Raw genomic sequence first — 72089 nt, 5'->3', positions numbered from 1 at the left:
CGGAGGGGTCGCGCATCTGCAGCTGTAACAGCTACATAGAATCGTGCATATCGAGCATGGCGCGCTGAGTTGCCGCCATCCAGTCCCAGTTGTAGTTGTAGACAGCCTGCTGGAAAGGATCGGATCCTAGAGTAGAAGTACCAGGACCATCAGAAGCCCCGGTTGTTCGCTGTGAATTTTGGCGAACAACCTCTGGTTTACCAAAACTTGTAGAATTGGGTTACTTGCAGGATCAACCACACAAATCCTAGGACATGTGCAGATCTAGATGGTCTTGAGGATGTCTAGAATCACTTTCATGTATTTCATTTTTGTTCTCTAAGTGTTTTACGTCGAAATATGTTGACTAAAGCGTTAAGTTGATGTAAATTTAACAAGATAAAGTAAATGGCGGAAAATAACTGATGAAATGTAAAGTGTCGAAAAGTAGAAAGTACAGAAAGATAAATGACTGGAAAACATGAAAGAGATTTGTAAAGAACTTTAAACTTTATAAAATAAACTTTGAAGGAATTGGTGTTTGTTTACACATACATTTTCCAAATATGACTCTTTTCTCTCACACGGGTACTTTGAGTGTTTTCAGGAATTTTGTATAAGTAATTTTTCACACACTTTTTCGATAACAACTACCCTATTTATAAACAAATAACATAACTGTTACTAACGACCAAATCCTAAAACTGGGACACATGGCTTTCTTCCTTTCGCCAGATGCTTCCACGCGTCTTCTGCCAAACGTCACAACTTTTTAAATTCAAATTTACACTTTAAGTCGAAACGACGTCTTCCTTTAGGATTTTTTTTGTCGAATTATCAAGATACTGCAATGTCTTCCATGTCTTGTCAAAGTACTTTTCTAGCTGCACATATCATGTCGAAATATCAAAGCTTCCATTTTTGTCGAAGTGTCGAACCATACTCATTAATCAAATCGTTTCGTCCCATGTCATCATTTGTCGAAAAAAAGGCATTTCGTACACCAAATCTCATGGCGTCGAAAACGCACGTATACAAATTGCCCCTCAGCAAAGACGTTTCGACTGTTGTTCTGGAGAAACAGTCATTTGTTGTCAATCAGTGCTTTGATGCCATGTCATTCAATCTTCATTAAATGCAAGTCTGATAATCTCAATTCCCAATGCAGGTTCATCATTACACTTTCTCCACAATGTCACGTCTAGCCCACGTTCAGAGCTCACTTCCATCATTTCCTCACATCATGGTCTCTTTTCAACTTCCACCTCTTTATCATTCCCATCAGAAATGGCCACGTGTCCCACTAACACCATTACCATCTAAAACGTTTCAACATCTTCTTCCTATAAATACCCATAAACCTTTTCTTTAAACCCTTTTCCGTTTCAGATTTCCTTTCCTCATACCCATTTCTCAAGCTTTTCACATTTTCTGAGAAATCTTCTTAAGTTCTTCTAGCAATGGCGCCTCAAAAACCCTCAAGCAGTAAACATTCCAAGAAGAAACAAGACTCAACTTTTCCTCCTGTGCATGATTTAAAAGGGCCAATGACCATTGGGAATCAACAGTATGTTCCGGAACCTCCAAATGAGAAAGAAAAAGACTGCATCTATAAATCTCAGGTACTAATCCCTGTTCTTATTTCTGGAAATTATCACGCTATGTTAGGTCCCCTTCCAAATCCAGAGATTAAACCAGAGCATTTAAGAGAATTTTTTCCATCTTACTTTCACACAAAACCCATAGGCGCTGGAAGAAAACCTCAGCCTAAAGAGAAAGTTGTAGAACAAAAAGATGCATCGAGTTCGACGGATATTGGAGAGTTGGACTTAGCCTATTTGAATTATCCCAGGATATTTAGAACTTGCCCATGGTCGAAATATCCTTCTGATTACGTATCTTGGTTAGATAAAATCGAAAAAGTTAAAGGGCCTTTTTGGAAAGAGGTAGGCATTTTCGACCTTATCCAGTTGTCGAGAGTAGGACCCAATATTTGTCCAAATATGCTTTTGGCTTCTCTCTACTTTTGGGATAGTACTTACAACACCTTTCACCTTCCTTGTGGGATGGTTACGCCTACCCTTTTCGACGCAGCAGCCATTGTTGGTCTTCATCCCAATGGTATAGATTTCGACCCTACTGTCTTAAATGAAGATACCATTGCTTTCGAGACTAGCCTTGCACCCTACTCCTTATTCATGTCCTATTATCACGATAAGAGTACTGCTGAAGTTTTAGATGTCGAACATATAGCTTTTTTAACACTATGGCTGTCCAAATATGTGTTCTGTTCTCGCTCTCTTCAAGTTGCCAAGAGATTTATCACCATAGCCAATCAGCTTCATGCAGGCACGAAGCTATGCTTGAGCGAAATGATTCTGGCGAACCTTTATGAATCTCTGAGTGAGAGCGTACATTTTCTGAAAAACACCAAAACCCAAGGGAAAATCAACTTATCAGGACCTTTCTGGCTCTTGCAATTATGGCTCAATGCCACCTTTGAAGCTAATCTTCCTGTAGCACCAGAAATAGATGAAGAAGAAGTAAACAATAGGACTGTCGAATGGCCAAGATTAGTGCTACTAACGCCAACTGATGAAGGAATCAGCCTTCGACAAGCTTTTAAAAGCTATGTTATGATGTTTGCTAAAAGTCATCAATTTACTTCGACCATGGCACCTTTTGCTGATAGAAAAATCGGACCTAAGTGGTTTACCCAACAACTGCCCTTGGAGATGCAAAAGGACGAAAACACATTTCTGAATGTTTGGGAATCGTTCTTGACCCCTAGGCTCCTTTTTTCTTATCGTAACACCACTAAAAACCAAATTGCTTTGATAGTTTATCAACCCAACCTTGTTTCTAGACAGTTTGGTCTGATCCAAATCAAACCTCAACCTATATTCCCCAAAAAGGGGTCCATCATCTTTTATAACTCCCTTCACACTGAAGACGAAGGCAAAGAGCTGTCGAAGAAACTAGCTGATGATTCTCTCGACATTCGACCAGTTATTTTTCGACCATCATTCCTATGCACTCCTGAGTTTGATGAATGGTGGAAGGATTATTATTCCAACAAATTTTTCGACGTAGCTGCTTTTGCTACACATTTGACAAATGCTTTCGCTTTTGTGCAGGATCAGACCAAAAAAGGTATTCAACGACATATTAAGGAAATACAGAAATTTCAAAAATATTTTGAAACTGCGTATAGACCTGATGATCTTAGTCGAACCATATGCGAAGCAGCGGCTGAATTAAAACGCAAATTGACAGAGAAGTTTAAAAAACTGTCATTGCCTTCCAATCTTTCACCAGAGGCGCGCTATGACCTAGCTTTCAATTGTCATCCACCAAAGTTTCCTCCCTTGCCAACTGCTGACTTTGGGGTGGCGTTTGGTTTTCCACTTCCAGACTGGTTTCTTTGTGGGGATTTTATGAAAATTCTTCGTCAAAAGTATCAAAAACCTGCTGAGCGTGTGGTTCCAACTAAGTATCATCTGGGCGAATATCCAGGACACCTTCATATTGGAATAGAACACGTTCGCGTGGAAGATCCCATTCTTGAAGGTGTTCACAGAAAAACATGATTTTTCCTTCTGTTATTCTAACTGTCTTATCATGTCTCTCTTATATTTGTTTCTGAATTTTCTTTCTTTCCTTAGCCGTGAAGATCCCTGCTAAGAAAGTTGTTGTCGAAGCGCCGCCCAGTACTGCTAAGAAGCCTTCGACAAAGGTACAAAACTTCTCTTCTTATCATTCATCTTCCCTTTTTCAAAACTAACTGGCTTTGGCCTGCATGACTAGGTAAGTCGAAAACCCCAACAATCCAAAAGAGAAAGAGTGAAGAGGAGAAAGAAGAGGCTAAAGTCCCCAGTGAAGAGTCTGGTGACGAATCTCCAGAGTTAATCCCTCCCCCTCAGAAGAAGAAGAAACTCACGAAGGTCTCTTCCCAAAGATCTATCATTAAATCAACTAGGAAGGATTCTGCCAGTACTCCCCCTGCTAAACATCAGTCGAAAGATACAGAGAGTGGGAAATCCAGCTTTAATACTGAGATTCCTGAGGTAATTTTTTTTATTTTGACAGCATATGTTCACCTTTCCTACATCTTTTCTTCTAAATCTTAGAATTTATTTTTAGGAACAAGTGGTTGTCGAAAGAACACCTGAGAAAATTCTGGAGGAAACAGCCCCAGAGGAAGATATCCCCACAAGTGACCACGATATGCAAACCGTAGGAGAATTCGACACTACAGTGGGTGAAGCTTCTGAAGATGAATCTCCTCCTCATCCAGGATTACATGTTGCACCTCAGGGTGATGATATTGAAATGGAGGTTGTGGTCGAAGATGATCCTGAAGATGGAGCTGCCAGAGATGGGGACAACCAGTCGAAACGAACAGAGGTTGAGCATACTTCGACGCGAAACACTCCACCTGCTCCTGACCGGGCCCAAGGGAGTGGCAAATCAACTGGTTCGACCAGTTTCTCTCGCGAGGAGCTTGAAAATCTCAAAGTGCAAAGACATTTGGAGTATCTGAAAGCCATGCTTAGCACCCGTTTTAATTTTCAGGATTCTTCGCAGAGTAGTTCGACCACTTCTGGGGCAACTTCTGAAGCACCATCACTTGGCAACCTCCTGACCAAAATCAAAACGAAAATCCTTGATGTCGATTTGTTTAAAGTCTTGGAAGAAAATTCCCTTGCTCAAATTGGTCTTAAGAAAATTTTGAAGCAAGTGAATGTCCTGGAAGCTTCTGCTGAGATTGGAAGTTTTGTGATGGAGCTGATGACTCTCATTGACTTGGCCACTGCAGATCTCCATCGTCAAAGGGATCTTACCAATCAAATCTCCTCCAAGTCTGAAACTCAAACTGCTGAATGGGATGCTGGTTCGACTTCGACCGACAAAGTTTCAAAATTGCAAAAGCTCTCCGAAACGTATGTCGAAGAAGTTGCTGCTTGCAATGACAATATTCAAAAATGGAAAACACAGATAGCAACACTTCAAGAAAAGATCTCTCAAGAGGAGAAACGTAAGGCATCCATTCAGCAACCCAAGCAGCGCGAGATTGACGAAGAATTGAGGGTGGGTATTCGACATGCAGAGAAAGCCCATCAACTTAGTCAGGAGATTGAGACTCTCTCTACTCACAAAAGTCTTTGTGATCATCGACTCCAACTCCAGAGGCAGAAGTTCGCCACTTTGAAGGATACTTTTGCCAATTTTAATTTTTAGTCGAATTTATTTAGCAACTCTCAGCCCTTTGAGGCTTTCTTTGTAATAACTTTTGAATGCCATTTTTATTTGGCCCATCTTATCACACTTATGTTTTGCACTTATTCTGTTACTACTTTTACTTCCTGCAATATAGGCTTATATTTTTTCAAATACTTGCCATTTATTCTTAGGATTCTCTTATCCTTCTCTATTTCTTCTATTTCGTACGCGCCGTTTGAAAATGTTCTCAAACCTGGAAAGGTCCCTCCCATTTAGGAGACCACTTTCCCATTAATTTATCCTTTCGATCCATAGGAAGGATTACTTTCCACACAAGATCACCTATTAAGAAGGTCTTGAATCTTACTTTCTTGTTGTAAAATCTTTCGACTCTCTTCTTCTGTCTTCTTATTAGGTCTAGCGCGCGCAGCCTTTCTTCGTCTAAATCAACTAGTTCGTCCATCATCATACTCCAATATGTATCTGATGGGATTTCATGATGCCTTTGCACTCTAACTGACTGCAGATATATTTCGACTGGCAAAACTGCATCATGTCCGTAAGTCAACTTGAATGGAGTCGAATTCGTTGCCTCTTTGGGGGACGTTCGACAAGCCCACAAAGCTTGATCCAAAGTCTTTTGCCAATTTCTAGGTTTTTTCCCCACATGCTTCTTAATCAAGTTTATCACTACCTTGTTGGCTGCTTCAACTTGCCCATTTGCTTGAGCGTAGTACGGTGTCGAAGTAAGGAGCTTAAAACCTGTTTCTTGTGCAAATTTCTGCATGTTTTTACCGGTGAACACAGATCCTTGATCTGTTGTTATTGTCTCAGGTATCCCAAATCTATAAATTATGTATTTTTGGATAAAGTCTATGATTGCTTCTTGATCCACATTCGCCAATGGTATAGCTTCGGTCCATTTTGTGAAATAGTCTATCCCAACCAAAATGTACCTTTGCCCTTTTGAGGAAGCTGGTCGAATCTCCCCGATCAAATCCAACGCCCATCCTCTGAATGGCCAAGGTTTTATAATTGAGTGCAACTCACTTGCAGGGACGTGGGGGATGCCTGCATGTACTTGACATTCCTGACAACCTTTTGCGAATTCGACACAATCTTTCAGCATTGTTGGCCAATACATTCCTTGTCGAAATAAAAGCCACTTCATTTTGTGACCTGCTTGGTGTGCGCCACACGCTCCACTGTGTACATTCGACAAGGCTATGTAGGCTTCGTCTTCACTCAGGCATTTCAGCAAAACCCCTTCTGCAGTCTTTTTGAACAATTCATTTCCCAAAAGTACGTAACTCAAAGCTCTGTATTTTATCTTTCTTTCCGCTTTCTGATTTGGGTCTTGTAGATAATCCTTGACAGGCTTTCTCCAGTCTGTTATCCCTGAATCATCTATGTTGAATATCTCAAAGTTTTCTTTGTCACCGTATCCTAATCTTATTGACTCTAGATCTGATGGGGATAGCTTGGTGGATACGACTCTTCTTCTGACTTCAATGGCTTCTTCTAACTTTTCCTTCGACACTTTGTATCCGGACGCTAGTTGAGCAAGATCATTCGCTTCTTGATTCTCCAACCTAGGAATGTGCCTGAAGACGACATTGTCGAACGCCTTGAGAAGTCTATTGGCTATTACAAAGTACATGATCAAATTTTCTTTCACGCACTTATACTCTTTCGTCAACTGCTTTATTACCAGTTCGGAATCACCCATTATTTCGACTCTCGTTGCCCCCAATTTCAACAAGATTTCGAGTCCAGCGATCAAAGCTTCATATTCTGCTTCATTGTTTGAACACAGACTTTCCACTTTGTACTTGATTTTTGTTGGAATTCTGTCGGGAGAAATAATCAACATCCCAACGCCAGTTCCATTTTTATGACTGGAACCGTCGAAGTACAGTTTCCAAGGTTCTAATTCGACGTACTCCACATCTTCGTTTATAGAATGGTCCGCTATGAAATCAGCGACCACTTGTCCTTTCACCGCTTTTAAAGGCAGATATTTCAAGGAGTATTCTGTTAAAGCCAAAGCCCACTTTCCAATTCGACTATGTAAAATAGACTTAGATAACATATACTTTATTACGTCGAAATGGGAAGAAATATATACATCGACAGGTTTTATATAATGCTTTAATTTGATACAAGAGAAATATACACACAGGCATAGTTTTTCTATAATGCTATATCTAGTTTCGGCATCGTTCAGAACTCTACTGAGATAATAAATGGCCCTTTCGACGCCATTCTCATCTTCTTGACACAACATACTTCCTAATGTTTTGTCTGATGCCGAAATGTACAATCTCATATTTCTTTTTCTACAAGGAGACATCAGGATTGGGGGATTGGCCAGGTACTCCTTGATTTTGTCGAAAGCCTCTTGCTGTTCTTGCCCCCATGCGAAGTCTTCCTTCTTTAGTCGAAGCAGAGGAGAGAAAGCTTGTGTCTTCCCACTGAGGTTGGAGATGAATCTTCTGAGAAAGTTGATTTTCCCTAGCAGAGACTGCAACCCCTTTTTGGTTGATGGCGCTTTCGCTTCCATTATGGCCTTGGCTTTATTTTCGTTTATTTCGATCCCCTTCTTATGGACCACAAAGCCTAAGAAATCACCCGCCTGCACACCAAAAGCACATTTAAGTGGGTTCATTTTCAAACCAAACTTCCTCATCCTTTCAAAGGATTGTCGAAGATGATCTATATGATTTTTTCCTGAAACAGACTTAATCACAATGTCGTCAATATACACTTGCATGAAAGTTTCGATGAAGTCATGAAAGATGGAATTCATGGCGCGTTGGTAAGTCGCTCCAGCGTTCTTTAAACCAAAAGGCATTACTACCCATTCGTACGTTCCTATGGCTCCAGGACAACGGAAAGCCGTTTTAGGAACATCTTCTTCAGGGATAAAAATTTGGTTGTAGCCAGAGTATCCGTCTAGCATACTTAAGTACTCATGGCCGGCTGCAGAATCTATGAGCATTTCTGCCACTGGCATAGGATATTCATCCTTTGGGGTAGCCGAGTTTAAGTCTCGAAAATCAATACATACCCTTAGTTTGCCATTTTTCTTAATTACTGGAACAATATTTGCAATCCATTCGACATACCTGGTTGTGCGGATGAACTTGCATCTTAGAAGTCTTTCGACCTCTTCTTTTATTTTCGACAAGATTTCTGGTGCGAAGCGTCTCGGAGTCTGCTTTACTGGCTTCTTCCCTTCCATTATTGGCAACTGCATTTCGACCAGACTTCTGTCGAGACCAGGCATTTCGTCATAATCCCATGCGAAGCAATCTTTGAATTCTTTCAGCAACTGGACTATTTCGACCTTGAACTGGGGGTCCATTTTTGCGCTTATGTACGTTGGTCTATGTTCTGCCCCCACTCCTAAGTTTATTTCTTCTAAAGGATCCTACGCCACCATCTTCTCGTTTGTTGACACTGGATCTTTTTCGAACCCCAGAGGTTCGTCGTCGTAAATGGCGTCAAGCTTTTGGTGTTGCCATCCGCCCATTTGGTTGGTGACATGATCTTCCGCAACGTCTTCTTGGGGACATTATTTGTTGGAGTTCTCTTGGTTGGCTTCGACAGCCATATTTTTTACTTCAGCCTCAAGGGCCTCTTTTAATTTGTTTTCGGCTATGTAAGCCGTAATCTTTTCGATCGCTGATTGTTCACTCATCATCGTCAAATTCACTACCCCATCCCGTCGGCGCTATATGAGTGGTTCCCCATATGTAAGTTTCGCCAATCACTTCTTTATCCCACTGGAAACCATGCGTTGGATGCAGGTACATGGAACAATAGGCATTGTCTGTCGTCTTCAAGTCGAATTCTGCCGGGCTGCAGGGAGGTATATGAGCCAGGTTTTTGTCGAAGCTTTGGCTGTTGACAGTGTTCACCTCGGTCATGAAGTAGCTTTGGTCAGCCTCGATGTTTTCGACGATTCCATCTGGCCTCCATATGGCTATCCGCTGGTGCATTGAAGAGGGTACAGCTCCCACGCCGTGAATCCACTCCCTACCAAGCAGCAGGTTGTAGTTGGCTTTCGAAGCGATGACTATGAACATTGTAGGCCTTGTTATGGTTCCTACAGTTAAGTTCACTTGGATGACTCCCATAGTTGTTCCTATCTTCCCCTCGTAATTCGACAGCACCATGTTGTGAGGCTTCGCGTCCGAATCGTCTTTTCCAATCTTCTTCAGCATGTAGTGGGGCATCAAATTCACTGCCGCTCCCCCGTCCACCAGTATCTTATTCACACCGACATTTTCCACCTTTCCTTTTATAAATAGAGGTTTCAAATGCGCTTTCATGGAGTCGTCTGGTCTTTCGAAGAAAGCGTTCTGCTCTTCGACGCATCCGTTGTTCATCACGTAGTAGCAGACGGGCTTGTGTGCCATTGTTTCTTCTTCCATTTCGTCTCCTTCATCCTCAATTTCCATGACTCTATCATAGTCTCTAGGGAGAACAGAGACCACGTTGCAAATCACGTTGAAGGATGCTTCTGAGTCAGAGTTAAAACTGTCGGTTACTTCATCATCTTCCTGCATCTTCTCCTTCGACGCCACCGATTCGACAACTCTGCTAGGATTGATCTGGAGGGGAGTCTCTTTCCTGCTCCTTGTCTGACGATTGTTGCCAGATTCTGCTTCGTCTGGACCATTCGTGTTCTTTTTTGCCATCTCTATTTCTGCCCTCTTCTGCCTTTGGAACCTCCTCCATTGGGATCTGGACATGGGATTTTTGCCTTTGTAATTCTCTGAAGGGTACGGTCTTGGCTTGTGTTTTTCCATTTCCTTCTTACCCTCCATTGACGCGCCTCTCTGAACCTCAAACCTCCCCCATTTCTTCTGCCCCTGGGCGTCTCTAATGGGTTGAACCCATTTGTCGTCCGTTGCTTTGTCAGATGGTTTATAGGTGTTCTGGCGTCTCTCTCCGTGCCTCCACTGGTGGTGGTCACTTCTCCTTGGGTCATATCTCACTGTTCCCCAATTCTCTTTCCTCTTGGTCTTATCCACCGCTTCCAGGTTGGTTGCTGCCTTCCTGTCGAAGACTGCGCTGCAGCGTGGGCACAACATTACTTCGGTTTTCATCCTTTGGCACCTCTTGATGAATTCCATTAAGTTTTCATCCTCTCTAGGATACGCCAGCCTTTGGTACTCTTTCTGACGACGATCTTCACCCTCTTCGACCTGGTCCTTCTGAGATATTTCTACCATATTTACCCCAACGTTTCGTTCGTCGGCGATGCTTAATTCGTTCATCTTCCTGATGAGCCTCTCTTCTTCGCCTTCGACGCCTTTTGGTGTCTGGTCGAACTCTTTCTCTGGGCAGCAGCACCAAGATATGGTCCTGGGACCATGTTTGCAACAGCATTTGTTCCAATTTCTTCTGGGGTCTTCCATTGTCCTACGCAGAATCCCACTGATCATGGGCTTCGAAGGACCGTTAGCGGCTTCCGCTTTGATTTTTGTGACTTCTTTACTGAAAGGCCCCATAGTGTTGACGCAGGTGGCGATATCCCCTTTCTTCTTTTTGTTAGAATCAAGGCCTTCAGTAGCCTTGTTTTCAATCACGAGGTCTTCAGTAACCCTCTCTTCCGTATTAGGGGAATGCTTAATTTCGTCGACTGTTTCTTCATCGTTGTCCGAAGAAGCATCTCCCCAACCGCTTGGTCGGATTGTGTTGATGTCGATCTGGGAGCTTGCCGGCGCGTCGTACTTCACAAGATAATCGTATTTCCCACTTGGCTGACCCAAGCGGTCCCAATTCTCCTCTTGTCGAAACTCCACATTCTCGACAACGTCGTCACCGTCCTTCTTGTCGAAACCTTCAGTAGTTTCTATCCCTTTTTGGCTTGCGAGATCATCAGCAACCTCGACCATGTTGACATTTGCGTCGAAACTTCCAGGGGCTTCCACCATTTCCAAATTGCCATCAGGAGCAACTTCGGCCTCCACCATGTTCACGACGGATGGTTCAGCGTAGTGGGCTTCGACTGCTTGCATAGGATTCGAATCGATCTTCATTTGTTGTTTTGGTTTGTCACCAAACTTCGGCCTTCCGTCACGGATAGCATTTTGAACGAGATCCCTGAAAAGGAAACAACGAGACGTCTTATGGCCCAGAAAATTATGGTATTTACAAAAACCTCTCTTTTTCTGTTGTTCCATAGGCGGTTCTTTAGCGCCTGGTGGTTTTATTAATTGACCATCTTTAACCAACAGATCGAAGATTTCGTCACATTTGGTGATGTCGAACGTATAAGTCCTTTTGGGGAACTTATCGTTGGTTTCGGCTGGGTTTCCGTTCGACGGAGTTAGTACTTTGCACGAATAAGGTGGGCCTTGCTTTAGTTCTGCTAGGTCAATCTCTTGTTCGTCGAAGTTATTTGGTTCGTTTTCGTCGAACTCATCGTCTTGGCGAACCCCTACGTAGGCTACCCTCTCCTTTTTATTCTTATTTGCCCTGAATTTTTCGTCCCTTAACCTTTCGACCTGTCTCACCCTATCTGCTAATTGTGCCATATCCCTCAGATACTGGGTATCTAGTTTCTTCCTTATAGAATAATCTAGTCCCCCTGCGGCCATTTCGACCAACTCATGTTCTGGCACTGGGGTGAAACATCTAGCCTTTAGCAATCTGAACCTATTTAAATAATCATCTATTGGTTCGGAGTGTTTTCTCTTGACACTGGCTAATTCTTTCAGACTTATTTTCGTCTGTCCCATGTAGAATTGTTCATGGAACAACCTTTCTAATTGGGTCCACGTGTATACTGAGTTTGCAGGCAAAGATGTAAACCAAGTAAACGCGTTTTTTGTTAAGGAACTAGGGAAATATTTTATTTTCAAATTTTCATTACGGGCTATCTCCCCTGCCTCGATCAGATAACGTGCCACATGTTCTATAGTGGACTCACTAGTGTCCCCTGAGAACTTTGTGAACTTAGGGACTTTCCACCTTGGTGGCAGTTCTTCTTGCAGAATATATTCCGATAGTGGGGATGTGTAACTAGGCCTTTGTAAACCCATGTTCATCCCATTTTGTGCCATTATCGTTTCGACCATGGCTGCCAAATTGTTTTCGACAGGAGGATTATTATACCGTATCCGTTGTTGCAATACAGCATCCGCGTCCTGGCCTCTCTGGATTACTATCCTTCTAGGCTCTTGCGGAATGGGGATTTCGACACGAGGCTGTTCGACTACATCCTCTCGGTTTCTGACGTTTGTTTGAGGATTATCCAATGGTATCTGGTTTATCTTAGGCTCTTCCTGGACTGCTACCACTGGGTTATGAATCACTTGTTCTCTGTGTCGAGTTTGAGGGACTCCAAAGAAATCAGCAAGGCGCGTCATCTGCGTCGCCAATAATTGGTTTGTTTGGGTGGTGTTTTGTATTAGGGGGTTAAACACCGCTCCCATTTGTTGTGTCAACATTTGGACCATATCATGATTACTCTCGTCCATCTGTTGTCTAATTACTTGCGCCGAATTATTTGTTATCGGCGGCACGTAAAGTGGTTGTTGATTCAATCTATTCATGTTTCCACCATATCCTGACCCTTGTAAGGGTGAAGACACGTTGGCCATCGAATCTGAATATATTAACGGGGAGTTGTGTAAATTTGCCATCACCGAAGTTGGCATTCCAAAGGGTTGTTCCCTACCAGGCGGAGGCAAGGTGAAATTTGTTACGAAAGGCCTAGAAGTGTTCCCCATAGGAGGGGGTGTCCCAACGGGCATTTGTTGTGCCCTGAAGGACGAACTAGGCGCGTTTTGCGACCTCGAAACCGCTGGTATCGACCCTGTTGACGAAGGTACAGCCTCTGACACAGGGACCGATCCTATATTGCCTTCTGTCGAAGGTACATGGTTGGATACTGGGATGGATTCGTTTGGATTATTTGGCTGGTTCACCATTTTCCTTACTCTTGTTCTTTTTGGTATTTCTACTTCGGATACGGCTAATTTACCGCTTCTCAGTCTCATACAATGAAGAACAGAATTTTGACTAACGATTATCTAAGTTTCTAGATTTCTGCACTGTCCCACTGGGCGTGCCAATTTGTTCGCTGTGAATTTTGGCGAACAACCTCTGGTTTACCAAAACTTGTAGAATTGGGTTACTTGCAGGATCAACCACACAAATCCTAGGACATGTGCAGATCTAGATGGTCTTGAGGATGTCTAGAATCACTTTCATGTATTTCATTTTTGTTCTCTAAGTGTTTTACGTCGAAATATGTTGACTAAAGCGTTAAGTTGATGTAAATTTAACAAGATAAAGTAAATGGCGGAAAATAACTGATGAAATGTAAAGTGTCGAAAAGTAGAAAGTACAGAAAGATAAATGACTGGAAAACATGAAAGAGATTTGTAAAGAACTTTAAACTTTATAAAATAAACTTTGAAGGAATTGGTGTTTGTTTACACATACATTTTCCAAATATGACTCTTTTCTCTCACACGGGTACTTTGAGTGTTTTCAGGAATTTTGTATAAGTAATTTTTCACACACTTTTTCGATAACAACTACCCTATTTATAAACAAATAACATAACTGTTACTAACGACCAAATCCTAAAACTGGGACACATGGCTTTCTTCCTTTCGCCAGATGCTTCCACGCGTCTTCTGCCAAACGTCACAACTTTTTAAATTCAAATTTACACTTTAAGTCGAAACGACGTCTTCCTTTAGGATTTTTTTTGTCGAATTATCAAGATACTGCAATGTCTTCCATGTCTTGTCAAAGTACTTTTCTAGCTGCACATATCATGTCGAAATATCAAAGCTTCCATTTTTGTCGAAGTGTCGAACCATACTCATTAATCAAATCGTTTCGTCCCATGTCATCATTTGTCGAAAAAAAGGCATTTCGTACACCAAATCTCATGGCGTCGAAAACGCACGTATACACCGGTAACCTCAGCAGCTGAACTACTTCTTACATTCTTCGGTTTGCAATACTTGGCCATGTACCGGTCATCAATGGGTGGCGGGATCCTTACTTGACCCCTAAAGGGTAGCCTCGCCCTCTCTTGCAGGCACAAAGCCATGATTAGGCAAGGGAAAGCCAAGGGATAATTCACTCGTGCCCCCAACTTTAGCCCGCTTTCAATCACGGACTTCAGCTCAAAAGCAATAATCCTCGCCACATCAATCTGGACGTTCGTGAGGATGCTGTGTACCAAGTGTGCCACTGGGATCGGCACGGTAGAAGTATGAGACTTGGGTGCGATGTTTGTAAGAACCAACAAAAGAATCAGTTGAGCCAAGGGAGTCATGTCCTCCCTATGGTATCTCATGGGAACCCCAGATGGGTTCAGCTCAACTGATTTCCCTCTTAGAAGCAGAGCAGCAGAGATCGCATCAGTATTCCGGTGAAGCCTTAAATCTTAGTGGTAGGTGTCTCTCTCCTCGGCTCCCAGATGGAGCGGTTCACCCAGGACACGGTTAATTGCATCCCGATCGAACGCAACAGGACGGCCGGACACTCTAGACGTCTATGTGAATGACTCGTCATCGTTCGGCAGTGCGTTCGCGTAGAACTCACGCACTGTTGCGATATCGTAATGCTCCAGGGGGATATTAACCGATCCCACTTTTTGCTGTTAATCAACCCGGCGAATGTTCGGTTCGTGCCTTCAGGGTTAATTAAAAATCTCTTTTCCGGCAAAATCTTTCGCTTTTCCAAAGCAATATATCTTGCGGCTTGCTTTGGCCCGACAAATTTGTCGGTGTCGAATTGTATTGGTACGGGACGGGAAGTGTTCCCTCCCTTTCTCTTTTTCGAAGCTCCGAATCTGGATTCCATCTGCACAGACATAGAGAGGAAACAACACAAACACAAAACAGATTAGAAAGCAAAACCAGAATTCCAACTACTGTCATGCTCGCTGCTGCTTCGCCTAGCGAGAACCTAGCGAAGCTTCGCTACAGGTTTGCCTAGCGTAGTGGCAGCGAAAGCTCGCCACTGATTCGCCTAGCGAGTTGCTAGCGAATCTTACGGGTTTTTGGGTTCTGCAATATTTACAGTGAAATTTTGGCAAAACCCAAGTTCTCATGGTGTCTATTTCAGAACAAAATGATCTATCAAGAAAAGCATCGTTATAATGTACATGCAAATCTACACCCACATGCAAAACCTAATATACCCATTCCCCCAAATTCACCCTAAATGACATGCAAATCAGAAATTTACAAAGTTCAAACATAAAGAAATGGAATTAGGGCAAACCTTAGTGAAAGAGATTGATTGAATTTGAAGTGCAGTGAGGTTTGCAATGCTTCAGTTTAGGGTTTGAGTGTTTGTGAGAGTTGTTTGTGAGTGAGATGAAAAGTGAGAGAGTGTTTGTGAGAGTTGTGTTAGTGCTTCAGTTCAGAGTTGTAAAAAGAAAAGTGCATTTGGGCCCAAAAGAGTGGCCTGCTGATAATTAAATGAGTGCTGCCACGCAGCGCTCGCTGCTGCTTCGCCTAGCGAGCAGCTAGCGAATCTGCTCGCTACTGCGTCGCCTAGCGAGCATCAAGCGAGCATGACAGCATTTGCCTTTTCAAAAACAGCATTCCTGGTACATTCAGCTTGGTTTTAACAATTGGAATCCCAATACGACACCACAGAAAAACTGTAAATACTTACAATGTTGGGGTGCCTCCCACAAGCGCTTGTTTAACGTCGGATAAGCTCGACGGTGCGATGCTCACAGAGGAGCATCCAAAGGAATAGCACAGCTCTCGCGATCCACATGACCGCCAAGATAAACCTTCAAACGTTGGCCATTAACGGTCCAACTCTCCTTCTTTTCCATGTCCTCAATGACAATAGCTCTGTACTCCTTCACTTCTTTGACCCGAAATGGCCCGGACCATTTTGATTTCAACTTTCCGGGGAATAACTTCAACCTGGAATTGAACAATAGGACCAACTGTCCGGGCACAAATTCTTTCTTTCGAAGCTTTTTGTCATGATATTTTTTTACCTTCTCTTTGTACAACCAACTTGAGTGATATGCGACATTGCGCATCTCTTCCAACTCAAGCAGTTGCACCTTCCTTTTCTCACCTGCCAAATCCTTTTCAAAATTTAAAAAATTCAGAGCCCACAAGGCTTTGTGCTCCAATTCGACCGGCAAATGGCAAGTTTTACCAAACACCAATTGAAAAGGAGTGAGCCCAATTGGAGCTTTAAAGGCGGTACGGTATGCCCATAACGCTTCATCCAATTTTTGTGACCACTCTTTTTTCGAATTTGACACAGTTTTTTCGAGAATTCTCTTAATCTCACGATTAGAGACCTCGGCTTGCCCATTAGCCTGTGGGTGATACGGAGTTGCCACTCTGTGTGATACACCGTAATGTTTTAAAATGCTTTCCAACGGTGCATTACAAAAGTGTGACCCTCCGTCACTTATCAACACTCGTGGGGTTCCGAAACGGGAAAATATGTTTTTCTTCAAAAAATTTATTACCGTTTTCGCATCCGCCCGAGGTGAGGCGATCGCCTCAACCCACTTAGAAACGTAATCAACTGCGACAAGCATATACTCGTTACCATAAGAGGGTGGGAATGGTCCCACAAAATCGATGCCCCAACAATCAAATACTTCGACCTCTTGGATGTTTTGGAGAGGCATATCGTCTCTCTTACCAATCCCACCGCTTCTCTGGCAACTATCACAACTTTGCGCATGGGTATGTGCGTCTTTGAAAATAGTGGGCCAATAAAATCCTGACTGAAGGATTTTAGTGGCCGTTCTCACCCCATTATAGTGTCCGCCGTAAGGCGAGTTGTGACAATGCCAAAGGATGCTCTGCGCTTCATCGCCAGTAACGCATCTCCTTAAAAGGTTATCACTACCCAACTTAAACAAGTACGGGTCATCCCATACGTAATACTTGGCATCCGAAAGAAACTTCCTTTTTTGGTTCGAAGTTAGGTCGGGAGGCACAAAACCACTAGCCTTGTGGTTCGCAAAGTCTGCAAACCACGGCCTAACTTGAATTTTGAAAAGTTTTTCATCAGGAAACTCTTCCCGGATTTCCTTCTCTGAAGCTGTAACCTCCACATTAACTAAGCGAGATAAATGATCCGCCACCAAATTTTCCGATCCTTTCTTGTCTTTGATTTCAACATCAAATTCTTGCAACAAGAGGATCCAACGGATGAGCGTTTGCTTCGAATCCGGTTTGGTGAGCAAATATTTAATCGCCGAGTGATCGGTATACACTACGACTTTAGACCCTATAAGATAAGACCTAAACTTTTCAAGCGCATACACTATCGCAAGTAATTCTTTTTCAGTGGTGGCATAGTTGATTTGAGCCTCATTAAGAACTTTACTTGCGTAATGTATCGCATGAAATTTTTTCTCTTTTCTTTGGCCTAATACCGCTCCGATTGCATAGTCGCTTGCATCACACATTAGCTCAAAATTTAAATTCCAATTTGGAGCGACTATAATTGGAGCGGTAACCAATTTTTCTTTCAAAGTTTCAAAAGCTTGTAAACATTCATCGGTTAAGAGAAATACCTGGTCTTTAGCTAGCAAATTACTCAAAGGCTTAGCTACCTTTGAGAAGTCTTTGATAAAGCGCCGATAGAACCCGGCATGCCCCAAAAAGCTTCGGATTCCCTTCATATTCACCGGAGGTGGTAACTTTTCAATCACTTCAACCTTAGCACGATCAACTTCAAGCCCTCTTGAAGAGACTTTATGGCCAAGCACTATCCCCTCGGTCACCATGAAGTGGCACTTCTCCCAATTAAGCACAAGATTGGTCTTCACACATCTTTCAAGCACCGTTTTCAAGTTTGCCAAACATAGACTAAAGGAACCACCAAATACCGAGAAGTCATCCATGAAGACTTCCATTGTTTTCTCAATAAGGTCGGCAAAAATGGCTTGCACACATCTTTGGAAAGTCGCCGGTGCATTGCACAACCCAAAGGGCATTTTTCGGTATGCGAAAACTCTAAACGGACATGTGAAAACCGTCTTTTCATGATCGGCCGGGTCAACCGCAATTTGGTTATACCCGGAATAGCCATCCAAGAAACAATAGTATTGTTGCCCCGAGAGTCTTTCGAGCATTTGATCCATGAACGGGAGTGGAAAATGATCTTTTCGAGTTGCGGTATTCAACCGCCTATAATCAATACACATTCGCCACCTCGTTGCAACTTTAGTAGGGATCAACTCATCCTTGTCATTTCGGATCACGGTAATTCCACCTTTCTTCGGAACCACATGCACAGGACTAACCCATGGACTATCCGAAATCGGGTAAATCATTCCCGCATCCAACAGCTTGACAACTTCCTTTCTAACAACCTCCTTCATAGTAGGATTTAAACGGCGTTGTGGTTGAGCTACCGGCTTAAAATCCTCTTCCATTAAGATCTTGTGCATGCAATAGGAAGGACTAATTCCTTTGAGATCGGAAAGAGTCCAACCCATGGCTTCTTGATTTTTTTTAAGCACATTGATCAAACGGGATTCTTCATCATTTGACAAAAGGTTGCTTATGATGACCGGATTTGCTTCGGTCTCATCTAGGAATACATACTTCAAAGTAGAAGGTAACATTTTCAATTCAATAGGCGCTTTTTCGTCATTAACCTCCTTCTTCAAGTCTTCCTCCTCAACTTCCCACGATTGTAGTTCGTTTAAACCATCAAGTTCCCTTAAGCATTCATCAAGAGCTTGCTCTTCTTCAGCTGTGAAAACTTCAAATGAGTCGTCAAGAGCTAACTCCATAGGAGATATCTCATGAATATGCTTAGAAACCTCCAAAATTGCCTCTTCGATCACATCGATGCGAAAGCTATCACTTCTATATTTTGAATGCTTCATTGCTTCGAATAGATCGAAAGTAACTTCTTCATTTTGGACTCTCACCTTCATCAAACCGTCATCAACGTCTATCATCATGCGCGCGGTTTTCATGAACGGTCGGCCCAGAATGAGCGGAGCATCATCATCTTCTTCCATATCAATAACAATAAAATCGACCGGGAAAAAGAATTTGTCGACTTTAACCAAAACATCTTGGGCTACGCCATGAGGATGGGTGGTCGACTTATCCGCCAATTGCAACGTCATCCGGATGGACTTAATTTCAATGTTGCCAAGCCTCTTTATAATAGACAAAGGTATAAGATTAATGCTTGACCCCAAATCAATTAGTCCTTTCCCGACATAGATATCACCAATTTTAACCGGCAAAGTAACTCGTCCCGGATCAACCTCTTTTTTCGGAAGCGTCCTTTGAATAATTGCACTACAACTCGCATCTAGGACGATGGTCTCCGGTTCCGTATACCTCCGCTTTTTTGTAAGTATGTCCTTCATGAATTTGGCATACTTGGGCATTTGCTCCAAGGCTTCGGCAAACGGAATGTTGATTTGCAGTTATTTAAAAATATCCATGAACCGGGCGTAATGCCGTTCATTCTCCCTTTTGGACGGAGCATGAGGATAAGGAAGGTTTTGGATTGGAGTAGCGCCCACTACCTCCTTTCCCTTAGCAACTCTAGAACTTCTCGCTCTTTTCTTTTTCACTTCCTCCCCAATTACTTCATCACTCGTATTTTTCTCAATTTCCACACTTTCTTTCTTTTCAACTTCACCATTCTTTTCGTTCTTTTCAACTTCTTCCTCACTCCACTCCCCCACTTCACCATCAATATTATCCTCCAATATTTCCTCCTCATTTTTCTTCTTTTCCTCTCTTTGTTCAATCTTATCTCTTTTTTTATTCTCACTAATCAACTCCCTCCCACTTCTTGTCGTGATCGCCTTACAATGCTCCTTAGGATTTGTTTGCGTGTTCGCCGAAAAGGAAGGACCGGGTTGTTGTTCCGCTAGTTGCTTAGCAAGTTGCCCAACTTGAGTCTCGAGATTTTTTATAGCCGCGTCGTTGCTCTTTTGATTAGCCATTGACATTTGCATAAATTGTGTCAATGTCTCTTCCAACTTTGAAGTTACGACTGGCGGTTGTTGAGGTTGATAAGGATTTTGGGGAGGATTTTGACGGCTAGAAGAACCACCCCCATAACCTTGGTTATGGTAATAGTTACATCTAGGTTGGAACCCTTGATTCCCTTGGAATTGTTGTTGATTTTGAGGGTGTGGTTGATAAGGTTGTTGTTGTTGTTGTCTCGGTTGGTAGTCCCGTTGGTTTGCCATGTAGTTTACTTCTTCGAACCCGGGAGGTGGACAAAATCCGGTGTCATGCTCACCTTTGCAAAGCTCACAACAAGCTATTTGTTTAGCTTTTGAAGGTTCTCTCAACTCTTTTATTTGCTGCGTTAAGAGTTCCACTTGTTGTGAGATGAGTTTGTTTTGGGCAAGGATGGCATCGTTCGTCCCAAGTTCAAGCACTCCCGGCTTCTTCAAAGAGTTGCCTCTACTTTGACTCTGAAGATCATTTAGAGCCATTCGATTTATGATATTTGTAGCTTCTTCGGCGTTTTTAGACAATAAAGACCCACCCGAGGTAGCATCCAACAACGTCTTGCAATTTGGTTGAAGTCCATTTTTGAAAATATGGATTTGAGTCAATTCATCAAAACCATGCCCTTTACATTTCCGAAGCATGGATTTGAATCTTTCCCACGCCTCATTTATGATTCATTGGTTCCTTGTGAAAACACTGAGATGGCCGTCTTGGATTCCATGAACCGGTTATGGGAGAAAAATCTTTCGATGAACTTCTCTTCCAACACGTTCCAGTCTGTCATGACGGCTGGTGTTTGATCTAAGTACCAATCTTTTGCTTTGCCGAGCAAAGCGTGGGGAAATAATCTTCTGAACAACGGTAGCTCTTGAGCTTGATCCACTCCGGCCGTCAATGCTATCTCGTAAAATTTTGTGAGAAAAGCAAAGGGATCTTCATGGTCCATTCCGGTGAATGGACTTCCATATAGTAAATTAAGAGTTCCCATTTTCATCTCGGCTTGCCTTCCCGTGTGGTTGGCAAACTGAGCAGTATTCCTTGGACTGTTTACACATGGAATGGAAATGGGCGGTGGTGGTGGTTCCATAATTGGTATGAACGGTGGTGGATGTGTGGTAGAAGAACTTTCTCCTTGTTCTTGTCGTTGTCTAGCCTGTTGCCTCCTTCGTCTCGTTTTGCTATTCAGCCTCCTTGCGGTTCTTTCGATCTCAGGATCAAAAAGAAGTTCGTCCACAGGAATCTACCCTCGCATAAAACGAAAGCTGCACACTAAACCAAACAAATTACAAGCACAAGTCAAAAATTCGAAAGCTAAAAATTAAGCAACTATTGTGATGCTCGCAATATCAATTCACAATCCCCGACAACGGCACCATTTTGTTGAATGTAATTTTAAGTGTCGGGTTTTTGTTATCGTCTCCACAGGGATTGTGAGATATTTCCGCCTTTCGACTGTTGTTTCAATTCTTAACTCGTAGTAACAAGGGGGTTTTTGGTTTTAGTCACGGTATCTTGCATAAAAGTGTAAGAAAATGCGGTAAAAGTTTTGGTTTTAATATTTGAGAAATATTGCCAAAGTTAGGGTTCGACGATCACTTTGCATGTATATGTTCGATCAACAAAACTTATAAACTCCTTTAGATGATAAACTATTTCACAAAGTCCTCCCAATGTGTTTATCTCTAACACACATTGTGAGTTTTCCCATTTTGATCCATTGTTTATCTCTAACACAATCTATCAAAATGACAACTTTTTGGTTCAACCTTATGGTGAACAAAATCATTCATTACTATCTCTAGCTAACAAACAAGATTGGATGAAAACCTAGGTAAAGAGTTGGTAAACATCTCTCGATCATACACCAACACAAAGAGTTTTCAATAAAACAAAGTTTTCACCATATATTCACCATTAAAGAGTTTACAAATGAAGATCATCCCATTTACACACAAAGCTAATGATCATCTACATCTAACCTTGACAAAATGAAGAACTTAGCTACTCATTTTCATGGTAGCTTGGTCAACAAGTTTCGGAAGAAGGTTGATCAACATCCGAGTCGAATAATCGAGATTGGATGGGAATCCACCTTCTTTTTGTGAAAGATTGTTAAGAGATGAAGAGAAATGATTTCTAGGTCACAAAAAATCTCTAGAGCAATGCTGGAAAATATCTAAAAAGTACAAAAGTATGGAGGTGTAAAAGTCTGGCTCCAAAAAGTAGCCCTTGCTACTTATAGAGCTGCTACTGAGCTGTCATGCTTGCTAGGCAAGCAGAATAGCTCGCCTAGCGAGCCCCAAAATGAGGCACCTGTGGCACCTGCGCCCAAAGAAATGACCTTTGCCAGATTGGCATGTTCGCTAGGCGAACAAAACCTTCGCTAGGCGAAGCACACGCTTCACCCTTCGCTCCAGCGAGCTTAGGAGGTTTTGCTACTGTAATTGCTCGCTGGGGGCTCGCTAATGGCTCGCCTAGCGAGTGAGTGCTGGCTGCGCTTTTGGCCAAGTCTGGACGTGTTCGCTACACCCTTCGCTGGCAGCTCACCTAGCGAGTTTGTTGATGTTTGCTACTGTAAAATACTGGAGCTCTTCGCTGGGGACTCGCTGGGAGCTCGCCTAGCGAGCTCTTCGCCTCAACCCTCGCCTAGCGAGCAAGCTGATGAATGCATTCTTTTTCTTGGTCCCTTGCCATTTTCTTGTGCCTTCATTTTCTATTATTTCATGCCTAATTCCTGCATAATAACACACAAATCAAAGGTACCAAGATCGCGTATCATTGTATTGCAATTCATCAAAAACAAAGGTGGTTTCGAACACTTTAGCAAGGAAATGGAGTGAAAGATGCCCATATTTGATAGCTCAAATAAGCACTTTTGGGTATCTAACACTCTGCTGCAGAGAAGGGAGGAGAATAACAATATTCTGGGGGAAGAGGATACAGTCATGCCAGGAATATAAACAAATGTCTTACCCTATTGGAAATCATACCACCCTTGGGAGAGCACTGAGGATCCCTTAAGTATCCTTAAGTATCCTTTCGTCTTTGTGAACGTTCACTTTGTTTAAAATAATTTGTGAAAAATTTGTTTGTTTATAACAATGATATTTTCTCAATTAAAACATGCAAAACATTTGTTGACTAGAAATAAATAAGAGTGCAAATAATTGGATAAAGGCTCAAATTTATTTGATAGAATGGTAGTCTGCAAATGGCAAGACTCCATAGATATTTACAAATTTGAAATTGGTGATATATATTGGAAAAGGGCTACATTGAACATAATGACTATTTCTCCACCAATTCCGAATCCGATGTATTTGAAGCTTCAGTTGATGATGACTGAGCGAGAATCTCTGACGAATGACAGTGGTAGAACAAAAGTCTTGTTAGGATGCAGTTACTTGCCAAATCCCTAATTTTTGCCTAGATTGCCCCAGGATGAGGTGCTCAATCTAGCGGGATATAAATATTCATCATTTTTTCATGTCTCTAACTTTTTCCTGGACCGCCCTTTCGGGTTTTCAATCCACCGAGACGCTCATTTTTGCCTAAGCCGCCCTTTCGGGTTTTCAACTTAGCGAGCTATTCTGTTTTTATTTTTAGGCGAAGTATTTCTTGACTGCATCTGAATTCACAGGACAAGTGAAATCCTCCCCATCCATAGTTATAAGTATCAAGGCACCGCCTGAAAAGGCTCTCTTAACAACATATGGACCTTCATAGTTTGGAGTCCACTTGCCCCTGGAATCGGGCGCGAAAGACAAGACTTTCTTGAGCACTAGGTCACCTTCTCGGAACACACGAGGCTTGACCTTCTTATCAAAAGCTTTCTTCATCCTCTGCTGATATAACTGACCATGACACATGGCAGTCAATCTCCTCTCTTCAATCAAATTCAGTTGGTCATAACGACTCTGAACCCATTCAGCATCAGTCAACTTGGCTTCCATCAAGACTCTCTTTGATGGGATCTCCACCTCTACTGGGAGTACAACCTCCATGCCATAAACAAGGGAGAAATGGGTTGCCCCTGTTGAAGTGCGGACAAATGTACGATATCCATGTAAAGCGAATGGCAACATCTCATGCCAATCTTTGTACGTAACAACCATCTTCTGGATAATCTTCTTGATGTTCTTATTAGCAGCTTCAACAACCCCATTCATCTTTGGTCTGTAAGGAGAAGAATTGTGATGCGTTATCTTGAACTCACTACACAGCTCTTTCATCATCTTGTTGTTCAAGTTAGATCCATTATCAATAATGATCTTATCTGGCATACCATAACGGCATATGAGTTGATTCTTGATAAACTTCATAACCACCTGCCTGGTCACATTTGCATACGATGCCGCTTCAACCCACTTGGTGAAGTAATCGATTGCTACGAGAATAAATTGGTGTCCATTGGACGCTTTTGGCTCTATCATGCCAATCATGTCAATTCCCCACAATCATGGAAGCAAGTGTAGCAAGAGCATCTGCCATCCGATTCTCATCTCGAGGAATATGATGGAAGTCAACTTCAGTAAAGAACGTCGAAATCCTCCTCGCGTAATCCCTATATGGAATAAGACCAGGCTGATTCGTCTCCGACTCACCCATAATCTGATTAACAACGAGGGCCAAATCACCATAAACATCAAGATGCTTGATCCTAAGATCAATGCATTCCTCCAATACCATAATACATGCCTCATACTCTGCCATATTATTTGTGCATTTGAAAGTTAGCCTTGCTGTAAAAGGAATATGTGTGCCCTGAGAGGTGATGATTACTGCCCCAATACCATTCCCATATTGATTTACAGCGCCATCAAAAACCATACTCCATCTGGAATCAGGCTCTGGCCCTTCATCAAGTGTGGGCTCATCACAATCTTTCATTTTCAAATATAGAATCTCCTCATCCGGGAAGTCATACTGAACTGACTGATAATCCTCGATCGGCTGGTGTGCTAAGTGGTCAGCCAAGATACTACCTTTGATAGCCTTTTGAGCTCGATACTCAATATCATACTCAGACAACAACATCTGCCAACGGGAAATCCTCCCAGTTAAAGCAGGCATCTCAAATATGTACTTGATTGGATCCATTCTGGATATCAACCAAGTTGTATGATTTATCATATACTGGCATAAGCGCTTAGCAGCCCAGGCCAGAGCACAACATGTCTTCTCAAGCATTGAGTATCGAGACTCACAATTAGTGAACTTCTTGCTCAAGTAGTAGATAGCATACTCTTTCTTCCTTGATTCATCTTGCTGACCAAGGACACAACCCATTGAATCTTCAAGAACAGTCAGATACATAATCAAGGGTCTCCCTTCCACAGGCGGAGACAGAATCGGAGGCTCAGACAAATACTCTTTAATACTGTCAAAGGCTTTCTGGCAATCCTCGGTCCAATCATGAGACTGATCTTTCCGTAGGAGCTTGAATATCGGTGCACATGTGGCAGTCATGTGGGATATGAATCTGGAAATGTAATTCAAGCGGCCAAGAAAACCTCGGACTTGCTTCTCAGTTTTGGGTGCAGGCATCTCTTGTATTGCTTTGACCTTTGCAGGATCAACCTCAATACCTCTTTCACTGACGATAAAGCCCAATAACTTGCTAGAACGGACTCCAAATGTACACTTGTTGGGATTCAGACGAAGCTTATACTTCCTCAGACGCTGAAAAAGCTTCAACAGGTGCTCTACATGTTCAACTTCCGTTCTTGACTTAGCAATCATATCATCAACATACACCTCGATCTCCTTGTGCATCATATCATGGAACAAGGTGTTCATAGCTCGTTGATACGTGGCTCCGGCGTTCTTCAAACCGAAGGGCATCACTCGATAACAGAATGTTCCCCAAGGTGTGATGAATGTTGTCTTCTCCATATCCTCGGGTGCCATTTTGATCTGATTATATCTAGAAAATCCGTCCATAAATGAGAAGACATTGAATTTAGCTGTATTGTCTACCAACATATCAATATGTGGTAGGGGAAAATCATCTTTCGGGCTAGCTTTATTCAAGTCCCTATAGTCCACACACATCCGGACTTTTCCATCTTTCTTAGGCACGGGCACAATATTGGCCACCCATTGAGGATACGTAGAAGTCACCAGAAACCCCACATCAATTTGCTTCTGAACTTCCTCTTTGATCTTTACTGTCATATCGGGATGAGTTCTTCTGAGCTTCTGCTTCACAGGCACACACTCAGGCTTCAAAGGCAGGAAATGTTGCACAATATCAGTATCTAGACCAGGCATGTCTTCATAAGACCAGGCGAAGACGTCGACGTATTCTCGTAGCAATTCAATCAACCCCTTCTTAACAGATTCTTTCAGGAGCGCCCCGATCTTTACCTCTCGCACACAATCCTCAGACCCCAAGTTGACTGTCTCCAGATTCTCGAGATACGGCTGAATGATCTTCTCTTCATGCTCAAGTAGACGGGTGATCTCATCAGGAATCTCTTCATCATCATCTTCCTCTGCCTCAAATACAGGGAATTCAAAATTGGGAGATGGCGTTGGGTCATTATGTTCAATGGGTCTAGAGATCATCCTGCATAATGATGTTGGATATGAAAAGCTTTAGAATTCAAACAAAGCAAATCATTATGCAGATGAAAAGATTGATTTTATTCTTATTTATATTTTTCTTTTTTTGGGTTTTATGTGATCACCAATTTCATGCAAAAAGCAAAAAGGGAAAATGATTGGAAAAACAAACATTTAACATGAATTTATTGAATGAAAATATCATTGCATTTATGTTGCCAACAATGTCATCACTCCTCATTTTGGCATGGGAGAAGGGTTTTTAAACAAAGTGATCATTACGTTGACTTGTGGATAACTGTAGGCACATCCACAGCGACCCAATTGTTGCAGATCCCTCCAGGGATAACAAAATTGCCAGAGTCCTCTGCATCCTCTTCCAAGATAGCAACAGCTTCCTCATCCTGACCAGGATGGATAAAACCTCCACTCTTGAATAATCCTTTCTCGTTGAAGACCCCAGAAGAAAAGCCAATGCCAGCCCGGGACTTGTTGTCTTCTAGCTCGATCATTTTTCCTAAACCCACAATTGCACCACATTCGATGGCCAACTTTGCATCTTTATAGGAAGAAAATGAAGGAGTTCTCTTCTCAACAGGCTCAGCTATGGATAAAGCTTGGAAAAGAGTTCCAACTTCATCCTCAGCATCTATGTATGAGAAGGAAGACAAGTGGCTAACCAGGAGAGCCTTTTCTCCCCCTACCACTACCAGTTTCTTATTCTTCACAAATTTCAGCTTCTGGTGTAGGGTGAATGTCACGGCGCCAGCCTCGTGAATCCATGGTCTGCCTAAGAGACAGTTGTACGATGGGTGGATGTCCATAACCTGGAAGGTAATCTGGAATTCACTTGGTCCAATCTTGATTGGGAGATCAACTTCTCCAATCACAGTCTTACGCGACCCATCGAAGGCCTTCACAACAACTCCACTCTGCCTCATGGGAGGCCCTTGATAAGATAGTTTAGAAAGAGTGGACTTTGGCAATACGTTCAGGGATGACCCGGTGTCCACCAGCACATTGGACATGGCGTCGTCCTTACAGTTCATAGAAATGTGTAAAGCCAGGTTGTGGTCTCTTCCCTCCTCAGGGAGATCAGAGTCACAGAAACTCAAATTGTTACAAGTGGTAATGTTTGCAACAATGCTATCGAACTGTTCTATCGTGACATCATGATCTACATATGCCACATCCAAAACTTTTTGTAGAGCCTCTCTATATGGTTCTGAATTCAGAAGTAATGATAACACGGATATTTTGGATGGCGTTTGTAGAAGCTGGTCTACAACATTGTACTCACTCTTCTTGATGAACCTCAGCATCTCATCACAGTCTTCTTTCACATTGCCACTCGGGCCAACAGAAGCAGGAGTTAACAATGTAGAGGAGGGTTTAATAGCAAGTGCCGGATTCAGAGGATTCACCACATTCCCAATCGGGCGTTCAACAAAATCAGCATTAGCCTGAGGCTTGGGAGGTGCTGAAAATACACGACCACTGCGGGTCAGCCCACTTACATCAATAATATTTACAACAGAGGAGGATGGCAAAGGCACTTCTTTCTCTCCTTCTACAACAACAACATTGTAACGGAAGGGAATTGCTTTTTCGGAAGAATAAGGCACTGGACCGGCAGGCTTGATGATAAGAGCAGGGGAAACCTTCTGCTTGCTACCATCATACTTGATGATAACGGGTTCGGGCATCCGGAACACCGGGGAAATTACATTGACCTTAGGCTCATCTTCGTCGACATTTCTGTTTTACGCACCTGGCGACAACCCAATCGGTTAACAGGGCAGATTCAACATCTATCATGATCGTGCTCATAGTGATTGTACTCGCATAACAAACGGTGCAACTCAACTAGAGACTGTCGGATATGTCTGACATATTTGACCTTGTATTTGCCAGGGCAACCCTGGACCATGTTAACAGATTTCACATGCTCGGGCAATGGGTTCTTCTTAACATTAGGACCTATGTCCTCAAAGCACAGAATACCACACCTCACAAGGTCTTGAACCTTGGTCTTTAAAGGATATCAATTCTCCACGTCGTGGCTGGGAGCACCAGAATGGTAGACACAGTGCAGTTCGGGCTTATACCACCACTGAGGGTTGGCAGGTATAGCCGGGGGGTCTCTCGGAGTAATCAGCTTCCTCTCTATCAAAGAGGGATATAATTCTGCGTACGTCATCGGAATAGGATCAAAGGTGACCTTTTTCCTCTCGTAACTCGTGCTGGTTTGATTACTGTTGCGAGGCTGGTAGGCCTGCTGCTACGGACGATGCTGTTGTTGCTGATATTGCTGAGGTGGTTGTTGATTATTGCTATGCTACTGATACTGTTGATTGTCTCTGAAGACAGGTGCTATATGAGCCACCTGGTGCTGGTTACTGGCGGGACGCACAGTCTCCCTCCTCACAGAGGGTCTTCTTGGTTTCACATGGGAGGTCACAGCATGTGCCTCTCCATCTTTCTTCTTCGCAAACGACCCATAGCGCTTGGCAGAAGAGCCTTCATCTCTGGTTAGACGTCCTTCTCTAACCCCTTCTTCTAGACGCATCCCCATATTCACCATCTCGATGAAGTCAGAAGGAGCGCTAGAAATCATCCTCTCATAATAGAAGGAACTCAAGGTCTTCAGAAAGATCTTGGTCATTTCCTTCTCTTCTAGCGGAGGCACGATCTGTGCTGCCACCTCTCGCCACCTCTGGGCATACTCTTTAAATGTTTCCTTGTCCTTCTGGGACATGGCCCTCAACTGATCCCTATCGGGAGCCATATCCACATTGTACTTGTATTGCTTGACGAAGGCCTCGCCAAGGTCGTTGAAGGATCGGATGTTCGCACTGTCTAGACCCATATACCAACGCAGAGCGGCACCGGACAGACTGTCCTGAAAGTAATGGATGAGCAACTGGTCGTTATCAGTCTGAGTAGACATCTTCCTGGCATACATGACCAGGTGGCTGAGAGGACAAGTATTTCCTTTGTACTTTTGAAAGTCAGGGACCTTGAATTTCACAGGAATCTTCACATTTGGAACTAAGCAGAGGTCGGCAACAGACTTGCAAAACAGATCCTTTCCTCTAAGAGTTTTCAATTCCTTGCGAAGCTCCAGAAATTGATCGTTCATGGCGTCCATCTTCTCATAGACATCTGGGCCCTCAGACGGCTCAGAATGATAGATGGTGTCGTCTACCCTAGGCATGGTATGCACGACAGGAGGAGGAACAACAAGGACCGGGCTAGATGCCGGCATAGAAGCAAAAGTTGGAGCAGGACCCTCAGGCATGAAGTTAGGAGGCATCCCCCACGGAAACCCGGTTGGCATGGCTGTTAGAGCAAAGTGTGCACTGGCAGCAGGCACAGTTGAGGACACAATCTCTGAGATAACTGTCCTCTGGGGAGGAGTTGAAGGCGTTGGAGAAGACTGGCTCTGGGCAGCCAAGAACGATTCCATCAAAGCGCTCAATCTGGCGACTTCCTCTTTGAGTTCACGGTTCTCTTGTTCTAATTGATCCATTAATCTTGCAGAGTTGGCTCTAGTGTAGTACCGGTGAGTAGCTTGTATTCAAAATAAATGAAGAGCACAGAGTTACACCACAGGACAAGAGACCGAAAACAAAACCTGCTTATGCACATGATGCATGCAATGCTTGTGCATATGATTTGTTTTTATATTTCAAAGGAACTTTAGGGTTTTATTTACAAATTTTGGGAATATTAAGCATTTTATCACATATGGAAATATCTCGTCAAATAATATCAGGGAAAAGAAGTACAGTATTGTCAATCATGTACAAGAGGAAAGGAAAATAATCATCCCATGGATCCCTATAAACAATCATCTAAAGCTCGGGACACAGGAAGATAAGATGCACGAAGCCTCTTCACCTCCTTCTCATAGGCTGCCTCCATATCTGCCTTCTCTTTGGCGAGTCGATCATACTTCCTTTTCCAGAACCAGGAAGACTGAGGAAGTAGAGAAGTCCATGCATCATCAGGATCATCAATAACCTGATGCTCAAGAAACTCTATCAATGCATCCTTCTCCTTGATCTGCTGAAGCAACTCTTCACGTTCACGGATCCAGGCACGTGAACGATCTTCGTCTCTCAACTCCTCTACTCCTTGATCAGGGAGGGTTGAAGGCCCAACCATAATCATAGGTGTAGGTCTTGGATATTCGTAAGGCATGAGATACTCAGATGCTCTCTTCCTCACCCAAGCAGTATAAGGCTCCAAAGCGATGCAATTCTTAGGACCCAACTCCTTCCTTCCTTTCTTATGAATCTTGCACCAAGCGCGAACCATCCTATCTTTCAGGCCTTGGGGATCTTTACCCTACTGAAAGAACACACCCTCTAACAGAATGTTATTAGGTTTATCCTTTAGGGGGAACCCAAGCTGTCGACGTGCCAAAACAGGGTTGTAGTTAATCCCACCACATGTACCAAGAAGAGGTACATTGGAGAATTCACCACAAGAGTCGATAATCTGCACACCATCATACATGCGGTTATACCAAGAGATATCATCATTAGTGAGAGACATAAGTCTCGTGGACCACCGTAGACATCCCTTATTCTCCTTGAAAGCGACCGTCTGAGGTAAGTGAGAAATAAACCACTTATACAACAGAGGCAAACAGCACACAATGGCACCACCACCCTTTGCATCCCTCATGTGCAAAGAGAAAAAAGTATCACCCAACAGAGTAGGAACGGGATTAAGAGCAGAGAAGATCCTAATAGCGTTCACATCCACAAACTTGTCGATGTTGGGGAACAATACTAACCCATAGATGAGAAGTACAAATATGGCTTCAAAGGCGTCCTCACTCATGGCCTTCCCATACATAGTAGCTTGAGTAATGAGGAACTCAGAAGGGAGACCTTGAATTCCACCTTTGGTAGTCATATGAGCACCAAACAGAGATTCATCTATATGCAACATGTCTTCTATCTCTCGAGAAGTAGGAATACTCTCCAAGCCACTGAATGGCACCTGATCCAGGATAGGTATGCCCACAAGATAAGCATACTCCTCAAGGGTAGGCAAAAGCTGAAAGTCCGGAAAAGTGAAGCAACGATACAAAGGATCATAAAACTGCACCAATACACTCATCAATCCTTCATCCACCTGAGTAGTCAGAAGAGGAAGAAGCTTTCCAAAACGAGCTTTAAAACCCAAGGGATCTAGTACATAGGATGTCAAATTCCTTAACTCTTTCAAATCTGGTTGCCTGAAACTGTACTTCTTTGTATTCCTTCTTTGTCTTTCCATGTCTGAATTTTTTTGCAAATAAACCCCTTAAGTTCCTTGAAAACTTCCTTATTATTTTGATGATATGGATGCAAATGGGTGCATGAATGTATGGATGCAACAATCACACTCAAGGATCAAGCAAAGCACACCAAACAAAGGTCATGGGATGGATCATATTATCCTTAATATCAATCATCCATTTTGGTGGATTATGGTTTTCACCTTATCAACACCCAAGTTCCATTGATATTAAGGATATATGAACGGATCAACCATGAATCAAGGGTTTGTTTCAAGTCATGAGCATGGAGTCTTGGTTAAGGACCACCCAAAGGGAGTGTACTAGGGTTTAAACCTACCAAACATGCTCTACAAGAGGTTCCCATAGTCATCATCCCATCTTTCGGATATTATCGGAGAAACGAATACTCGTATTCCAAAAATATTCTCAAGAGAGACTCTTATGAGTGTAGTATCGCGTAACAATCGTATCAAATCTTACACTTGAACGACTTTCGCACTACATCCTAAGAATAGGCCAAGATGGGCTTGGTAAACTAAGGTCCTTGGCTTCTAAGGTCTATATTGGAAAGAGTAATGTCTAACCACAACTTACTTGTGTGACATTATTGATCCCAACATGACCTCCACCAAGTGAATGGACTTGCAAGTCAACTTGCTAAGGAATAACTCCACACAAGTCAACAAGACTATGCCATTCTCCTATCCTAAGTGCACTCGAGTCCGGGTATAGAACTCATCTCACAAAGATCACCAAGCATACAAGGAATTAATATCAAGCAAATCAATCATTACATACAATACAGTAATCCCAAATTTGCACAAAAATATGTCACAAAACAATACAATACAACAAGCATGAAAAGTTGGCAAAACCCACTAGGCACGTGAGTCCCCAGCAGAGTCGCCACTTTTCTGTAGCGGGGTATTCGTTACCATTAGAGATATTGACTAAATCCAAGGTAAATCATACAAGTCGAGTCGCCACCGCACTTCTATTTATCCAAAGGAATGGTTAGAAAGCGAACAAAAACATAAAAAGTTTTAACAAAAACTAGTAAAAGAAACAGAGCTCTGGGTAAGGGGGTTGGTTATGCAATGGGAAGGTGTTAGGCACCCAAAACATCCTAGGTACTCCTAGGGAGCCCTTTTCACACTTGTTGCAATGGTTGTTGTTTTTGTGAAAATTTTGTTTGTGCAAACATGATTGAAGAGATGAGAAGAGAATGTACAAGTTATTTACATTTGTGTTTGGATGGATGAACCCATTGCCTACGTACCATCTTATAAAAAGATTAGGATCAAAACCTCGTAGTTCAGGGTAAAAATCTCAAAAGAGTTAGTGAATTGATTGGTCCAAAAGCCTTAAGGTCTTTTGTTATCAAAGGGAGAAAACTCAACCAAACCACAAATCCACCATGTGAGGATAGCTTCAACATGCTAGTGAGGGGTTAACTCTATAATAAGCATGGAAGACTCATTGTCCATCACTAAGGATATAGGTGAGTATTACATCTACCACAAGGATAACTCAAACCTAATAGCTAAAGGTTATGAAAATTTTTGATTAAGGAAGTGGCCATTGGAACCACAAAAAAAAGAATTTGAATGGGTTATATTTACCAATTAGAAGTATATACAAAAATGGTCAAAGTAGATTAAAAGGTTCAATTCAAAATAAGTATTATGAAAAGAAAGTTTGGAAATCAAAAGCATAAGGCTTAGGTTTCTAATGTTTGAAAACAATAGTTAAATGTTTGCACAAAAGTTTTGGATTGGGTTAGAGTGGAGAGAAGAAGAAGAATGGCTAAAGTCCTAAGGAAAATAAAAAGGTGAGGGATAAGAAGTGAAACCACACTAGGAGTCCCTCTCTTGAGATCATATTGATGATCTAAGTAGCTCCCATCCTTTGGAATAAAGCAACCACAAAGCAAATATCTCAAGCAATCAAACACAAGATCATGCTTTCAAGAATCCTCCAATGGCTTTGGCATCTCTTTCTTTAGATGAACATGGCAATGGTCCTCCAATTAAGCTCAAATGGGGACTCCTAGCACAAAAGCACACAGATCAAAAGTTTCATGAAGTAAAACAAAAAAATGGACATGAGTGAGTTTAGAGATTTGGTCCTTCCAATCCATCTTCATCATTAAGATCCTTTTACTCCAATTTTGCATAAGGAAAGTCCTAGAATCTAAGTCCAATTCTCCATTTCTTTGCATAGGGGAAGTCCTAGAAACTAAGTCCATTTCTTTGCACTTTGGTCCACAAAAAAAAAAAAAAAACACAAGCACAATAATATATACACGATTATGTGCTCAAGTGAGCAAAAGGCAAATGGCATTAACATAAACATGTGCTCAAGTGAGCAAAGGAAAAAAACAAATGGATAATATGTGCAAGAATAGTAAATTGCATAAAAGTAAGTTGCATAAAGTAAATGTTAATTGTCAATAGTTAGTGTTAGTGGTTAGTGTGCCATAAGGCAAATTTAGCGCTATGTCAAGCAATCGTAATTGGACTTATGTAGAAGTCACAACTATCTGAGGCCGGTCAATAATAATGTAGGCAACAAACACAAGTTAGGAGTCTTGATTAGTGAACCAAGTCCCAACAACCTGCCATGCCAAAAAGAAGAAGAGAAATGATCTTGTATTGGTTTAAGCCATTTGCATGATTTAGAAGACAACATATTCTTAATGCAAAGCCATTCACTTGATCAATTGATCAAGATGAATTAGATTTGAATCAAGGAATGTTAAATCTCCCTAATCAATGCTAACTTATCAACCTTCAACTCATTGATCAAAAAGAAAAGAAGTAGAAGGAGAAGAAAGAGAAGATGGATATGAGAAAATGGAAATAACAAAATAAAATGCATTAAATGGAATATCATGTACCAATCCTCATATGTTGACCAATAACATTGAAAGTCAAGGTCAAACAATCAAAAACAGAAGTGAGATGATGATTGGAAGTCAAGAAAAGAATAAAATATTTTTGGCATTTTTTAATATTAAAATAAACTTGAATTAAAATAAAATGGAAAGGTCAAACTTCAAAATCACTTCAAATCAACCTTGAAAGGTCCAAGTGATTTATCCTAAGTTCAACAAGGTCAAACAAAGTTTGACAAAAAATTTCAGCATTTTTAAAAGTCAGAAACTATTTTTAATCAATTAAAAATGAATAAAAATAACCTAATTGAACTAAAATCTCAAATAAATCTCAAATCAATTCAAAAATTGATGAGAATATTTTTCATAGATCCATCATCATTCAAATAGGCTAGGAAAATATTTTTGTAGTTTTTGAATATCAAAAACTATTTAAAATGAATAAAAAATAACCAGAAAAGAGAAATTTCACAAAAAATATCAAATGACAAAATAAAAAATATTAAAAATCAGAAATAGAAACTAGAATTTATTTGGGAAATAATGCAATTGGTCCCATAATTTTTGGATTAAAAATGAGAGAGATATGATTTTTTGAAATAAAAGGAATTAAACAAAAATAAAAAGAAATTCAGAAAAATGCAAAAAAACTAGAGCCCTTGGATCTGAGCTCATTAATTGAGCTGGCAGATCCAAGGATCCAGAGGCGCGCGCTCATGAAACACCACGGTCAATGCGTGCGCATGTGAAGAAATTAAAAGTCATAACAAGCAACGCTCCTGATTGCATCTGGAAATCAGATCAAGCGGTCCAGATTCAAACTGGACACGATGAAGCCACCGGAAACTTCATCTTCTCCGGCGAGCTTCCCAGATTCCGGCCATGTCCAAAAAAATGCAGAAACGCAAATGGCCACCAAATGAGGCGGTCTATATATCAATCGAAAGAGGAAGTGATGTACATCACTCCTATGCCATGCACTTCCACTCTAGATCCCTATAAATGGAGAAATCAGAGCTGGAAGTATGATGGTATTCATCATGAACTTCATGTTTTTGCAAAATTGAAAGCACAAATCAAATGCCTCTCTTGAGAGGACTTCTGCCAACATTAGATCCAAGCAAAAAAGTCCATGAATGAAGAGAATCGAGGAAATTACCAGTTGGAGTGCAAGCTTGAGTTCTGGTGTATTGAGCACGAAACCTTGCTTGCTTTATCAAAACAGAAGTGTAATGGATCAATGTGAAGAGGTCTAGGAACTTTTAGATCCAAGAAAACAGTCGAGGAAACTGAATTCTAGATCTGAAATTTTTGAAGAAATGAGAGAGTTCCTTTGGTGTGAGGGTAGGGATTCAATCCAACAGAGTTTCAGGCGCCCTTAGGTTGCTGAAGTGAGAGGCATGAGCATTGTATTTATAGCAAAAGCATGGCTGAAATGCATGATCAAAGTGTTGCATGAATGGGAAGGGCCTCCATGCATGGGCCTGTACAGGCACATGGAGGGCCCAATTCTGATTGGAATGGCAAGCTAAACATCATCAAATATGTTTTGGACGTGCAGATGAGGTATATTTGGATCATGCATGGCAATTGAAGTGATTTTCACAAAATGCACTATTACATTGAAACCTTCGAAAATGCCATGTCCAAAATCAAAATGCAAGCTTATGAGTAATGGTTGGAAAGCTTATTGCATAAGAAACAAATGTCATGTTGGTCAAAACTTAATTTGGGCCTTGGAAATTAGTGAAATTTGAGCTTGAAGGGTGATGTGCCAAACATGTCAAGGCAAGGTTTCTAAAATTGGCCAACTTTCAAGCCCTTCTGTTTTGATGATGCAAGCTCCAAATAGAAAAACCTCCAACATCCAAGTTATATATATTTTCAAGACAATCAAAATGGACTTAAATTATGCATCATTTGGATTTTTGATGAAAGACTTATGGGCACTTGAAGTTGGACTTTTTTGACTTTTAATGCCTTTGGTAAAAAAGGACCTATAATGTCTTGCATTATCACATGTATTGACTTTGAGATTTTGGAATTTTGTTCAACATAACATTTGAAGTAGACATCTCAAGATTTCCAATGCATTTGATCCCACCTCAAAATCATAAAAAATAAATGAGTTATGTCCTTGGGAAGTTGACCCATAATTAGGGTTTCAGTCAAAATGACCTATAATATATTGGAATGGTAGATGGTATTCCAAGCTTCAAATCAAATTTTGATGAACATGAAAGTTGTTCATATTATCCTTAAGAATATTTTTTATATTGGAACCATCTCCATTTGACCAACACATAAAAAGTTAGGTCTCAGTGCATTTCAAAATAGTCAGATGAATTGACTGATCAGCTTCTCAAGTCCATGACTCATACCTTGATGAATTGATGATTGAGGATACTCAAATAAGTTCAAATATGCATGAAATGATGAATTAAAGAACTTCCCTTGACTATATTTGACCATGGGCTGAGGTTGCTTCATGAGCAAGGCATTGTGATGCATAGATGAATTAGGGCTTCTCTGGGGAACAACCTCAAATCCTTTGATTTGCCTTGATCAAAAATGATGAATTGAAACACTAGGGGGGCATATATGATGATTTAGAGCTTTGGGAACCATTTTCATGCTTGCTTCCTCCTCCTCCTGACCATGTCTTTGTACCAATGACCTCCTTGAAGCTTTTGGCCTTGTGATTGCTCAAGCTACAATCAAAAGATGTTAGTGACATATTTTTGTGCTTTTGGTTAGTAAACAAAAATGAGAAAAGCAATGATATACAATTCAAACATGCTTGGTGATCTCAAACCACTCACAAAGAGTCCCACCCAAAGGCAAAGGGAACCAAGATGCTCAATGATCCTTGAGGCTATGCAATGTAATGTTATGATGCCATGAGGGATATTAGGGGAAAAATTAGGGTCTTAAAGACACAATAATAGGTCAATATGAAACAGATATAAAATTCCCAGACATGTATGAATTTTGAGAATAAACAACAAAAGAACACTAATATTTTTAATGTAGAAAACCCCTCAATATGAGAGTAAAAATCACAAGTCATCCATACCAACGAAATAACTCCACTATAATCAATTAAGGGTACAATAGAGTCTTAAAGTGATTCATAAACTAGAGCTAACAACTACAAATCACAAAACAAACTAGCTTACAAATAATAATCAAAAGCTAGAAAATTTCTCAAATCTGGAGCTTCAGTGCGAAGCAGACAACTCTCACCTCGGATATTCTTTTGAAATTATTAGTAGTCAAAATTTAGATACACGTGTTACGAACCTACCCTCCAAATTTAAGCTCGACCTGACGGTTAACAAATCGGGGATTGTGGATTTGGTCAGACTAGTTGTAAAAAAACGATAATGAGTTTCTCTTTTCTCTCTTTTGAATCCTTATTTTCTCTCTATCTCCCTCAACCCTAAATTGATCCTCTCCACTTAAATAAGGGAGAGAAATGGATCAACCATATTTGAGTCTTTCTCCACATAGGAAGGCAGCCTAAATCCAGCATATCTCTCCCTCACAACTATGTGAAGGAAATTGCCAAACCGACGATATCATAACAAACTTCAAATTTTCCTCTTGGTAATGCTTTAGTCATCATATTAAAACCATTATCATCTGTATGAACTTTAGCTAACTCCAATAACTTAGCATCAAAAATATCATGTATCCAGTGGTATCTCACATCAATGTGTTTGGACCTATTATATAAAGTCGACTCTTACCAAGATGAGTAACACTTTTACTATCAACAAATAACACATATTTGTCTTGAACAAAACCAAGATCCTACAAAAATTTCTTCAACCATAATAACTCTTTGCATGCTTCCGTAATTACAATGAACTCGGTCTCTGTAGTAGACAGTGCTACACACTTCTATAATATGAGAGTCAGATTACCCCACTAGAGTAGGCTTATCTTCTCCAAAACAAAGCCTCATAGAAGTAGCATCATGAAGATACCTTAAAATCCATTTTATAGCATACCAATGCTCTCACAAAGATCTATTGACTGTACCAAAAATATGTGATATATTTAGTGCTATACACATGTCGCACCTCGAAAAATGGGGATACGACCTAAAGCGAAGCGCAATCGTACGCTCGCAATGATGGACTGAACAGAGTCGCCATCGAACTTTATTTATTCCTAAAAAGGAAAGGGGAAATATCGATAAAACCCAAGACAAAACGACAATGATTATTGGTCGTCGCAACCAAATCAGGGTTTGGGAGTCGATTACGCAAGGGGAAGGTATTAGCACCCCTCACGTCCGTTGTATTCAACGGGAACCGTTTAGTTAGTTTCGTTTTAAATGTTAGCTTATGTTAGTCTTTCTTAAGTTATTATGTGGGACAAAAAGAATAAAAGAGAGAAGAAATGTTTTTGGATTTTTGACGAAGGACTAAACCTAAGTTTTTTATTAGTGGGCCTGACAAGATTTACAAATCCTGCTCCTACGTATCTCAAAAGAGAAATCAAGGCTTACGTAGTTCTGGGTAGAAAATGTTTGTTTTTTGGTCGGTTTTAGCGAAAGCTATATTGTATTAATCGACGAAAACATTGTTTTACCCAAAACAGATGAGGAGCGGACGTATACCACACATCGAATGGATTTACAAATCTACATTCGGAAAAGCGTCACTTATCTCGACTCAACAATCGTGGCCGAAACATTGTTTTGCATCACCTTAAGATAATATATCTTTCGTTTATAAAAAAAGGTTTTTGATTAATCGCACGGCGGCGAGAAAGAGTTTGATTGGTTGGATTTATTTTGAGTAATGGCAAGAACTTAGATGAGCGAGATATCCATCTCGAATCCTAGTCTCAGGAGTGCACGGTATACACCATGTTCCATTTCCATCTTTATTGAAAAAAGTGTTTAATAAAGATTAAGTATTTTTAGGTTTGATTGAGAAAGGGGTTTGAAGAAACCGCATTGACAATTTTAGACGATGGCGAGAGCTAAGATAGGCAAGGCATCCACCTTGAATCTTAATCTCAGAAGTGCACGGTATACACCATGTTCCATTTCCATCTTTATTGAAAAAGTGTTAAGGTAGGAATTAAGTATATTTTTTGAGTTTTGAAAGACGAATATTTGATGAGAACGAGACATGAGCCCCAAGATCGATAATTCAGGGTTTCACCGGAATGCAAGATTCCAATGGTCCTTTTTCGTTCGAATTATTTAAGAAAATTATTTAATGGACAACGAACACTTGATAAGAATCAAATGTTCAAAGGGTTACGCCAGAATGCTTGATCCCAACGGTCCTTTTCTTTCGTGTTTTTAAAAAAAGGGAAATTAGTCGTGTTGTAAAGATAGTTTAAAAATAAAATTATATTATAGGGATAAAATTAATTTTATAATTTTATATGTATATCGAATTAATTATATATATATAATCGAATTCCCACCAGAATGCTAGATTCTAATGGGAGGAAATGGAATTAAATGTCGAAACTATGGAAAGTTAGTGAAATTTAAAATCGAAAGTTTAGTGAATTGAATATAATTATTTACATGTGTAAAGGTATGAACATAGATGTTAATAACCTAATTAAATTAATTAACGCATGGAAACCGATTAACCATACCAAATCCCCAAATCAAAAAATCAGTAATTAAGAAAAATCTAAAAAACTAAACATTTAAAATCTACTAACTAATTAACAATTAAATTAAATTAATCAAATAAAAATATTAAAAGTAAAATAAATAGTAGAAGTTATGAAATAGAAAGCATAAAAATATGAAAGATATGCTACTCCTAAGTATCAAACCCATCCCACTAAAGAAAATGAAACTGCTCTCTCTCCACTAGGCCACTTATGGTTATTTATTACCTTAATAACAACTTGAATATATGAACAAGGATAGCTGAAGGTAGTTTAGAATACAAATTAATTAAAATGAGAGGGGTTATTGTTAGTGGACCACTAATTAAAATGATGGAGGAATACAAAACGTAACCCTAGCCGCCTGGCTGTTGGGTTTAAGAGATTAATGGCTAGTAAATTAATGGGGAACACACAACGTATTAAGTTTAAAATGATTTAAATGTTTGTTTTAAAAAAAAAAGTAAATAAAAGAAAAGAGTGTGAGAGGAACGGTAACAGAAACCCAGAAATCATCATCTACCTCACGGAAAAATCTCCTTCTCCCTCAACCTCACTCGTCATCTCCCAATCGCTCATCCTCTCTCAATCGCTCTAAATCTAAAACTTAACCTCTCGTCCCCTCTCAATCTCTCGTTATCTCTCAAACTCGCGCCTCCCTCTCTCAACTTAAACGCGGAAAAGAAGCCATGGTTTCAAAAGAAAATCAAGTAAGAAGGCTCACCTTCGACGGTGACGGTGAGGCTTGGATCTGCCTTCTTTACCTCAAAGTTTTCTTTTTGAGGTTCTTCTCTTTCGCCGCTTTAATCTTTCTAGCTCTAGGTTTTTTTTTGCCGTTTTAGAATTTGGGTTTTTTTCCTCACCTTTCCGCCTTGCTCCTTTTATACCCAGCTTGCTAGGGTTTCAGGTGGCTTATGGAGATTCAGAAGAGTATCTCTGCAAAATTTCTTTTAGGGTACTCAGATTTTGATTGCCCTATTTGATGTTAAATCGGAAACGGTAATATGGACCTAGCTTTCTTCCTCTAATTTTGTCTTAATTCTCTTTTGGGATATTTTTTGAATTTTTACCACTATTAATTTACTTGTTTTTACTGTCTTGCACATTAATCTCTGCAGGTTAGTAGGTGTTGCCGGTTGAATGTGTTGTTGGTAATGTGTTTGCTGCTGGCTTTAAGAAACGGTGGCTGCGTTTGAAATTGTTTGCACAAATGATGAAGCAGTGCTTTGGACAGAAGTAAGTATGCCTTTGAAAGGCGATAGATCAATTTTTAACCTAAAAATTCCACATTTTCTGGTATCTCTAATGAGTCTGTCAGCTGTGGAGTTCCTATGACACCTTCCTCAAACCTGGTCTGCAAACGATTCGGACTGTCGAACCTCAAATTTGGCATTGGTATTGATCAATGTGGTTGTCAATGGACCGACAAACTGAACATAGTTTTGGACAGTTAAACTTTCAGATTAAATAGTCTGAGATATTTCTTCAACCTTAAGTAATGGTAGTAGTCCACTCGACAACAATGGAAATAAACCTGCAAAGGACGTATACGCGAGAATCCATTTTCCATTAAGCAGAGTCAAAGCATCATTAGAAGCAGGAGTTGTATTCTTAGCCTCAAGTTGAGTAATAAGCTTAACAATCTCCGTTCTCGTTTCACTCGTCGCCTTCAACCCACGATCCGTCCCATAAAAATGACCCAACCAAAGCCTTCTTCAGCTTCTCCGTCTCACTAAGCCTGTTAGTTATTTTGTGAACTTGTTCAGTTGTGTTGCACGATTTGCTGTAATGCTTTGATACTTGATGTTTTTGCTCTTGTTTTTCTGCATGTATGGCATTGTTTCATGTTCTGGCTTGTGATTTACAGGGTGCCTTGCCAAAGCTTATGTGTAGGAGGCCATGTTCTACAATGCTTCATGTGTTCATTCTTGATTTATGCACTGGCTTGGTTCTTGGTCATGTGTGTGGTGTATTATTGTTGCAAACTTGTAGTGGTATGGTTCTGCAGTATCACTGCTCTAGGCCATTTGCAACATGATGATCCATGTGCATTGCTTGTTCTTGATTTTACTCAATTCTTGGTTGGTACTGGTTGCACTGCTGTTATGGCATGGTTCTGCAGGACTATGGCTTGAAGGGCATGGAGACATGGTGTCATCCTTATGTTCATAGCCTTGTATTTGGTATGTTCATGTCAATGTTTTGGGTCATGTACTTGTTTATGCATTTCTGACTTTGTAATGGCATTGCTATGGTTTTGCAGAGTGGTTGATGTATGGTTCTGCAACACGTGTACATGGTAAGTGCTTGGACTCGTAACATTGTTTTTTTTAATGCTTGAAAATGTCATGGCTTAGATTGGTTTGAAATTAGTATAATGCTCGACCTCAATGATTGTATGCTAGTGTGATGCAATATCCTAGGTTATGTTTGAAAAGGTTATGACTTGTTCTTAACTTGGTTGGTTTTGTAGGTTTGTGGAAATGAACATGACATGGACAATGTTACTTGTGAATGAAGAAATCATGACGGAAGCAAGCTAACATGCATTTTGGAAGATAAATCATGACCCATGGGGGGAATTAGGATTAGGTTTGGGAAATTGGTTGTTGGTTTATAAAATTGTAAATATTATGTAAGGTTGGAATTCTTATAGTTTTGGATTGGAATTGTAAATTGTATGTGAATAGGTGAATGTAACTTTGAGGTTTTGATGAAATAACATGTTGGAATTGAATCCAAAGGTTGAATTTAAAAGCAATTTGATGACTTGAATGCATGGGATCAAGGTTAGGAATTTGTATAATTGGTTTATGGTTAAATTTGTAACTTTGAATGAAGATGTATGTATTTGTATGGTTTATATACGAAATGGAATGTTTAGAAATTGGTTCAAACAATGGTTTCTCAGTTCAATTTTATATGTTGTGGATTGGAATGCTTGGAATGCAATCTTGTAACTTCAGATACTTTTTGTAATGTTTATGTTGACACATATGTGGTTGTGGTTTATAATTGGATGTAATTAGAATAGAAATGTGAATGTATTATGGTTTATGGAATTGAAATGCTCATAATTATGCTCATAATTGTTGGATATGAAATTGAGAATGAATGTATGTATGGTTGAATTGGAAATTTGATGGTTACAAGTTAATAAAATGGAAAAGTGAATGTATGACTTATGTTGTAATTTGAACTAATGGTTTAATGCAACATTGTATGGTTTGAAGAGAAATTGAATGGTCGATTACACATATTGGAATTGAATTGGTTTATGTATGGTATAGGATAAAAATGGTTTGGAAGGTGAAAGAAGAATAGGGTCTAAAATGAAAATGAACAAAATAAAGAAATGGACTTTGGTCAAAAGTGAGTTAAGACTTGGAAAGTGTCAATGGTCATATAGTTGACTTTGGTCAACATGGTTAAAAGTGAACATGAACATGAGTTAAAAGTGAACATGAACATGAGTTAAGACTTGGAAAGTGTCAATGGTCATATAGTTGACTTTGGTCAACATGGCAAAATTGTAGTTTTTTTCATGTATTGATACATTTGAATGCAATAATGGACTAAGGTTCCATGGATCTTAGATGCAAATGAACTTTAGGCCAAGTGCCAAATAAAAAATGAAAAATTTTCAGGACCAAAATCGGGGTATGACAACACACCATTGCATACATCAAACTATCCACAACAAACGTATAAGGAACATATTTCATATCAAACGCTTCATCTTCACTTGAAGGACTTTGATTAGAACTCAACTTGAAATGAGTAGCGAGAGGACTGCTTACCTCCTTATAACTTTCCATTTTGAATCTTTGCATAACTCTTTCAATATAATATTCTGGTGACATCTAAAATTTCTTCTCTTTTCTATCATGCATAATTATAATGCCAAGAATCTATTTAGTTGCTCCCATGTCTTTCATGCCAAATGACTCTCCCAATTGCTTCTTTAACCTGTTAATGTTAGTAATATTTTTCCCTATAATAAGCATATCATCAACATATAACAACGGGATAATGAAGTTATCGTTAGAAAATTTTCCAACAAAGACGCAATGATCTGAAGTAGTCTTTTGGTATCCTTGATCACATATAATAAACTTAAACTTCTTGTACCACTGCCTTGAAGCTTGCTTCAGCCCATATAAACTTTTTCTTAATCTACACACATTATCTTCTTTACCTTTAACTTGAAAACCATCAAGTTGTTTCATGTATACGTTTTCCTCCAAATCGCCATGAAGGAAAGTCGTTTTCACATCCATTTGCTCAACCTCTAAATCAAGAGTGGCAACTAAACTCAACATGGTTCTAATTGATGACATCTTTACAACATTTGGGAAAATATCATTAAAATCAACACCCTTTCTTTGATAGAAACCTTTCACCACTAATCTTGCTTTATATCTTAGAGACTTAAAGTTTCTCTCGTGTTTAACTCTATAAATTCATCTATTTTCATAAGTGTGATTATCATGCAATGATTTCATATCATCATACATTGCATCCATCCACTTTTGAATTTCATCACTGTCCATGGCCTCTTGAAAACACTTAGGTTCACTCTCATCATTCAATCTCACATACTCATCAGAATTATACCTTATAGAAGGCTGTCTCTATCTGTTAGACCTCCTAAGTTGAACTTGAGATGACTATGGAGCTTTACCAAGATTCTCATCCTGTGACATATCTCTCTCCCTTTCACCATCATTAGTTGGAATATTTACCTTATCTCTAAGTTATTGATCATCAACAAAATCATATGGCTCACCGTTGTGATCATCACCACCAATAGCATCTAGATTATGACTAGGTGGCCGAACTGGATTAACATTATACAAACTAATATATTTCTTGGGTGTATCCTTCTCTACCTTTTCAATGTCTTCAATATTTTGGCTTTCCATAAACACCACATCGCTTCTTCGAATAAGCTTCTTCCCTATAGGATCGTACAACCTATAACCAAACTCATCTTGCCCATAGACGATAAAGATACATTATTTTGAAATTTTCGTCCAACTTGGATCTTTCATCTTTTGGAATATTCAAAAAATCCTTACAACCATAGACTCTCAAATGATCATACTTGACATTCTTTCCAAACCAAAATTTGTTTAGAACTTCTCTATTCAAAGCAACAGTAGGAGTGAGATTAAGAACATATACTTCCGTGTAAAGAGTCTCTCAATTAGTATTCGATTCATCCTCTTTACTAAACCGTTCGATTAACGAGTTTTAGGAGGATTCTATTCATGTGCAATATCGTCCTGCTTCCAATAGGAATCAAATGGTCTACAATACTTTTCATCATTGTCTGAACGAACATATTTCAGCTTCTTGCATGTCTACCTCTCCACCATTATCTGAACAAACACATTTCATCTTCTCACCCGTCTGCCTCTCAACCAAAGCATAGAATTCTTTGAACTTTTCCAACACTTGATATTTTATCTTCAAGGCATAAACTAATAGTTTCCTGGAGCAATTATCAATAAAGGTAACAAAATAAAGTTCACCACTAAATAATTTAACTTTAATGGATCACAAAATTCAGAATGTACCAATTGAAGCAACTTTGACTTCCTCGAGGGAGGATGTCTCTTGAAAGATACCCTACTTTGTTTACAAGCCATGCAATGAGAACACTTATCTAAATCTATATTAGTTAATCCAAGAAGAACATCCTTTTTGTACAAAAAATTAAGCCCCTTTTCACTAATATGACTAAGTCTTCGGTGCCACAAATATGCTTCCATGTCGATAGCATTCACATTGTCCCTAGCAACCAAAAGTTTTGTCCAATACAATTTAGAAAGCTTTTTCCCTCTAGATACAACCAAGTTACCTTTGTTGAGTTTCCACTTTCCAGAACCAAAGTGATTATCATAACCACAATCGTCTAACATATGAATAAAGATCAAATTAAAGCGGTCATCTAAAGGATGTTTGACACCTCTAAGAAACACTTACATTCCCATGTTAGTTTGCAAGCAAACATCACCTACACCAATAACCATAGATACACTATCAATACCCATCCTAAAAACTCCAAAATTACCAGAATTATAAGATATGGATAAATCCTTTCTTGGTGTAACATGCAATGTAGCACCACTGTCAACTATCCATATGCCCTCGTTTGATACAAAATTAACAGACTCGTGATCACAAAGAATAACAATATCATCACTAGTAGCAATAGTAACATGATCATCATCATGATCTTCACGGTCTCTTTGTTTAGACTTACCCTTCTTGCTTTTTTTCATCTCTTTTCCACTTATAGCAATACTTATGTACGTGTCCTGTTTTGTGACAATAATGACACTTCAGATTCTTGTATTACGACTTAGACTTGCTTATGATATTCTCTCTACCACCCTTCAGTTTTGTTTTATGACCTCTCCCCCTATTTTCAGTGATAAGTACCTCAGGTTGAGATGAAGAACCATGTGTTGTGAGTGCATCCTTCCATCCGAGTCTAGTTGTGCATTTCAGCGTTCTTGCATTAGGAAGCATGTAAACATTGTTGGAAATAGTCTGGAAAATATTTGTACATCAAAATATTGTGTTGAGCATGAAAAACTTGTTTTAATTGAAAAATCTTCATTATAGGTCGACACATATGATTATAGGTCGACCTATAGATGACTTTTTTAAATTTCAGGTCGACACATAGATATTATTGTAGCGGGGTATTCGTTACCTTTAGATTTATTGACTAAATCAAAAGTAAATCATACAATTCGAGTCGCCACCGCACTTCTATTTATCCAAAGGAAAGGTTAGAAAGCGAACAAAAATCGAGAAGTTTTATCAAATCAAAAACTAATAAAAATGTCAGAGATCTGGGTAAGGGGTTTGGTTATGCAATGGGAAGGTTTTAAGCACCCAAAACATCCTTAGTACTCTAAGGGAGCCCTTTTTACAAATGTTGCAAGGTAGGTTGGTATTTGTGAAAAGATATTTGTGCAAACATGATTGGGGAGATGAGAGAAGAATATACAAATTATTTACAATTTTGTGTTTGAATGGATAAACCCATTGCCTACGTACCATCTTAAAAAGGTAGGATCAAAACCTCGTAGTTCGGGGTAAAAATCTCAAAAGAAGTTGGTGAATTGATTGGTCAAAAGCCTTAAAGGTCTTTTGTTATCAAAGGGAGAAAACTCAACCTAAAAACACAAATCCACCATGTGAGGAGAGCTTCAACATGCTAGTGAGGGGATAACCCTATAATAAGCATGGAAGACTTATAGTCCATCACTAAGGATATAGGTGAGTATTATATCAACCTCTAGGATAACTCAAACCTAATAGTTAATGTTTATGAAAAGCTTTGGCACAAATGGTCATTGGAACCATAAAAACAATTGAATGAGTTGTATTTACAAATGAAGAGTATTCACAAAATAAGGTCAAAGTTGACTTAAGATTCAATTCAAAATAAGTATTATGAAAAGAGTTTGAAAAAATCAAAGGTATAGTGCCTAGGTTTCTAATTTTGAAAACAATGTTAATGTTTGCACAAAAGTTTGGCTTGGGTTAGAGTGGAGAGAAGAAGAGAAGGGCTAGGTCCTAAACATGCAAAGATGAGGGAAGAGAAATAAAACGACATTGGAGTTCCCTTCTTGAGATCATAAAGATGATCCAAGTTGCTCCATTCCTTTGGATTTAGCAAGCAATAAGCAAATAACTCAAGCAATCAAGCTCCTAGGAATCTTCCAATTGGCTTTTGTATCTCTCATGTTGGATGCTCATGACAATGGTTCTTCTAATTGGCTCAAGTTTTGGATCCCTAGCACACAAGAACACATAAATCAAAAAGTCCCACAATGCAATAGAAAGAATGGACAAGAGTGAGTTTAGAATTAGGGGTCCTTTCAATGTCATCTTCAAGATTAAGCATTCTAAAGGCATGAGGCCTAGTTGCTCCTTGACAATTTATAGCATTCTAAAGGCATGAGGCCTAGTTGCTCTTCAAACTCCATTAGCATAGGTGAGGTCCTAAATCTAAGTCCTTTCTCCATTTGCATTGGGTTCACACAAACAAAACAAAACAAGCACAATAGTATATATACAATAATGTGCTCAAGTGAGCAAAAGGCAAATTGCATTAACATAAATATGAGCTCAAGTGAACAAAGGGCAAAGGAAAATGAATTAATGTGCAAGAAATTAAATTGCACAAAAGTAAATTGCAAGAATTAAATGCTTGAATTAAAAGTTAGTAATTAGTAGTTAGTGTTAGTGTGCCATAAGGAAATTTAGCGCTATGTTAAGCAATCGTAAGTGGACAAATGTAGTAGTCACACCTATCTGAGGACGGTCAATAAAACTATAGTCAACAAACACAAGTTAGAGACCATGACTAGTAAGCCAAGCTCCTACAACTCGCCATGCCAAAAGAAAAGAATAATGATCTTGTATGGATTTAGGTTTTTTGCTTAACCAAGAAGCAACCTATCTCTAATGCAAAGCAATTCACTTGAACTTTGATCAAGATGAATTTGATTTGAATCAAAGAAGGTTAAGCCCCTCAATATATCAAGGCTAACCACCAATCATTAACTCATTGATCAAAAAGGAAAAAGAAGAAGAAGAAGAAGAAATGGAAATGTACATAATTGAAATTCAAATGACATAAGCAAAATACATTGACCAAATATGAAATGAATCAACATCAATCAATGGTAAACAAAAGTGAGATGAAGCTTAGAAGTCAAGAAACAATAAAAATATTTTTGGTATTTTTTGGAATTAAAATAATACTTGAATTAAAATAAACAAATAAAGGTCAAACTTCAAATCCAATTCAAATCAACTTGGAAAAGTCCAATTGGATCATCATAAGTTCAACATGGTCAAACAAGGTTTGACAAAAATTTTCATCATTTTTTAAAACCAGAAACTAATTTTAAACAATTAAAAATGAAGAAAAAATAACATAATTGAATTAAAATATCAAATAAATCTCAAATCAATTAAGAAATTGATGAGAATATTTTTCATAGATTCATCATCATTCAAAGATGTTAAGAAAATATTTTTGGCATTTTTGAATATTGGAAACTATTTTAAATGAATTAAAAACAACTAGAAAAGAGAAAATTCACAAAAAATATTAAATGAACTCATAAAAAGTATTAAAAATCATTTTCAGAAACTAGAATTAAAAAGGGAAATAATGCCATTGGTCCCATATTTTTTGGATTAAAAATGAAGAAGTTATGAATTTTTGAAAGTAATTGAAATAAAAGAAAATAAAATCAGAAATTAAAAATGACAAAAATCCAGAGGCGTCAGATCTGGATTCATTAATTGACGTGGCGCATCTGAGGGCAGGTAAACGCGCGCGCATGGTGTACTTGAGTCAACAGCATCACACATGGCATTAATGAAAGTCATAACATTCAAAGGCTGGGATTAAATCTTGAAACAACATCCAATGGTCCAGAGCTCATCCACGTGGGGACGGTGGTGTACACCACCGTCTTCTCCGGCGAGATTCACTGTTCCGGCCAAAACTTGCAGGTTTTAAAAACTTCACCAAATGCACGATCTATATATCTTTAAAAAGCTGGGGTGATATACATTACCCCTGTGCCATTGGTTTCCACTCAAGATCTCTATATAGAGAGAAATCTGAGATAAAAATTTATGGTGTTCATACTGAACTTGTTCAATTCATGAAATTAAATGCACAGATCAATTGCCTCTCACATGAGGACTTTAGAGGTACCAACAAACATAAGAAATGATCAATATCCAAGGAGTTTCGAATCAAAATAGTTTGAGGGAAAACCTTTGAAGAGCACACTACGCCAAATAAGGGAAAAGAGGGCGCTTATTTTGGCCTATAACAGCGCTTTTAAGCGCCCTATAAAGTGGCGCTGGCATAGGTAAAGACAGCGCTTTGTTTTCCTAGAGAAAGCGCTGTCTAAAGTGGCCCTTTAAGGGCCACATTATAGTGCGCTTTCAGAAAAAAGCGCCCTCTGGAGTGGTCCATAAAGGGACACCTTAGAGGGCGCTTTCTGGAAAAAGCGCCCTCTAAAGTTGTCAATGTAAAGTGTTTAGAGGGCGCTTTCTGGACAAAGCGCCCTCTAAAGTTGTCAATGTAAAGTGTTTAGAGGGCGCTTCCTACAGAAAGCGCCCTCTAAAGTGTTAGTTATTTTAAACAAATTTGTTTGAAAAACAGTGGATATTTAATTGGTAACCTGTTCGCATGCTGCAAAAGTGTAAAATTCATATTGATTTCATCCTTTAATCCAATGTTATACACCATTAATCCATTGATATATACAACATGAATCCATTTATATACAACATTAATCCTCCATATATACAACATTAATATATGATTCTTTGATCAACAATATACAACAACATATTCATGATTTAGTAAAAGTACAACAACAATATACAACATATATACAACAACAGCATACAACAACAACATTCCATACATATATGTACAACAATATACAACCTAGCTATATGATTCTTTGATCAACAATGAATTGACACAATTCATCCTTCATTTCATCCAAATGAGCTCTTGAGTAAGATTTGTATTCCTCAAAGTACTACAATTAAGAGAATAAAACATATTCATGATTTAGTAACAAATTAGATAAAATATCCGATAATATTAAAATAAACCCTAAGTTATTATTCCATACCATTTTTGGGATGTCTATACGATTCAACGCAATGATATCTCTCATAAATCTCAATACAAAAAATCCGCAATCGACCGAATTGTTTTGCTGAGGACACTACACAGAAAAACAAACAATATATATATAGTTAATTTCTTACAAACACTATTATAAGCAAAAAAACAAACACTATTATAAGCAAAAATAAGATACTTAATATATACCTGAACTCTGACCCAGGTAATGTCCTTCCTATTACGGTAATTCTTTTTCGATCTAAATTTTAGTATTGCCCTAACAAAATAAAAACGTATATTGAGATCAATCTGACAGACATAATTAAATATACAAATACACACGAATATTTAGGGGAATTTCACTTACGCCTCAACCGTCTTCTTCATACTCGGATATTTACTCCAATCACCCGATAACGAATCGAGATAATACACCATTAGTCTCGAAAGATCCATAGCAACCAACACCCAGTGACCACTGTAAAATAAAACAAAAATTTAGATGCATGAAAATTTTCTACGTAAAAGATATACATAGATTAGAATGAAATTATTAGAAAGAAAATCTAACCCGTTGCCAGAATTAAACGGTAAAAAATACAAACTGGGTGTAGTATTATCGCCGGCCGCCATGAATCTATCGACTAGTTCATTCTTTACGGATGTTGGATTTTTCGTTATAAACGTTGTGTTGATACGGGAAGCAGCAATAAAATTGAATCGGTTACACAATTCAGTTCCCCGCATCAATGTTACATACATATACCTTAAATAGAAACATAATAAACATTAGACTACTCATTGAAATGTGTAAATAAATTGTTCAACTAAGTAAATAATAGATTGATCGGAGTACCATATGTATGTATGAATGACAGCGATGCCCAATTCTTCGTGTTCAAAAAGTTGTTGCATGTCCTCCTTTGCAATTATTTCGGAATGAGCAATTCCGAAAACACCTTCATCAAAATCTACACTATGGATGACGCCGTGCATAATATCGGACTCTTCCACCATTTTCTCAAGACGCATCATAATTTGAGATTTTGTCCCGGATGTCGTTGCAATATCGTTACCATCTTTTTTCAACTTTCGACCGGGAACCTAAAAATTCATATAAATTAAATCATGACTTTTTGTGATGTAACAGAATCGTTGCGTATATAATTCAATGGGTATATATATTTGCACCTCTTTTTGAGATGCAACCGACTCGATGCGTCTTGAAATCCCTTTACCAGCTTTATGTGTGGGTCTTGTAGGAGTCTAACATTACCATGTAATAAGGATTGATTAAATATCATAATTGTAGCTGAATTGAAATGTGAATACTAAATATTCATAATCATTTAGAACATATATACCTCGGCATCTGGGAAAATTAGATTTGACGGCTATCCAACAAAGGATCCGACTGCATCTCGCATCAACGTTGTCTCTGAAACAACGTCAGGTAATGGTAGAAGCGCGTCGGTATCTAATACAAGGTCAACCGAAACTTTCATATATCCCACCGGGAGGGGATTATGGTGAAGTAATTCACCCGAAGTGTTGTGCACTTTTCCCTTGCCAACTATGCGATAAGTTGGTGACGATAGATACAGCTGACAAGGTGTAATGCCCTAAACCAATAATAAATGTTATTGTTAACGTGTATATGTGTCAAGTAAAAAAGTGCTATTTTAATTTCATAATAACATATATAATTACCTCGGGAAATTTCGGTTGACAATTGATACTAGCTCGGTCACTAGTATCTTTTGCCTCGGAACCGCACCTTTCCTCTCTATACCTTGCATTCTCCTTTTGCAGTTCGAGTACTTGTGCCCTTAACTCCGCCAAGGTCTCCATCACCTCTTTGTTGGTAGGATTTTTTGTTTTTGGTTTTTTATAAAATGACGACGGAGTCACACCAAAACCCTTACCCCTCACACGACCGGAATACTCAGGAACATTTAGTACTCGACTAAGTACGCTCCTGCAATCCTGGACCTCGGTTGAAGGTAAGGTTTGGGATAAAGTCTCCTGAAATATTATTAGAGGAGATTAAAAATGAATTATATGTCTAACAAAATTTTCGATATAATTAAAGAAATAATGTTACATATACTTACACATTCGTCATAAACATTTTGAACCGCTTCAACGACAGCGCCATCCTTCCCAACCCGAGCAGCCTTCCACAATACGTGCTCCGGAAGAGATGTTGCGTCACTTTTCTCCTCGGCTAGCTACAAATTGAATCAGATTATAAGATCATCAATTATAACATATTGTGACAATGTATAAGCTCATAGCATTTGAATATACTCACAATTCTTTGTTGTAACCGTGCATATCCCGTACGCCCTTTTTTGTACGGATACGCGGGTTTTGATGCCCTTTTCCGATTTTTGTCGCTTACTTCCTGGATAAAAAAGTTTAAGGCATATTAGAACCAAGTAACTTAACAATTGTATAATACCATAATTAATAGACATTACATGGAATTTTTCGTTTCTTCGTTTGGCGACAAAGTTATCCCATTCTTCGGCTGAAATAATCTCCGCATACTTCATTGGCCGTTCTGCTTCAACAAAGTTTCCTTCCTCATCCTTGAGAAATTTGTTGGACAAAAAGGATCGAAATCCTCGGAGTCTTTTTCCGGCCAATTGAATACAATATTTTTGCCGGCTTTCATCGATGTGAAAGGATCTCTAAAAAACATACAAATGGAGTGTGTTATTATAAGTAATATTATAACAATATATGGTCAACAAATAGTCAACAAAAAAAACATATAATAATATATGGTAAGTACTTGTATCTCAGACCATATTTTTTCTTTGCCAACCTTCAATTCCGGACTTCTCCAATTATCACATGTAATCGGAATATGTTGTCGAACAAGGGAACCAATGTAACTTGCCAACATTGAACCGTTAGGCTCAATTAGTTGGTCTTCAGCACTCCAATGTACTTCAAATTTTTCACCCTTGTCTCTTGCACGAATGATTGACTTCATAACAGTCAATCCTCGTTTGATTTCTTTTTCAACATTGTTACGTGATCCACTCGCGTCATGGGTATCGTCTTGGTTAGCCATTTTATCTGTAATATAGAAATGATTCAATAAGACCCAAGTAAGACAATGACCATATTCGTGAAGCTACACAAAAAACACATTCATATACCTTCCATTTCTCTCATGTTACAACAATCTAAACTCTTTTTTTTTTCATCATTATTGAATACAAACTCACACACACCTACTGCATACAAAAGACCAATGCAAACTTATGGTGTTTGGAACATGAACAAACTTGCATCCATAATCATCAAACTTCCAAGCACAAGCTCAAACACACTCCAAATGACATCAGTTTTCAATCAGAAATAAAAAACCTTACAACAAGGTGCTCATGAACACCATATAGTGCTCGTTTGCCCTAAACAACATTAATCAACATAATGCACAAAATGTAATACTCAGTTTAGAAAATGCCCTAATCAAACACCTGAAGAAAGTGAACGGTAACGATGGAGAAGAGAAATACCTTCAAGGTGACGGTAACGATGGAGAAGAAAGTGAACAGCGACGGTGGACGCAGATAACTCAGTGAACGTGAACGCAACAGCAGAAAAAGGCGACGACGACGACGACGGTGAGGAGGGAGAACGAACGGAGGACGAGAGTAATCGCAGTAGAGAGTAATCACAGTAGAGAGAAAACCCAGTTACGTAAACGAAATAGCATATAGAGAGGGAAAATAAAGAGACATGTAGTATATATGTTATAATTTTAATGTTTAATAAAGGGGACCTTAGAGGGCGCTTGTGTAAAAAAAGCGCCCTCTAAAGGGGGCCTAAGAGGGCGCTTCTAAAAGCGCTCTCTAAGACTTTCCAAAAGCGCTTTATAAACTGGAAATGTACATGGACTTAGAGAGCGCTTTTTTAAAAGCGCCCTCTAAGGGTACCCTTAGAGGGTGCTTTCATAAACGCGCCCTCTATTGGTGTCCCTCCATTTCCTCATTATTTTTTCGCTTCACTTTAGAGGGCGCTTTGTTACAAAAGCGCCCTCTAAAGTGCGCTGTCTATTCCTCCTTATTTTTCTCTTCACTTTAGAGTGCGCTTCTTTAAGAAAGCGCCCTCTAAGGTGCGCTGTCTATTCCAGTTTTTGGCGTAGTGACAGCTTTCAAATACTTGATCTACTCCAATTCTTTGATGCAATGTGTTCTTGAGATGGCAAGAAAGCAAGGTCTAGGAATTGAAGCTCAATGATCAACCAATGAAGTTGAAAATTGAACTTAAAAATTGAAAGAGAAAAGCAAAATTCCTTTTAATAGAGGTTGGGATTTTACTTCTGCAGCAATTTAGGCGCCTTGAGGTTGTTTTTTGAAGAGGAATGGAGCTTCTATTTATAGCCAAGCATGCTGCAAGCAATGAAATACTCATGTGCATGTGAAGTTGGGTCCTCCATGCATGGGCCTGTATAGGCACATGGGAGGCCCAAGTGCAATTGCAAATGCAAGTGAGGTGTTTTGGACGTGCATATTTGATTGAATTAGCTTGTGCGTGGAGTTTTAATATGTTATGCATAATTGAACCAAAAACTTCTCCTATTCGAAAATACCATTTTCCCAATTGAAACATGGTCATGTGGGTAATGGTTAGAAAGGTCTTGAAATGAGGAACAAATGTTATGTTGAACAAAAATCCATTTGGTGTTGGGAATTTATTGAAAATAGGCCATGAAGTTCAAGGTGCAAAACATGTATATGGGAATTTTGCCAAAATGGACCAACTTCAAGCCCTTCTGTTTCAGTGATGCAAGCCTCAAATGACAAAACCTCCAACATCAAAGTTGTAGATCTTTTCAAGAAAATAAATTTGGACTTAAATTTTGCATCATTTTGATTTTTTATGAGAAAGTTATTGGCACTTGAAGTTGGACTTTTTCACATTTCAATGACTTTGGTCCAAAGTGACCTATAATGTTTTGTATTATCACATGTGTTTCTTTTAGGATTATGAAATTTTGTACAACATAACAATTGAATTATAAATCTTAAAATTTCCAATTCATTTGATCCCACCTCAAAATCATGAAAAATGAAGGAGTTAGGTCTTAGGGAAGTTAACCAAAAATTAGGGTTTCAGTCAAAATGACATATACTGTTTTGAAATGAATGATGACCTTCCAAGTTTAAAATCAAATTTTAATGAACATTAAAGTTGTTCATATGGTTCTTAAGAACAATTTTTCTCTTGGGGTCATCTTCATTTGACAAAGACATCAAAAGTTAGGTCTCAGTGGATTTCAAAATAGTCAGATGAATTGACTAATCAACTTCTCAAGTCCAAACTTCAAATCTTGATGAATTAATGATTGAGGACACTCACATGAGCTCATATATGAATAAAATGATGAATGAAATAACTTCCCTTGATTTTATTTTATCACGGGTAGAGGTTGCTTCATGAGCAAGGCACAATTGATGCACAGTTGAATTAGGGTTTCCTTGGGAAACAATCCTCAAGCCCCTTGGTTTATCTTGATCAAATTGAAAAATTGAGATACTTGGGAGGCATATATGATGATTGAGAGCTTTGGGAACCATTGTCATGTTTGCTTTCTGTTGCAACGCGAAAAACAACCGGCGGAAAAAAACATGTTTACAGAGCCCCCACCGACGCTATTCATCCTATGACGGAAAGGAAGCGCAGGACTAACCTAAGAAAGGGAAAGGAACGGTCTTACGACCAGAGATTGCAAGGTACGGGAGTCGGTTACGCAAGGGGAAGGTATTAGCACCCCTCACGTCCGTCGTACTCGACGGGATCCACGCTCAAAAGAATAGGAATAGGTTGCTAATAAACTGCTCAAAGAAATGCACACACTGGAATAATAAAATAGGTGAAAGAAGATGGAGGAAGCGGACTCGGCAGGATGTCGCATCCTGGGCCTACGTAGTTTGTCATAAACAAACATCAGAGTCAACGTAGTTCGAGGAAATAGGAAACATGCTCGCTAGGATATCGCATCATATGCCTACGTATCTTCTCTATCCAGAGTGAGAATCAGAACACTCGTAGTTCGGCTAACGCACGCCGAAACAAAACAACAAAAAGAGACGCTGAGACGTCAAAAGAAAAACTCAACAAGGAAACGGAATGCCAATAGCTGGACTTATATCCGACTCCAAACAAAAGCAAACAAGGAAACAGAATGCCAATAGATGGTGTTACATCCGACTCCAAACAAACAAACAGGAAACAAAATGCCAATAGCTGGTCTTACATCCGACTCCGAACAAATAGTACACGCTAACCAGCGAATACCAAAGAAAAGGTTCTCCGATCGACAAACTAATAGGGAGTCTAGAACTCGAGCCTAATAGTTGTCACACAAACGCCAAGAGACGCTGAGACGTCCAAAGAAACATACAGGTTAAAAAAGAAAAAGTGTGCCCGGAGAGATCTCGCACGATATCCTGCCTATGTATCTCATCTGGTATGAGAATCAGGGCGACTTAGTTCCCCTTAACAGGGGAAAGGAGACAACAAACTAATAGGGAGTCTGGAACTCGAACCTAATAGTGGCAAACAAACAAAAGAGATAAGAGACGCTGATACGTCAAAAGAGACAAAAGGTTGAAAAAGAAAAAGGGTGACAAGAAACTAATAGGGAGTCTGGAACTCGGACCTAATAGTTGTCAAACAAACAAGAAGAGACGCTGAGACGTCAAAATAAACCAATAGGTTGAAAAAGAAAAAGGGTGACAACAAACTAATAGGGAGTCTGGAACTCGGACCTAATAGTTGTCAAACAAACAAGAAGAGACGCTGAGACGTCAAAATAAACCAACAGGTTGAAAAAGAAAAAAGGTGACAACAAACTAATAGGGAGTCTGGAACTCGGACCTAATAGTTGTCAAACAAAAAAGAAGAGACGCTGAGACTTCAAAAGAAAAAAGAGTTGACACACACAAACTCAAAAAAAGAAAAAAAGGTGCCCGGAGAGATCTCGCTCGATCTCCTGCCTACGTATCTCATCTGGTATGAGAATCAGGGCGAAGAAGTTCCCCTTAACAGGGGAAAGGAGACAACAAACTATATGGGAGTCTGGAACTCGAACCTAATAGTGGCAAACAAACAAAAAGAGAAAGAGACGCTGAGACATCAAAAGAGACAAAAGGTTGAAAAAAAAGAAAAAGGGCGCCCGGAGAGATCTCGCTCGATCTTCTGCCTACGTATCTCATCTGGTATGAGAATCAGGGCGACGTAGTTCCCCTTAACAGGGGAGAAACTCTCTCCTAACCAGAGACCAGGGAAATAACAGACTAAAAGGGAGACTGACTCGAGCCTAATAGTTGTCATGCAATCCACAATCCCTAAGTTAAGGTATCTAATCAGAACCTAACTCGCACAGGGAACAAGTCAATTCAAACCGCAAATAAACATCAACACAAATGAACAGGCATCACACTCTATATACAAACAAGAGGCTCAGACAAATGGTTGGGCTTTAGTCAAGGGTTCATATCAACCTCGACAAACAAGCCAAAACTGTAGGGGTATGCTGAAGCTCTTAACCACTGACATTGACCGTCAGGGTGAGCTGATCAAAAAGGTAATGAGGATTAGACCTCATGCTCTTAACCCTGGCCTGGGTGAGCTCAAATCAAAGAAAACGTGGGGATCCAGAAAGAGGGACCCTATTCCACTTGACTGACTCTATACAGAGATCTTGGGTACATTGTTCAAGAGCATCAACACGTAGTGCGAGCATAATGAACGACTCACCGAATAACAGGGGACTGGCTACTAGTCCCTTCTATCTATCAATTGCCTCTTCACTTAGGAGGACTTAATAAGTAACATGCCTCACTTGGAGGTCTTTGGCACAAATATAAACAATCACATTCATTGCCTCTTAAGGAGGACTTCAGCCAAATGTCTGCCAAAAGAAACGACAGGGCTTCCAGACTACATGGAGTGAGAAGGCTAAACAACCTCAGTGGTGTATCAACCATACTCCAAAGCAAAGCAAAAGCTACCTAGCAAACGGCTAATGTACCTGTACAAAAGTCAAACAGTTAATATTGCATTCAGACAAATCAACAGTCAACAATAGTGGAACTATCCAATATCTACACAATGCAAGTCATAAGTGCAAGCACTCAAGTGAGTTCATCACATCAATGGACCTACAACACAACAAAGGTTAGTAATCAAAGCAACTTGCATCTCAAGCAATGAGACCAAACCAAACATTAGTGCTAAGTGCTAAATACCTGAAACACAAAACATAATTGGTGAGTACAAACCACTAGTACAAAGACTAGGGTCAAAGGAAAATCAAAAGACCAAAACAGAAGTCAATATTTTACACAAAGCACATTCAATCAAACAAGAAAGTGTCCTCAAAAGGACCAAAGCCAAATCATTAGGCAAAGCCATCAAATAATCAATGTAACACAAAGGCAAGCAAGGTACACACAATTGGACATCCAAATAAGAAAATCCAAATTAAAACAGAAAAGTATCCAATGATCATGCAAATTTTTATGTGAATTCAACATGTTATGAACATACATCATGCAAAAAATTAGGTCCAGAAGAGTTCAAATGGCATATGTATAAAAATGCACAAATGCAACATCAAATATGTAACACAAATTGTCACACCATATGTTCATATGTCCAACACAGTGATGGAAAATGATAAAAATCTCAAACCAAAGCCAAAAAATCACATCACATGTTAGGATCAAGTATGCAAAATTCCAAGTCAATTGGATAAATCATGAGCATTTCACAAATCATATAGCACAACATGTCAATTTGGCATCATGTGCAATCAACAAATCACCATTAAAAATCTAGAAACACAAAAATCATGAAATAAACATCAAAAAATAATAGACATCAACACAAGCATGTGGAAAAAAACCTGGATCAAATTGGATTAATCTACTAATTTTTATGATTTTCTAAAGTTGAATGAAATAATTGAATTAAGCATGAAAATGAGAGGGAAATGCCAATTCAAAAAATGAAATCACAATGTGCATTCAGCAGGACTTGAACACAAGTTAGCAAGGTAAATGGAGCGCTCATGAGAATAAATTTACAAATGTGCCTGGCATGGAATCGAACACAGGCGCGCTAGGTCAATAGGAGCGCTTAAAAATAAATTCCAAAAATCGCATAGCCAGGAATCGAGCTCAGGTCAAGGAAGGTTCCAAGCGCTGAAGGAAAAACTAACTAGAATTAAAAAAATGACCGAGCCAGGATTCGAACTCGTGTGCCAGGGATCAAAGAGCGTTCAACGAAACGCGTCGTTTCATTAATACATGTGGCAAGCCAGTCAGCGAGTCAAAGAACACACAGGCACGGTCAATGAACGTGAACCAACCAAACGGACACTTGAGCGCATACGCAAGCGCTGACTAGGCAAACCCTAGGTCAAATTACTAGAAGACGGAGCAACCGTCTTCTCCGGCGAGACAGGCGGAGCTCCGCCATGAAAATTTCCAGAAATGACTAAACCTTATACCATTGGAAAGGCCTCTCCACGTAGAACACGAATATCACAATCATTCAGCCTAAAACCTCATATATTTCTTGGATCGAACAGAAACATTTCTATGTGCAAAAATTTAAGTCCATATATCTTCTTCAATTCTTGACCAAAATTAAATCTACTTACATCAGAATCATCAGCATAACAAACTCTATATAATCATGGCAAATAAAAGGTAAAACGAGAGGTTCGAAAATCCACCTACTTGGAATGGCAGCGATGGAAATCCACGTGTTCAAGCCTCTAAATGATCCAGATCTTATCCAATATGATTGATTAGAAGCTTTGTGAACGAATCAACACTTGAAATCCCTTGGATCCAACTCAAAATCAAGTTTCCATCAACATGTTCATACACTTGAATAGCTCCAAATCTTGCTCAATTGCCACGAATGATGAATGCTTCTTGCTCCAAATACCACCAGGATCAAGGATCTATGAAGAAATCTTGTGGTTGTGTGAAGAAAATTTGAAATTCAAGGAGAGAGAGTTTTTGAGGGAAAAATGAATTTGAGATCTAGAAAGTTAGTTATGGCAAATTCTGTTAGGATTAGGCTTATATATGGTATGTTAATGACTTTGCTAATCCCACTTAAGCCTTGGCTAAACATGATTAGGGAAAATTGAAGTGAAGTGCAAAATTGCAAAATGAGGGTGCATGGAAAATCCACACGTGAACAGTGCCATGTTAGGGCTTGAAATCACTTAAAATCATCTTATAAACACAATGGAAGTGGTATTTTGCACATATCTTGAACCAAATTCAAATTATGAATTTTCCCTCCAAAAAGCACATGAATGAACAAGTTATCACATGAGCTTTTTCCATGCAAGGCAATGATTGATTTGGAAAGTATTGGTCACAAGAAGCATTTTGCAAAAAGGATGGACCAATTTGGAGTTTTGAATCAAAAGTTATGCCAAGTTGAACTTCCATGTACACTTTGTGATCATTTGGCCATAACTCCTCAACCAATCATCAGATGGACATGAAATATGACTTTTTGTAAAGGGGGGAGAAAGATCTTCAACTTTCATGTTCACCAAAAATCCATTTGAAGCTTCTTTGATGTTGATAAGTCAAGTTGAATATGGACCAAAAACTTGACATTTTTGGAAACTTTCAATTACAGGTCACTTTCCATTTTTGGAAACTTTTGCCCTGACTTCAAAACCTTCAAGATAGATGTTTGAAATGACAAATGGACCCCTTTTGAACATTATTGAGATGTTGAAACTCATTTCCCCACCTCCTAGCCCTCAATTGACTTTATAGTTGACTTTCTGGTCCACAGATGACCTAGAAATGCTCTGATCAGCTTGAGCCTCAACCACTTGAGGAATTTGCTCAGAAATGAACCCCTAGCTCATGTAAGCTCAATATGATAACCATGTGATCCTCATCTCAATAGAATGCCTCATCTCCTTGAGAAACCCTGGTTGAGAGAAACTCATTGATTAGGGTTGACCAGAGGTTAAAACCCTAATCCAAAGGAAACTTGAGAAAGCACAATGAAACCCTGGATGATGACATAACCATGATGATGGTGAAATATCCTTCCAAACAAGATAATACTCAACCTTTGAAACCCTGGTGAAAAGCAAAACCTCAGATGGTTAATCACCAATTCATGGAAACCCTCAGGCTTGAATCATGTACCTTCTCCATCTCTGAAAAGACTTTGGAGGATGATCTTCTTATTTCCATATGATATGAAAAATGCAATGCCTAATGTCCTAAAACATGAAATGCAATATGCTAAACTAGTCCCAAGAAGAGGAGGGCAAATTTTGAGGTGTTACAGCTGCCCCTATTCAATCCACTATGAACCTGTCGATATGAACAGCCTCAGCTTTTAGATGATCAGAGTGAAGAGTGGTTGAATACAAAGAACATACGAACAATTTGCGCTCTGCTGGGAAATAATTAACAATGTCTGTCAGAATCGGCAAAGAAGCGATCTTGAAAGAAAAATCCGTCTGGTACGGTGAGAGTCGGCCTGAATACCGAAAAAATGTTGACCCGGATACCAAAATAAATGGTAACACAGGAACCATAGCCTGAACGCCGCATCCGCTGGGGATTTTTTTTTTTTTACTTTTCTTGAACCCCAAAACTTTTTGACTTCTTTTGTTTTTCTTGAACCCCAAAACTTCTTGTCACTCTTGCTGCCAAACAATGAACCCCGTTCTCCATTTTCCCATGCTAATTCCGTTGGCAACGCCGAAAATAACACCAACCACCACTCTGATGGAGACATATCAGAGGGTACACCTTCACAACAGGAAGGTAACATGTGCATTTCTTCCCTCGAAGACACCCATAACGACTTCTCTTGGCCTTGCCAAAGTCTAAGGTGACACATGATCAGAAGACAATCCTAAGGACATCATCCCGGATACCATCTTCAACTCCAATCTCCAGTTGAACTCCGTTCTCCAGAAAATGCACAGCACTTCCTTTTCTCCATTTGATCCCCGTTCTCCAGAAAATGCCCAGCACTTCCTTTTCTCCATTTGAACCTCGCTCTCCAGAAAATGCCCCACACTTCCTTTTCTCCATTTGAACCCCGCTCTCCAGAAAATGCCCAACAGTTCCTTTTCTCCATTTGAACCTCGTTCTACGCGCTGATCGCGTAGCGTTCTCCGATTTTCATTTCCATCTCCGCCCGACGGAAAATTTTCCTCCAATATCGCACTACTGGGGAATACTGTTAATCCAACGTCACGATGCTAAACTCCTCACACCAACCAGTTAAACCCACTCTCAAACGGTAACCACGACTTAAGACTACCTGATCCAACATCACGATGCTAAACTCCTCACACCAACCAGCTAAACACACTCTCAAACGGTAACCACGGCTTGAGACTAGCTTAGGCTTGCAATGCTGATGCATGATTTTTTTTTACAACGTAATGCTCCATAACCATGGAAATGCTACGCAATGAGTTATGCAATATGCTATGCTTCTCTAAATGATGAATGCATAAACAAGTATCCCCCTCAAGGGACTCTACTGGGGAGCTCGAGGAACTCGATATTGCTCCAATCTCCAACCCTGCTTGGGAATAGCACTGCTGTTGGGGAAAAGATAATCCTCACTAGGGATGACCTTCGCTGAACCCGATCCGCTTGGGGACTTCGCTGGGGAAAATAACTACCAACGCACACCTCCGTTGGGGAAACAGCAACCTTCAGACTTGCTGGGGATATAACAATCTCCCCCTGTTAGGGGAAACAAAACACTTCAGGCCTGGCTGCCAAGCAAAAACCGATCTCGAACCTGCTGGGGAGATACGGAACATTTGACAAGGAACACCTGTCGACTCGTCGAACACTGGCATTCATCTTCTAACCAGAGTATCAACTTTCCATTCTCTCAGACTTTGAAGAGTCTTTTTGATTCATCACCCTGTATTCTCGACTTCTGTCTACTCCGAGACAATCGATCTCCTCAGATTCGGGCCAACTCTCCGGTCCTCAGACTTTAAAGAGTCTTCTTGATTAACCCTCAAGGATCGTCGCAATTCTTTCGCCGTCTTCACACCATTCCTCAACTCCTTCTCCATGATTGGACCTCAAAGGAATCTTTTGTCAACAACGCTTCACGTCACAACCTGCAAGTGAGTGAAAATATCTAACAGCACCTGCAAAAGAGATCGTTAGATAAAAATGTGCCCCAGGCGTGCCAAAATTTCAACACCTGAGTCACTCAACCTTCCGAATAAGATTTCAAATTCTCAATCCTATAAACATGCATTGGAAGGGACCCCTATGTCACAAAATACAAAGATTCTTTATCAAAATAAACGGATGTTTTTGCAATCAAAGCGGTAATGAAAACAAAAAACAAAATTATTTGACTGAATATGCATTTTATTGATTGAAGAAGGTGGCTCGTAACTGAGCAATACACAGGAAGCAATCCCTGAAAAGAGGTAATTGCGCATAAAGGAAACTCTATCCTAATGACAATGTGAACCCGTGATCTCATCGAGTTCCAACTCGGTTACACCCCATATGTCCTCAAGACTCTCCGCGCTTTCTACTTTCTGAACAAGACGCTTCCGACTGATCTCTGCCGGGGATTATCCATGTGTCTTAACCAAAACACAAACGATCATGCTAGACGCAGTTGTTCGTTTCATTCCCTCTTTTGCCTGGGCCGCCCTTTTGGGTTTTCAGTCCACCGGGATACCCTTTTTTGGCCCGGTCTCCCTTGTGGGGTTTTCGACTTGCCGGGTGTACAGTTTCTTTTCTTTTTTTATCCCTAATTTTTGCCCGAACCTTTTTTCATTTTTTTCTGGTTCGCCGGGATGCCCATTTTTGCCTGGACTATTTTATTCTTTTCGTCCAGCGGGTCTCTTATACGAAGTATTTTTTTAACTGCGTCCGCATTCACAGGGGATGAAAAATCCTCACCATCCATGGTCGTCAACAACAAGGCTCCGCCAGAGAAAACCTTCTTGACCACGAATGGACCCTCGTAATTGGGTGTCCACTTGCCCCGACGATCGTTTTGAGGAGGAAGGATCCTTTTCAACACCATATCTACTACATGATACACACGAGGTCATACCTTTCGGTCAAAAGCGCGCTTCATTCGCTGCTGGTACAACTGCCCATGACAAATGGCTGCCAGCCTCTTTTCCTCAATCAGGCTCAACTCTTCATACCGAGTCCTTACCCACTCAGCTTCTTCCAATTTCACGTCCATCAGGACTCTCAACGACGGAATCTGAACCTCAACTGGTAACACGACTTCCATCCCATACACAAGCGAGAAAGGCGTTGCCCCAGTAGACGTACGCACCGAGGTTCGATACCCATGCAATGCAAACGGCTACATCTCGTGCCAATCCTTGTAGGTCACGACCATCTTCTGCACAATCTTCTTAATATTCTTATTAGCCGCCTCAACCGCCCCATTCATCTTCGGACGATAAGGAGAAGAATTGTGATGCTCGATTTTGAACTCTCCCGGCACAGTTCTGCCATCATCTTATTATTGAGATTAGAACCATTATCAGTAATGATTCTTTCGGGAACCCCAAATCTGCAAATGATGTCTCTCTTGAGGAACCTGGCAACAACCTGTTTCGTCACGTTTGCATAAGATGCCGCTTCCACCCATTTGGTGAAGTAATCGATAGCCACTAATATGAACCGGTGCCCATTCGAAGCCGTAGGCTCAATCTTCCCAATCATATCAATGCCCCACATAGCAAACGGCCACGGAGATGACATCAAACTCAATGGGTTTGGAGGCACGTGCATATTATCAGCATAAATCTGGCATTTATAACATTTTCGCACGAAGTTGAAACACTGGGCCTCCATTGTCATCCAATAATAACCAGCCCGTAACATCTTTTTCACCATCGCATTCCCGCTGGCATGAGTACCAAACGACCCCTCGTGCACCTCTTTCATCAATTGGCTTGCTTCTTTGTCATCGACACATCTAAGCAAAGCCCAATCGAAATTCCTCTTGTACAAAACCCCATCCTTATTCAGATAGAACACCATGGCCAACCTCCTCAGAGTCTTTCGGTCTTTCTTCGACGCCGCCTCGGGATACTCTTGAGTTTCCAGATAGCGCTTTATGTCATAATACCACGAATTTTCATTATCAGGCGCTGTGTCGACAACAAACACATAATCCGGCCTATCCAGGCGTCCCACCTCAACACTAGGGAACTGATTCCACCACTCCACCTTAATCAAGGCAGCCAGAGTAGCCAAAGCATCTGCCAAAGGATTTTCCTCTCTCGGCACATGGTGTAATTCCACCTTGGTGAAAAACGTCAATAATCTCCTCGTATAATCCCGGTATGGAATTAAATGAGATTTATGCGTATACCATTTCCCGTTAACCTGGTTCACAACCAAAGCTGAATCTCCATAGATAACAAGGTTTTTGATCCGCAAATCAATCGCCTCTTCGATACCCAAGATACAAGCTTCGTATTCAGCCACATTGTTGGTGCACTCAAATGTTAGCCGGGCAGCAAAAGGAATGTGGGATCCCTTCGGCGTAACCAAAACAGCACCAACTCCACTACCATTCACGTTAACGGCCCCATCAAACATCATAATCCATTCGGATTCAGGGTCAGGCCCCTCCTCCGGGATCGGTTCCTCACAATCTTTTGATTTGAGAAACATGATGTCCTCATCAGGGAACTCAAACTTCATCGGTTGATAATCCTCAATGGGTTGTTGGGCGAGGTAATCAGACAATACACTCCCCTTGATTGCTTTCTGAGAGGTATACTGTATATCATACTCAGTCAAAATCATTTGCCATCTCGCAACCCGTCCGGTCAATGCTGGCTTCTCAAATATATACTTGATCGGATCCATCTTGGAAATCAACAAAGTGGTATGAACCAGCATATACTGTCTCAGTCGGCGAGCAACCCATACCAAAGCGCAACAAGTTTTCTCGAGCAGTGAATATCTTGTTTCACAGTCGGTAAACTTTTTGGTAAGGTAGTAAATTGCTGCCCCAGTACACACCCCATAGACCCCTCGAGGACCGTCAAGTACAGAATTAATGGTCGTCCCTCCACAGGAGGCATCAGAATCGGAGGCTCCTGCAAATATTCTTTTATCTTTTCAAATACCGCTTGGCAATCATTATTCCACCTGACTGTTTGATCTTTTCTCAACAACTTGAATATGGGTTCACACGTGGCTGCTAGATGAGATATGAACCGTGAAATGTAGTTCAATCTACCTAAGAAACCACGAACTTCCTTTTCTGTTCTCGGTTCAGGCATTTCTTGTATTGCTTTTACTTTAGCAGGATCAACCTCGATTCCTCTTTCGCTTACAATAAACCCCAGCAACTTACCGGACCGCACTCCGAAAGTGCACTTATTCGGATTCAACCTCAGTCTGAATTGTCTCAATCGGTCAAACAACTTTGCCAGATCTACCAGATGCCCCTCTTCTGTTTGGGACTTTGCTATCATGTCATCAACATAGCATTCGATTTCATGATGAATCATATCATGAAACAAAGTCACCATAGCTCTCTGATACGTGGCACCGGCATTCTTGAGACCGAATGGCATCACCTTATAGCAAAAAGTGCCCCACGGTGTGATGAACGTTATTTTCTCCATATCATCTGGCGACATTTTGATTTGATTATAGCCAGAAAAGCCATCCATGAAGGAAAACACCGAGAATTGAGTTGTATTGTCTACCAACACATCGATGTGAGGTAATGGGAAATCATCTTTCGGGCTAGCTCTATTCAAATCCCGGTAGTCCACACACATCCTCACCTTTCCATCCTTCTTCGGCACCGGCACAATGTTCGCGACCCAAGGCGAATAATTAGTGACAGCGAGGAAACCAGCATCCAACTGCTTCTGTACTTCCTCTTTAATTTTCATGGCCATCTCAGGTCGAGTTCTGCGCAACTTCTGCTTCACTGGAGGACAGTCTGCTCTCAATGGTAACTTGTGCACAACAATATCGGTATCCAACCCTAGCATATCCTGATAAGACCAGGAAAAGATATCAACATACTCTTTCAACAGTGCTACCATTCTGCTCTTGACATTTACCTCCAAACGGCCCCAACTTTCACTTCCTTTCTGACCTCCTCGGTGCCCAGATTCACAACCTCAACTTGCTCCTCGTGCGGTTGAATCACCTTCTCCTCTTGCTTCAACAACCTGGCTAATTCCTCCGACAGTTCACAATCTTCTTCGCCTTCTTCTTCGGCATGATAGATCGGATTGTCGAAGTCATACGAGGGTGTAACAGGATTGTTATCAATGAGATCCGGAGAATGATCGCATCTGCATGAATGTTGATTCATGCATTGCTTCAGAGTCGGAATGAGACAACTTAAAAGGATGAAAAATGAAAACAAACATTTCCATTTTTTTTATTAAACTGCAAAAATAAATGAAAAACAGGGAACACTACTTTTAATGTGAAAAACATCCTTTTATTGATGATGCAATCAATGCAAAATGAAACATGAGGTGGCCCTTACAATGAACCATTACGTTTCGGGCAAAACGTATGGCTTTCATGCAAACAGAATTGAAAAACAGAAATGTTACTCTTCATGCAGAGTGACAGTGATGATCTTTTTGGCCATCCAGTTCTGGATCTCCATTCCTGGTACGCACGGTTTTATCTACGAGTCAAGCTCGCAGTCACTGTCAATCTCTTCACCCACCGCACAGACGCGATCTGCATCCTCAGAAATTGCATTCACCCCCACTTGACCATGCGCCGACATGGGATTAACATTAACATTGGGCGATGGTGCGAAATTGATGGCTTTGGAATCCACCAAGTCTTGGACAGCATGCTTAAAAGCTTTACAACCCTCAACATTATGCCCGGGAGCACCATAATGGAACTCACACTTGACGTTCTCATCATAACTTACAGGCCTCTGGTTTGGTCGCAATGGAGCTAACATCCTCAACTGTACCATCCCGAGATCCTTCAACTTCTTCAACAGAAGAGCATACGTCATGGGTGGCTTATCAAACTGATGATCTTCCATCCTTCCTCTCACTTGGTACCCAGCTCTCTGCATTCTCTGTGAGGTGACTGATGTTGTTGTACGGATTGATCACCAGCAGGAATTGTTTCCGCAGCAGTATGCTGGTAGTAACAATCCCTACCATGTCCTCTCTGAGCATACACAGCACTCGTGTCACCCTCCTTCTTACGTTGACCGTTCCCAAAGGGCTTCTTCGACCCAGACGACGAAGCATTCCCCTGTATCTTTCCCATATTCAGCCAACTTTCAATTCTCTCCACCTTCTCGGTGATTGCTTTCTGCCCCAAGGCGAACCCTTGCATGCCGTTGATCAGCTCTCCCATCTTCTCTTTCAGCTCGAGAATGTCAGCGTTGGGCGGATCCATCAGTTTGGATTTGTTGCGCCTGGTAGGGTATCTGTGCGGGCGAGCTACGTGCAAAGGAATGATTCTACATGCGCGAGCAATGATTCCTTAAACAATCAAACACGTTAGAACCCGACACCTGCAAAATAGAAGACAAGTTATTATGATTCATGCATGAATGCAATGTCTATCCATATGAGGACCACTCTGTCTTTCGATCCTGGTTTCATCGAGACAGATAATAATTTGGCAGCAACATTCTGACGTCAATCACTTGGTTTCACCATACAGATCAGAGAGTTATGACTTAGCAAAGATATCACCCGACCATGTGTGTGTTATGTGAGTGCGCACAGAAAAGCAAATAAAGCTTGAAGATCAATCACTGAATGACAATAACCACTGTATATCAAAAGTGCACAACACGTGCAAGAGTCACACATCAGGCTTGATACAAATCAAGTACAAATCTCCAGAATTAGAAAGAAATACAAGCAAGTGAATTCCGTCAACATGCCTGACGGTAATTCAACACATGATAATAACTGCCACAAAAGTCTAAACTGAAGAAGGTCCCGCAGAAGGTTCTGCATCATGAACCATCTTGGTAAACTTCACGGCGAACCTGAGCTCAGTGTTCTCCTGCTGAAGTCTTCCCACCTCCTTCTGATGAATCTTCATTTGTCAGAAATAATGGTCCCTCTCAGCCAGATAATGATCTCTCTCAGCAACAATCTTCGCATGCTCTTCTTCCTTAACTTTCAGCTTTGCTTCCCACTCGGCGGTAAGGGCTTTGGCTCTAACTTCCCTTTGAGTCTTCACAAGGATTTTTCTTCTCTTCTCGTCTTCAATGACCTTCAAATCTCTAGCCAACTTCTCCTTGGTAATGTCGTGCTCCTTCGTAGATGACTCTAACGCTTGGCTGATCTTGCAATAATAAGCGGTGTCTATCTCAAAGCGCTTCACCACAAGAGCATGTCTCTTAGCCTGGTCTTCTGTTTCCCTCTTGATTTCCTAATTAGCCATTTGGATTCTAGCAACACTCATCTCCAACTCAGTCTTTTCTGCATGCAGCTGATCCCTCTCCCTCTTCATCTCTAGAAACTCTTCCATGCTGACAGAAGAATGTGGCCCCTCAATCAACGAATACCAAGGATCACCCCCAGGAAATGGTAGATGCGTGAGCTCAATCCTTATTCTGAGCCAATCATCAAAAGGAGGAAAAGACCTGCTATTAACCTTACCAAAAGGAACCTTGCCCTTCCTCTGAATGTGGCCCCATGCTCCGGACACTTGCCTCAACCATGTCTGATTACTCTCGGCCGGGAAGTAGAAAGACTCCTGAATCTCATACTCAAGAGGAGGAACCTCCATAGCAAACCCCATTTGTCTCTTAAGAAGCATCGGATTATAATTAATACAACCTTGAACTCCTATAAGAGGCACATTGGGAAAACTCCCGCAACTGCAAATGAAATCTCGTCCAGCCACACCATTGTGAGTCCAAGCTATGTCCTTGGCTCGCAAACCCATCAACTTGATTGACCATTTGGCAGTATGATCCAGAAAGACAAAAGCACCTCTGGAAGGCAAATATCCCATGAACCACTTGTATAACAGCTGAGCACAACATCTAATCAATCCCCCACGCCGCTTCTCATTCCGATTATGGACCGAGTAATAAACATCCCCGACCAAAGTAGGAATAGGATTCCTCTGCACAAACACCCGGATGGCATTAATGTCTACAAAGTTCTTCTGATTAGGGAACAAGATGATTCCATAGACGCTTACAGCAAGCAGAGCACAGACAGCCTTCCAATCACCCAAAACAGCATGTTCCTTAGCCTTAGCCTCCAAGAAACTCAGATGAAAACCGGGCAACTTTCCCTTCTCCTTCAAACCTCCCCTAGTCACTTCAGGGCTCAAATAAAGAGCACGAGAGATCTCTCCCACATCAGGTTCTTCCTTAGTAGCATAGAAAGGAACCTGGTTTCTGATCTGAATACCCAGGATACCAGCATAGTCCTCCATCAAAGGTCCCAACAAATAATCCGGGAAGACAAAGCATCTCAAACCAGGATCATAAAACTGGAGAAAGGTATGGAGGGCGCTCCTATCCCCATCTGTAAGCCTGAAAACCATCTTCAGAATACCACCATAAGTCTCACGGAACATCCCCACACGGTCGGGTGTAATCAATGCTATCATATCTTTCAGCACACCAACCTCTGGATCAAAGAAACTGTAGACAACATCATCTTTCAAGCCGGCCCTCATATCTGGAACAAGAAAGTCTCTCAACCAGGATCTCAATCAAGAA

The 72089-nt window shown here is 40.3% G+C and overlaps 1 pseudogene; it reads right to left on the bottom strand.

Moving 5' to 3' along the window:
• Positions 1-41778: 41778 nt before the first annotated feature.
• LOC127095689 (plastid-lipid-associated protein, chloroplastic-like) lies at positions 41779-44424 on the bottom strand (annotated as a pseudogene).
• Between the last annotated feature and the right edge of the window lie 27665 nt (positions 44425-72089).

This window comes from Lathyrus oleraceus, chromosome 1, assembly GCF_024323335.1.
Source record: "Lathyrus oleraceus cultivar Zhongwan6 chromosome 1, CAAS_Psat_ZW6_1.0, whole genome shotgun sequence".
NCBI classification, from domain to species: domain Eukaryota; kingdom Viridiplantae; phylum Streptophyta; class Magnoliopsida; order Fabales; family Fabaceae; genus Lathyrus; species Lathyrus oleraceus.
Note: the sequence above shows the minus strand (reverse complement) of the source record. Positions and strands in the feature narration are given on the sequence as shown.